General features: G+C 35.1%; 3 protein-coding genes and 1 long non-coding RNA gene across 4 annotated transcripts; 3 read left to right on the top strand and 1 right to left on the bottom strand.

The window, feature by feature from the left end:
- Positions 1–8,361: 8,361 nt before the first annotated feature.
- LOC140021778 (uncharacterized) lies at positions 8,362–10,998 on the bottom strand. The gene is made up of 2 exons (XR_011825758.1): positions 10,182–10,998; positions 8,362–8,978 (listed from the first exon to the last, which is right to left on the bottom strand). It is a non-coding gene; the product is annotated as an uncharacterized lncRNA (long non-coding RNA).
- A 10,664-nt stretch (positions 10,999–21,662) lies between these two features.
- LOC140021612 (uncharacterized) lies at positions 21,663–31,949 on the top strand. The gene is made up of 10 exons (XM_072072874.1): positions 21,663–21,904; positions 28,000–28,102; positions 28,209–28,313; positions 28,386–28,569; positions 28,664–28,905; positions 29,025–29,231; positions 29,324–29,416; positions 29,487–29,591; positions 29,673–30,043; positions 31,703–31,949. Exons 2-8 carry the CDS (start codon positions 28,004–28,006, stop codon positions 29,493–29,495), a joined length of 939 nt encoding a protein of 312 aa, XP_071928975.1. The 5' UTR covers positions 21,663–21,904; positions 28,000–28,003; the 3' UTR covers positions 29,496–29,591; positions 29,673–30,043; positions 31,703–31,949.
- Positions 24,065–27,745, top strand: LOC113693045 (uncharacterized). Its single transcript, XM_027211631.2, has 4 exons — positions 24,065–26,304; positions 26,396–26,698; positions 26,799–26,886; positions 26,978–27,745. The coding sequence occupies exons 1-4, from the start codon at positions 24,065–24,067 to the stop codon at positions 27,743–27,745; spliced, it is 3,399 nt and encodes a 1,132-aa protein (XP_027067432.2).
- A 2,391-nt stretch (positions 31,950–34,340) lies between the features above and the next one.
- On the top strand, positions 34,341–35,963 carry LOC113693047 (phenylcoumaran benzylic ether reductase POP1-like). Its single transcript, XM_027211632.2, has 5 exons — positions 34,341–34,647; positions 34,741–34,875; positions 34,987–35,250; positions 35,351–35,540; positions 35,660–35,963. Exons 1-5 carry the CDS (start codon positions 34,465–34,467, stop codon positions 35,830–35,832), a joined length of 945 nt encoding a protein of 314 aa, XP_027067433.1. The 5' UTR covers positions 34,341–34,464; the 3' UTR covers positions 35,833–35,963.
- The last annotated feature ends 17,935 nt before the right edge of the window (positions 35,964–53,898 follow it).

Here is a 53,898-nt window from a genome sequence, read left to right as displayed (position 1 = left end):
CAACAAATCGAAATAAAACAAGAACAACAAAAGTCAAATAAAAGCTAAAAAAGAAATTTTTTGAATTTAATTGATGATTTTTCCTTTTATTTTACTAATCTTCACTTAATTTAGATAAACGAATAATAAACTTTTTCTTAAATTGAGTCTAAAAGAAATAAAACATATTTTTTGTCAACAATTTTCTTCTTCTTTTTTTTTGAATAAATTTTAATGCTAAAATGTCTCAAATAAAAATTAAGAGACTCATGAGCGAAAATGAATAATAATTATCATTTAAAAAATAAAAATAAATAAATAAATAAAGCTAAATTAAAAATTTGGTATCTAAAATGCTAAAATGTCTAAAACAAAATCATGAGATTAATAAGTAAAAATAGCTAACAATTATCAATAAAGATAAAAATAAATTAAAATAAAATGAAATAAATTAAAATTTGGTGTCTACACTATGAGATCTAAATTATTTTAATTGTTTTTTCCATTTATTGATATTTATATGTTTTCTACTTTTAATTGTTATAGCTCTTGTGTATGATTGATTAGTGCGTAATAATTAATTATTCACATAGGCTATTGTGCTAATTAGGGGTAATTGAATCCGTAATTGTTCGATTATCTCCATCCCAGTAGCAACTGGCGTAATTGGGTTTATGTCAGGAAAACATACTATTTAACTTAAACAAACTCTCGTAGCATGTTTGTTAGTTAGGATTGGGCCTTTCTAAATCTTAATGCAAACCAGAAATTAAATCATATGGTCGTACCTAGGGTTGTTTCCGGGTTAGAGAAATAGTTAACGGTCATATCTTAACTATCGAGAAATTAAGGAAGGGTTGGTTGTTTATCGCGTGCATGACAACTATAACCAATCTATTAATAAATGTTGGAATTATCTGTGAATCGATGATCAGTGCATGAACCATTTCTGAAGTGTACCCTTGACTAGAGTTCTCACAATTATTTCTTTTAATTAATTATTTTCTGCATTTACTTTATTTAGTTAGCATTTAATCTTGAAAACCCCCATTTGTCTTGACTCGGAAGGAAATAAATTTTTCTCCAGTCCCTGAGGAGACGACCCTGCTTGCCATTGTCTACTAGTTAGTGAATTTAGTCAGATAATTAATTCAGGTATATCGGATTAAACAAACTCTTCGAAAACAGGGTGAATCAAGTAACCCATTGCATACCTAGAGTCCCTGCTCCAGTACTTAGAATTGATTATTGACTGCTTTTGGTGGTAGTTAGGTTTTATTTATTATTATTGCACAGGTTGGGTACTTGTCAATTTTTGGCGCCATTGTCGGGGACTAGTGCCTAATTAATTTGTTTCTTTTTTATTTCATCTTGTTTTCATTTTTTTTATTTTTCTCTTAATTTTTTTTATATATAGTTTATGGCTGCTAATATTCCGTATTTTGGTGATAGATTGGATTTTATTTCTAGAAGGGGTTATGAGACTCGTACTTTTTCTAATGATCAATAGGCTGTTGCAAATTGTGGAACTTATTTTGCCTCAGATCATTCAACCGACATATGCCATACATTTCAAGATGGTCTAAGTGCTCAAATCGATATTTTTGGAGATTTTCCACCTCAATATCAAACGTGGTATGACCCTTATTCAAACGAGTATGAACAAGGATGGTGGGATGATTCCAATTTAATTATGAACAAAGGCCAATAGATTTTCAACAGCTAGAGTCTCAAGAACCGTCATCCATGTCAGGTATGTCTCTTGAAGAAATAGTTGAATTAATAGCTACTAACACATATCAACTTCAACAGGAGACACATCAACTTCAATAGGAGACACATTAATTTCAACAGGAGATACATCAATTTCAACAGGAGACACAAAGGTTGATTAAAGAGATGGAAGATGGAAGGCGTGAATTGGCATCTACAATAAGCAAATTGGTTTCTCCATTTTATGAAGAATTACCCTCACAAACCAACATCGATTTTAAAGAAGATGAGAATATAATTATCCTGACAAGTGACATGAAATTGCAAGAGTCTCAAGAAGAAGAATCTAAAGATAAAGTTGAAAAGGAAATTAAAGTACAAGAAATGGAACCCCAATATCAAATGGTTCAAGCGAATGAATCCAATGAACAATCTCCAAATGCGGTAACATCTCCTCCATTTCTTAATCAATACTTTCATAACTCTTATTCTTCAATTCTTGTTAGTGAGATTGACTTTATTATACCAGAAGATTTTGAATTTCATGACAGGAATAAGTTAAGAGTTGCGATGGTAAAATATCTCGAACCAATAAGTGCTCGTGATGGAGGAGTGAGTGAAGAATTAAGGTCATTACTTGCTTGTTTGGTGCCATCTACTAGTCCATTGAAAACCGTACCTCGTGTGCTCAATGATTACTCTATTTACGAGGGATATCAGGACTACATAAAAGATGAAGCACTGAAACGAGCTACACGATTTTATCCTCCGTGAACAAGCATGGCAACGTCTAGCCAAAGACGTTAAACAAAGACGCTGCTTGGGAGGCAACCCAAGGCCTTTGTTTTAGTTTTCTTATGTTTTTAGAGTTTTTGTTAAGTGTTTGTTGCATTTAGTGATTTATTGCTTTTGTTGTAGGGAGCTGGCAGTTAGACGTGCCCACGCCAAGTGGTCACGTTTAAGGAAGGAGGTTTTAATTTGGCGGACAGAAGACTACTTAGTAGTTAGATGTGCCCACGCCAAGTGGTCACGCCTAAGGAAGGCAATTTGCATTTGCGGGCAGAAGACTCTCCGTTGCCGTTGCCGAAATGTTAGGAAAAAATGTGCTAATAGTGAAAAATATGGAAGTGTTTGAATGAATTATTAGTCCGCTGATTCATGAATTTTAATGTTGAGATTTTGCTTAATAGTTGAACCATTTGCTTATGGATGCTGGTTGAATATTTTATATTCTTAGATTAGTTTGTTATAAATTAAAATAGTTCTTGATCTTAAAAGCTAACTGGAGAGATATTTCTTGAAAATTGCCACTAATACTTGACATATGTTTTAATTGCATCTTGACAATAGAAAATTTGAGTAATAGCCATTGTTTGAATTTGATTGCTTAATTTGTTATTCTCATGCTTGAGGACAAGCATGGTTTAGGTATGGAGGGAATTGATAGGGTATAATTTGTTATTAATTTTATGGTTAATTTTTCTCTTTGTCCTTGCCAAATATTGTTTTAATTGTCGAAATATACTTATATTTGGTATTTGGACCTAATTACAGGTAATGGAGCAGAAAAGTACTAAAAAGGATGATTTTCTTGAGAAAATCCCGTGCATGTGGGAAGCCTTGAGAATCCTTGCAAATCCGGCTCCAAGATGTGCTAAACCAACGTCTTTCCTTTCGTGACTAGTAGTTTACTAGCATTAGGAAACAAGAAAGAAGGAAACTTCAGTAGTTGCCTTATCTCTTTGTTTTCCTTATTTGGTGGAAAAACCGACAAGATGAGAGACTAGTCATTGTTTAGATTGAGGAGACTTGTTTTGGGGTCTTAGTAGTTTTCTTCTCCTATTAGGTATCTATCATGTGCGCCGCAAAGGCCATAGAGGGGAACATTTAATTATCCCTTTGGCTTGGTAGTTTGAGGAATAATTCTTATTCCATCGAGTTTTCTTCCTTCGAATTTGGAGAAGAATGCCATCAACTAATATTTCTGAATTTTCGCATGGATTGTTCTCCATTGATGGAGAACGAACTTCTTATTTCTAATCAAGGGGGCAACTAATGATTTGGTTCGGCAATCACTGTGAGATCTAAACCATTTTTAATTGTTTCCTTCATTTATTGGTATTTATATGTTTCCTACTTTTAATTGTTATAGCTCTTGTGTATGATTGATTAGTGCACAATAATTGATTATTCATATAGGCTATTTTGCTAATTAGGGATAATTGAATCCGTAATTGTTCAATTACCTCCATCTCAGTAGCAACTGGCGTAATTGGGTTTATGTCAGGGAAACATACGATCTAATTTAAACAAACCCTCGTAACGTGTTTATTAGTTAGGAGTGGGCCTTTCTAATTATTAATGCAATCTAGAAATTAAATCCTACGGTCGTACCTAGGGTTGCTTCTGGGTTAGAGAAATAGTTAACGGTCGTACCTTAACTATCAAGAAATTAAGGAAATGTTGGTTGTTTATCGCGTGCATGACAACTATAACCAATCTATTAATAAATGTTGGAATTATCTGTGAATCGATGATCAGTGCATGAACCATTTTTGAAGTGTACCCTTGGCTAGAGTTCTCACAATTATTTCTTTTAATTAATTATTTTTTGCATTTACTTTATTTAGTTAGCATTTAATCTTGAAAACCCCCATTTGTCTTGACTCGGAAGGAAATAAATTTTTCTCCAGTCTCTGAGGAGACGACCCTGCTTGCCACTGTCTACTAGTTAGTGAATTTAGTCAGATAATTAATTCAGATATATCGGATTAAACAAACCCTTCGGGAACAGGGTGAATCAAGTAACCCATTGCATACCTAGAGTCCCTGATCTAGTACCTAAAATTGATTATTGACTACTTTTGGTGGTAGTTAGGTTTATTTATTTATTATTATTGCACAAGTTTGGTACCTGTCAATATGCACAAAGATAGACAAAAATTGGATAAAATTCGACAAAGTCAAACAAAAAATTCCAACAAAAATGTCTACACTTACACTTTTTCAATATAATACCACTATACTACTCCCCCCCGTCCCCCCACCTAAATCTTATATTGTCCCCAATGTAAGTAATAAAGAATAAAATACAAAGCAAAAAGGGACAACGAAACTTCCCTGATCGTCAAAGGGGGGTCTCGAGCAGCTATGACATAGGTGAGATTGGTAGTGTGAAGCCAACATGGTGGATATTTACTGCACCCAAACCAAAATAGGAGATGCACATAGATAGTGAAAATGGAGATGATCATGGGAGGTGGCTAGCAGCGGCAACATGGTGTGGTAGCAATGGTGACGAGCAGAAACGGCGCGAGCAGCGGAGTTTGAGGTCCTAAGGTTGTGGTCCTGCGATTGGAAAAGGAAAGAAAGGAAGAAAAAGGAAAGGGAGAGAAGAAGAAAAGAGAAATAAAGAAGAAAGAAAGAGAAGAGAGAAAGAAAGAAAGAAAAAGAAATGAAATGAAATTTTTTTTTGAACCACTACGTTAGATGTGGGCACGCCTAGCTGCCCTTGAGTCTTCTAACCAACCCATAGAAATTAAGATATTTCCCCACACCTAAATCATGCTTGTCCTCAAGCATGAGAACAGCAAATCAAGCAATCAAATTCAAACAATAGCTATTATTCAAATATTCTATTGCCAAGATACAATTAAAACATATGTCAAGTATTAGTGGTAATTTTCAAGAAATATCTCTCTAGTTAGCTTTCAAGATCAAGGACTCTTTCAATTTATGACTAACTAATTTAAGGATATAAAATATTCAACCACCATCCATAAGTAAATGGTTCGACTACTAAGCAAAATTTCAACATTAAAATTCATGAATCAACGGATTAACAATTCATCCAAACACTTCCACATTTTTCACTATTAACACATTTTTTTCTAAAATATCCCCACACTTAATTGATTTTTTTTTTCAGGGGGACTGCTTAGTTTTTAGCCATTCAAGCGTTTTGACGCGAACTCCGACATTGGCCACATGAAAGAGCCCGGTTACTCAGTCATTATCGTTTAAAAACCACATACTCATAGCTATCATCGTTTTTTGACGCGAAAGTCGACACTTATGGTGAAGACCTCCTGTTACTAAGCAAGAATACTAGCGGAGTATAGCCGAATACTATTCATAAATAAGCACCAAATTTAAATTAAAAATCGCACAAACCCGCTTCATTTCTTAAATATGGAGAACTAAAATTAATAGTTGAACCAATTTGCATAAAAAATGCTGGACAAATATTTACCATACTTAGAGAAGTTAACCAAAAGGCGCAAAAGTTACAAAATCTCAAATATTCACCAAAATAGATACCCTTAAATTTAACCATGTCATACTTAACACCTTAGAGTGTAAAATCTTAGCAATAAAAAATTTTGAGACATCTAACCATCGTTAATCAGGAACAATCACACATATGCACAAAGATAGGCAAAAATTGGATAAAATTCGACAAAGTCAAACAAAAAATTCCAACAAAAATGTCTACACTTACACTTTTTCAATAAAATACCACTATACTATGTCCCCTATAAACTTTTTGAAATCTAATTAAACCCATTTCGGAGAGATATCCATCTATCAATCAAAATTAAAATGGGTACAAATGACAAGTTTGGGAGATGTAATATCTCCATTTACCAATGATCTTCGTCTTTCCATATCTCACTCCCTAAAATCTTCCTCATTATTCCTCATCTTCTTCACCAAAATCCCAAAATAAGGAAAAAGAGGAGGCCTGGGGGTTTTGCAGGAATGGTGTTGGTGAATGGGTAGTGAAGACCATAGGTTAATAAATCCATAGTTAATAAATATAATGAAGATTTCGACTAATGTTTTTATTGAGATATATGTTAGAACAAGGCCTTATTCATTAGAAGAGTTAGACAGAGAGCAAAAGGGGACAAAAGTAGGCCTGTCAACGGGTCGGGTCTAGACCCGGATCCGGACCGGATCCGTGAAATTTTTGCGAGTATGGGTAGAGATTTAATTCCGTTTCCCGGATCCGGATCCATTTTGTCAAACAAAAAAACGGGTCGGATACGGAATATAGTATTCCGACCCGTTTTAGACCCGGATCCGGATATAAATGAATTAATAATTTTAAATATATATATTTATCAATATAATTTGATTAGGGTGATGTATTTTAATAAAGTTAATTTGATTTCTTTTCTTATTTGATTTTTTCTTTGCATTAGTTAGAAATTAGTTTACAAATGTATTTTTTTTCTCATTTTTATTAGAAATTATAAATTTTGGTAAATTTGTTCGGGTAGACCCGGATCCGGATCCGGATCCGGGACCCGCCGAATCCGGATCCGGAACATAGAATAAAAGACCCATCTGGTAAACGGGTCGGATCCGGAAGACAAAAGGCAGGACAAAGGAGCAATTTAGCTTCTTAGACAGAGACTGAATGGAACACATAAGGATTGGCTGTCCGAACATCAGTCAGAAATGATCAAAAGATCTTAGTCTTCTTTTTTTTCTTTTTTCCTTTCCTTTTTACGGACAGCACGGTAGCAGCCGGTCTTTTGAAAAAAAAAAAATTGGCATGAGGCTACCGTGCACCTGACACTTTTAAAAATAAATTATTTGCTGCCTTACAGCATAGTAGCAGGAGGCCTTTTCTAAAAAAAAAATTCGCCTGCAGGCTATAATTTTGTACCAAGACAATGGTAGAGTTACATTTGGCGGATAATTTTTTTTTTTTTTTTACCTATCCTAAGAAATTAGCCACTTCAGTGTGATGATGAGGAAACGTGTGTGTGAAATAATGTCTCTTGTTCAATGTGGCCATGCAACCATTCCTTTGGTTTACATTTGCCACTTGCAATTTTTATTATAAATGACAGGGCGTAAGCCTGTGCAATAATAAAAATAAAACCTAACTACCACTAAAAACAATCAATAATTAATCCTAGGTATTGGAGCAGGGACTCTAGGTGTGCATTGGGTTACTTGATTCACCCTGTTCCCGAAGAGTTTGCTTAATCCGATATACCAGAATTAATTAATTGACGAAATTTACTAAATAGCAAACAGTGGTAAGCAGGGTCGTCTCCTCAGGGACTGGGGATAATTTGTTTCTTCTAGAGTTCAGTGCATGGGGGATTTTTAGAGAATATAAAATAATTGATTAACTAACTAATAAAACAACGAATAGAAATTAATAGAAATTAATCAATAACCAATACGACTCTAACCAAAGGTACAACTTTTCAGACACGGTCCATTCACTTGATCATCGATGCAAAGATAATCCAATTACTCATTACTAGATTGGTTATAGTTGTCACACACGCGATGAACAACCAGCCTTTCCTTAATTTCTCGATAGTTAAGGTACGCCCGTTAACTATTTCCCTAACCAAGAAATAACCCTAGGTACGGCCATAGGATTTAATTACCCGATTGCATTAATAATTAGAAAAGCCCAACCCTAACCAACAAACACGCTACGAGGGTTTGTTTAAGTTAGATCATACGTTTCCCTAACATGAAACCAATCACGCTAGTCGCCACTGGTATTAATCAATTGAACAATTACGGATTCAATCAATTAATTTGGCATTAGATCATTAGGTTAATTCGAATATCGGGCCCTTGACATTCAAATAACATAACAGACATAAGCAATTAAATCAGGAAACGTACAAATACCAATGAATAAAAGAAATAAATAAAATTAATTCGATCTCACAGATATTTGGAACCGCGCCTTCAAATTGGCCTTCAACTAGATGAGAAGCTTAGCCACGCCTCATGAGAAAATCTCCAAGTAATTTTACTAAGGTCCAGGCCATCAAAGGAACTAAGAAAGAAAAAAACTAAAATATGCTAAAAGCTATTGATCAGCACCCCTAGCCTCTGTACGATTCTCCTTTTTAAAGCCGAAAGGAAGATGACTAATGCTTTCCTTTATCCCATGGTCCCCGCACGAATTGAGAGTCCAATTCCATTTCACAAGCCTTTGTACGTTTCCTTTCCAAGAGCCCAAATGAGCTTCTTATCTCCGTGGTCCCAACGAGATTCCCCTATCAAAGTACGAAAAGGTAAGGCCTCTTAATGTTTCCTCTTTTCTCGCTTCTCATTGCTCCTAGGACTCCTAGGATTCTCATTGCTCCTAGGACTCCTAGGATTCAAGACACTCCTCATCAGCAAAAGAAATGCAGTCCGTCTCTTCCTCTTCTTGTGGGCCAGGTCGATGGAGCCTTCTTGAAGTCTCCCACTTATGGAGCAAGTCCCTCTTTTTTTGTAGTTTCTTGCTCTAATCCCTGAAATTAAGTCCAAATACCAAATATAAGTAAATATTACTAATTAAAACAATATTTAGCAAGAACAAAGAGGAAATTAATAATAAAATTACTAATAATTAACACCCTATCAATAAAACATGAATATTACTCTAGCTTTTGGAACCTGAAGCAATTATAATAGAACGACTTTGGCCAAGAACACTGACAATTGTAGTTGACACTCAGAATTTTTTTTAAAAAAAACAAACAGCATATGAATTTATAAGGAAATAGAATATGATGCTTCAAGAGTTTGATTGAGCATTTATTTGGGACCGTAGGCATCCAATGACTGAGTCGTCCAATTGAAGATCAATATGCTTGTACAGGGAAATCTACTTGCAAAAATTAATGGGAAACTTTTGACCACGGAGTCTATTTCATTGTCCCTTGCATTATTGGAAGATACAGCATCACAACCATTCCTTTTTCCATTGACCATTTGCCACTGTGAAGTCTTGGCCTGTTGGCTTAGGATAAGAATCCAAGACCTCCAATGGTTGGTTAAAAGAAATCCATGAAATATTTATTTCTCTTGTTATATTAGGAATTGGTTAGTACAAAGATTATTCTTATTTGAAAAGATATGAAGGGGACAGTTTTATGACTCATTACATAATTGATCAATGACCAATAGTGAAAAAATATACAAAGAAAACAAAAAATTGCCCTTTTCATTAATTGATAATCCACAAGAATTTAGTAGCTTAAAGTGTCTTCGGTCTGTGGTAATATTTGTGGTAATATTTGGGTATGAAAAGATCCTCTCACAGCTACATTTTTATCCAAGTTCTTAAGTGGTGATCCCAAGTTGCTAAAGGTGTTGAAATTGGATGGAGCTGAATTGGACAACATCCCAAAGCATGTCTTCAAACTATTTCATCTCAAGTATCTTAATCTCAAGGGAACTAGAGTTAAAATTATTCCAAAATCTATTGGGAAGCTTCAAAACCTTGAAGCTATAAATCTGGAAGGAACCAACGTAACAGAGTTGCCTGTGGAAATTCTAAAGCTAAGAAAACTCCGTTTTCTTTGGTTAGGCGGATGGGGAAATTGTTCAAATGAGTATGCAATTTGGGGCTGTAAATGTCCACTTGGAATTGGAAAGCTTATTTGCATGGAAAATCTGTTTCGTATAGAAGCAGATAGTGATAAAATAGTAAGGGAGATTGGAAAGCTAACACAATTGCGAGGATTAGCCATCACAGAGCTGAGAAGAGAAGATGGAAAAGAGTTGCTCTCCTCCCTCTTGAGGCTGACCAACCTTCGACAGTTGGGCATCTCCTGTATTAAAGAAGATGAGACCCTCGATCTCCAACATTCCGTCTTTTCAAAACATGAATTCCTCACGCGTCTGATGTTGAAGGGGCGTTTGGAGAGAGTACCGCAATGGGTGACATCACTTCAATCCTTGAGAAGGTTACGGTTGGACAATAGTAGGTTGAGAGAAGATGGGAATGTAATAGGCTCCCTCGGACATTTGCCCAATCTGGTATCACTTACTCTCAGTCGTGCTTATGAAGGGGAGACATTATGTTTCAAGATTGGAGCATTCTGAAAACTCCAGACTTTAGAGCTTGTGCAATTGACAAGACTGAAATGGGTGAGAGTGGAAGAGGAATCAGTGCCTAGTCTCAGAAAGCTGCAATTAATTGGTTGTAAACTGATGCAGGAGTTGCCTTCGGGCATCCAAAAATTGACCGGACTTGAATTGCTTGGGTTCTTTGATATGTCTGATGAGCTAATGCACAAAGTACAGAATTTGGATAAACAAAGTGAAGATTATCAGACAATTTCTCATATCCCTCAAGTTTTCACTGGTCACTGGATTAACGGTCGGTGGGAAGGCAAGTTCCTCTAACAGAAGAGAAGCTGAAAGACAACTCTTGCCGTTCTCAATGCTAACTGGTATCCAGTTAACTCATCTCTTCAAAGTACGAGGTCGCTTTTCCTTGTGTTTCGTTGAGTTCTCGTTTGCTTTTTCCCTTCTACTGCTTGTCATATTTGTATCAAATCATATCATGAAATATCAATTCCTCAAAAATGTGTATGTGTACATATAGAGATTTAGATATTTACCAAAAAAAAAAAAATAGATTTAGATTTTCTTTTCAAAGTTACTTCAATCAAACATAGAGCAGGTCTTTATAATGCGCTGTTGGAACAGTTTACTTATAATAGTTAGGGAAGAGCCAGAGAAGAGTTTTTAGAGTTTTTTCCGTTGAATTTAATTCAGGTTCTGAATCGTGAGTATTATAATTGGGACTGTTTATTCATAAATTTGCATGTAGTTTTTTGGTACTTAGAGTTGGATTTATTTAGAGTAAAGTGTTAGTTTAAAGTAAAAATCTCTAGTATGATGATGATGGATTGTATTACGCCTCAGTTGTACAGCTGAGCAAAGGAGCAAAAAGAGGGAAAGATACCGTGAAGGACGGGTGTATGGAAAGGGGGTCCCACACCATGTGACTGATGTGTAGGCTTCTGTTTATCTCGGCCGTTGGATTGGATGAAAACTGGGGTCTGCGTCACATCCAAGGGTCCAACTGTAAAGTTTTTAAAGAAACGAGTAATTGATTGTTTTGTTGATGATGGATGCTGGTGCTCTTTCTAATTTCTATAGCTTTTTCTTGCCGACACATAATGGTAGATCTGGTTATTTGATCGGCTTCGGCTGTCAATTTTCTTCATTTTCATTTTAGAAATTTTCCTCTCCAAGATTTGAAACCAAAACTTTTTGCCAGAAAGTCACTACTAGTAGTTAGTTTTGTTCTTGTCCTAAATGTGGGATGGTCTCTCAAGTTTTGATAAGTCAAAAAGAGAGTAGTAAATAAATAATAAATCGAAACACTATATTCATCTCCTACATCAAACTATTTAAGCACAAAAAATTAAACCTCTATTTTTAAGTTCAATATATGATTGGGATTGATACACATACATCTCGCATATCTTATAAATTACTTCTTTGTTTTTGGGTCAATCCACATTTTTGTTTCTTCTGTCTTTTGCAAGTGTGGTCCAAGTAGGGCGAGTCAAGTAGTACTAATTTTTGTACTATATTAGCCAATAATGAAAATCATGTAACTGAGTTTAAAGATCATGAAAAATCATATAATTGAGTAACTTTAACCACTAAATTTGGGTTAAAGAACTGGGGTAAGTAAAAGGGCGGCTTGCAGGGATGGGATAGGCTTAGCCTCTTATATTGGCCAAAGATAACCGATAGTCTTATAACTCATACGGTGACACAGATGATCGGCAAGTAGTGATATAGATAATCTATGATGATCTACAAGTAGTGACATAGATGATCTACGAGTACCAAGCAAATATTTAAGTATTAATCTGTCTAACGGGGGCTCATAGTGTACTCGTTAAGTTATGATAAGATACATTTCAGGTGTTATATTTTTGATAATATAATATTAATTTGGAAAAACAAATAAATATAAGGGGTAGTAGGCAAGATTAAATAGAAAAATTATATAAATATAAAAGAGAATAATAATTGTTAGTATATATATATATATATATGGTAGTTTAGGTGGATGCTACGTGTCGTTCGAAAAACCCTAATATAGGACTTGGAATAAACGAAATAGAGCAGGTCTTTATTAAGAGGGCAGTCTTCATTAAGTTAATACTGAAGTGTACGAAGCATAATAGATGGAGTTAATGAAATTAGTGAAGCTTCGATAACACCTTTTCAAAGTCCAAACTTGAAGGTTCAGTTGCATTTTTTTTCCCTTCTAAATTCTGGTTGTATGCATATTTTTCACAAATGCTTGACTGTAGAATATATATGATTTTATTCTTCAGCAAGTTTCTCAATTGTGGATTTGCAAATGAAACAATTTTTCAAAAAAAATAAGGGATATGTCAATAGAAAACATGCAAAATAATATCATAAAACTGTTTAAACTTATTTACAACTTATTCCTTTCTAATGAAGTAAAATTACAGTCACCTTACTCAAAGGAAATTATAATACTTTTCTCTATCACACAAAAAGTTGCAATCAAGAAACATAATAATAAAATAATAATAAGACCACCGACTTGAAAAGAGAAATATAGAAAACAAAACAAAACAAAACCCAAAGGGAAAAAAGAAGGAAGAAAGTGAAGGGTTTCAGGTAGACGATCATGTTCTTGTATCAAATTTTGCCATGATTTATCCATTTTTTGTTGGCAATTTAAATGTAGTATGATGTGCTTGTTATCATATGCCAAATTCGTACACTTCAAGATTGTAAGAATTTGATTGTCATTCTCATGACAATCTCAAGATTGTCTTTCCATGCCAACTTTCTCCTCTGCCGCTGGTTTTATTTAGCCTCATAGCTATAAATTTTAGAGACAATTAATTGGAACAACACAAAATGGAATTCTAAATTACCCAAGAATGTATTGTTGGATTGTCTGTGAAAGATACCTTTTTTTTTCCCAACTTAGTAAACCAAAATTTCATCTATGTCATTCAAAGCATAAATGGATATTTATTCTTATTTAGAAAATGCACGCGCGCGCTCGAAACTTGTCTGAATTATGATCAACTAAGATTAGCTATTTTGATTTTATGAAATCAAAGTATAATGAATAAATAATAACATTACAATTAAAAAAAAAGCAAATTTCATGGAATTAAAAGATGATAAACCAAAATTGATGGATTGACATTGCCCGAACTAAGGTTTGATTGAGTAAGGTGTCCTCATGGCTTCTACTTTTTAATCCTCCTAACAATTATTGCTACATTTTAATTGTCATCGAGGATTTTTCTTAGTTATTTTATGAAATGTAAGGGATAAAAAAATTCATTTTATTAAATGTGAAGGACTATCAATTAGATTATGTGAAATATGATTTGACAATTTTTTCCCTCAAACATGATCACGTGCAGGGCACGTGGTGAATTCCGAAAAAAAATTAGTTGGAAACCTAGGTAGGGACAAAATTTAACTGATATGAATTTATAAAAGACGTAAAATTACTTTTTTAGAATGAGAGACGGAAAAAATCATTTTACAAAAATGTGAGTAACGATTTCAACGATTTTCCCTATCAATTATATTAATTGCATTGCCCGGATTCGTTGTACCCAAATGCCTATGAGTACAAGCTTCTACCAGTATACGATGAATATATAAAAAGAAAAATAATGTTGTTCTTTTCATTTTTTTCCTAGCACATTGTAATGTTTCCTATATATATAAAAAGGAGTTTGTAAGTGATTGTTGAAAAATTTTCATCTGTTATCTTTAGAGATAATTTAGGTAGGAAAAAAATCAAATACAAGTGATTAAGCCAAACGTGCAACATTATAATGTATAGTTGAGTTGGGTTTGACTATTGTGTCCTCCCATTTACAATTGGCTTATATTCCACGTGATTATCAAGCATTTAAGTGGTGTTTAAACCACTTACAAATGTAATTGCAATCCTCTCCATCTTCTTTTATAATTGTTGGGTAACTTTTATAACTACAATAATAGAGGGTCTTAATGCTAAAGATGGTTGGTTCAGGAAGCACTTAATAATCAACATGATTGATTTTGGTTCATATTTTCAATCCATTACAAGTATAATTGTAGTGCTCTTCAACTTGATAATAATTGAGGCTTTAAATACTGAAGAATGTTGCTTCAAGTGCATGTGCTCAATTTTTTGTTGCGGGTGTTTAGATAGGTATGCTCATTTACTTTTTCTCTTTCTGGAGTTTTGGTTGTTTAGCTAATATAATAAAAACTGTGAGTTTTCTACTGCAATATTTTCTCAATAGCTATTGTGTGAATATGGAAATTTCTTTATGGAATACTTGATACATACATATGAATATCCATAGGAAACTTTTTATATCTTTTAACTATATTTCCAAAATCCGATGTTCGTGGCTGTAGGTGGTTAAACTGTGACTAAAGATTATCTATTGACTACAATTTTATGACCAAGGTAGGACCTAAATTTAACCTTATAGTTTAAGTATGTTAATTGTTGATTGAATATGGCTATGATTATGTTATAATGGTATAGGGACAAGGATAATGATATTTTTGTTATTGTTATTATGGTATGGTGTGATTATCTACTACAATCCTATTTCTTTTACTTATAAATTTTTTTCCTTTATAAGTTTGTTGATTTGGCCAATTTACTTATAATTTCATGCACTTCAATTGATTCAATTAAACTAATTAGCATGCAGTTCTAATTAAATCAATTATCGCATAGGTCAAAACTCCTATGCTTAGCGCGGCTTTCCCCCTAGTAGTACTAAGCATAGTTATTGAACCCGGCCAGCCCGGCGATCGAACCGGTGAACCGGACATTGCACCGGATTTCGTATAAAAATTTTATTCCTTTGCTGGAACTTGAACCATTTTATTCCTTTGCTGGAACTTAAACCTTGGACCTTTGGTCCTTGCAGCAAGGCGCACACCACCAAGCTACTTCACCATTTGTTGATTAAGTAGCTTACTCATAATATATAAACGTTTTGTCAACTTTATCTTTTTTTTTATTTCTCTAAAACAAATTTATTTGGAATCTTTTAATAAAAATTTATGACCCCCAAACTCTATAAGTTATAAAATGGACTTAAAAAATGACATATTACATAATTCATTTTAAAGACAAATATTATTTTTAATAATTTTTTGCACTTAAAATTCATAAATAAGTTAGATAATTACACTAAACATAGATAAAATTTTATACTTGAAATTTGGTATATTACTAAATAACTTAATATTGTATTGATTCTTATATGAATTAATTATTTTATAGCAAATTAAATTATATGAGCATTTGCTATGACATTATTTCTTATAATTTATATCATATATCTTATATCAAAAATTATAAAATATAATATTTAAATATATTTAGTGATCCACCGGTACAACCACTCACCCACTGGTTAAACTAGTAATCCGTTGACCCACCTCGTTCGCCGAGTTCCCTCCTGGGTTGGGTTTAATAACTATGGTACTAAGTTTATGCTCTTCTTTTTTTTTGTCTTAACGGCACATGTCTAACCTACTCCTACTCTTATGGAGCGGGAGAGAGGGGAATCTACTCTATGGGAAGGCCCAACTGAGCCAGGGGAACCTGACGGGAACTGAACCACTATTAGATCAGACGGGTGCTGTGACGACCCCACTTCCCCCTAAGGCGAACCAAAGGGTTTGGCGGGCCGCCTGCCCAACTCTCGCCGGGACTCACGACAAAACTCAAGCATGAATATAATCGATGGTTCTTAAAAGCTCAAACGGAGTATAATATATCCACCAGTCCAACATACCAAAGTACAAGTCCAATACTTCATCTAAATTTTCATAATAATAACTTAAGTACAATCCTTATGTTTGTAATTCAAATCATTCTTACAAAAGTATAATCCCCAAAATATCATGAGACTTACATTCACTTCAACCACAAGTACATTATACCATAAAGTTCACAAATCTTTCGAAATAACCATTACATTCCACAAAGAAAATTAATCACAACCCAGATAAAGGATAATCCACGGTACTCCAAATCCTTGTGCTTGAGTAACTACCCTTCTCGAGCCTTGCATAGAACTAAAATGTTTTTGGGGGTGAGCTAAAGCTCAATGAGGTTTCAAAAGGGAAAATCAAATATTTATAAACCAGTGCGTAATTGCTACTTTGAAATCATGTGTAGAAGTAGTACTTTTGCTGGTAACTTTACTATGAGTACAGCTCATAAATCATTTAAATCACTAACGTACATTTGGAATGCATGACCATATAAATATATTTTCATGAATTTTAGTCAAACAAATAGTGGCTCGTCCGACTAGAAGAGCATTACAAGGATTGCTTTGTCTCAGAGATTAATGCTCATGAGGAGTCTTACCCGAGAAATGTCAACTAGGAGAGCAATAATAGTATTAATAGTAAAGCAAACACAAAAGGATACAATACTCGGTCCACTTCCTGCCCTTATAACTCCCATCAGTAACTCCTTCAGTTGACTGGCCATCACCTTATCCCTCCAGTGGTAATACTCGAGTATACCAAAATACAGTGCCCAGGGTTATCAACCTATCCGACCGAGTCCGCTTCTGGCTCGAATAGGTGATAACGAAGGGAAAAGGCCTTGTTCAGCCAATGTGATAAAGTACACATGGCCTACAGCATACGCAAATAATATATAAACAATGAAATATTGAACAGTTAAGCGATATAGCAATAGTTAGGTCGAAAGCGATAAAGTACACACTCGCCTAGAAATAAGCACTTTTCATTCAAGTGAACAAGATTCATCAAGTATTTGACCACTTAGGCATGAAAGAAGCACTTATCAAGTCACATCACGTATATATATATATATATATGCAATTATACAAACAGTGGTTATAAAAGTTCGAGAAGCAATTTTGTGCAAAACAGTTTGGAATCCCTCACCGTAATCTGGAGCAAAGCAAGAGCAAAAGCAGGAAATTAAAAGAGCTTTTCGGTGTCCTCTGAACCACCTGAGATTAATCACCATCACAAATTACCTAGATGCTCGATTAAGGCGAATAAAAGAAAACCTCTTAGAATTAAAACTAGTAAAAGTGATAAAATATTTCGTATGGTTTCTTTAAAGATACTTTTCTTTCTAGAGGTGCAACTAGAACTAATACACTTCATATAAATTTTCTTGCCGAGCAAGTTTTCTACACTTTTCATTTAAAATTATTAAAATCTAGTGTTTTTAACAATTTTTCTCTAAAACAACTAGCCAGGAATAATTTCACGAAAAACTTAAAGTTTGGATAAAGTTAGTGTAAGCAAAGAAAAGAATCAACAAGTTAGCAAGGGTTTAAAAGTCCTGTCATTTAAGTTTTAATATTAACGTGCTATTCTCAATCTCTATAACTTGATAGTAAGATAAAATAATTCCACAGAGCTTGATTTAAAAGTACTCAAATTCAACAGACCAAAACGGGTTTCACGATTTCAAATCATTTGCACATTGTATTCCCGGTTGCCAAAATAGCAAAATCACAATTCAAACATCAATTTCACTAGGGCTTCATCAATCATTAGCCCTAGGTCTCAACAGATTCAATTCCAAATAAAATTCAACAAAGGAAGTTCAAGGTATCAAAGCAATTCCAGATCACAACCCATGGGTCTTCCACGTACATTTCAGCCAACCACTTGAACAAATTCACCAAAACTTAAACTCTTGCAAAAATTACTCAAATGGCCAAGAGCTTCATCAATCATTAGCTCTTGGCATCAAACAAATATTTCTTGCAACAAATCAACTAGAAATTTAACTCAAACATGAAAGAAAATCACGGTTAGCTTACTCACAAATAACTCTAGAATTTCAGATTCCTTTTCTTGTTTCGATAGTCAAGAAAAATCCAGCAATTGCCAATTCAAGACACCCATTAAATCTCCATCTTTTACTTGCTAGAACCCCTAAACATATAGCTTATAATCTGACCGACCTTACTAAAACAAGTAATACACAAAACCAGAGAATAATCTCACCAAAAGTCCCAATTAATTCGGCCAGCAATCTTGAACAAAATCCAGCAATATAACAGTTTGATTATAGTGCTTTGCCCCTAATTTCCTTCAATTTTTACTTCAACTCAGCGTGCAAAAAGTGATTAACAAGCTACAAGTAAATCTTAAGCATCCAATATGAAAATCTCAGCTACACATTCGAAGAAAAACTAACCAAATGTTCAACCCTTTCTCTCGGCCGCAAATTTCAGATTCCTTTTCTTTTCCCCTTTTTTTTTCTATCCACGACTCACATCAGCTTCATGCATGATTAAAATAATTAGCTATCTATCATTTTTGATCCAAACCAAGTGCGGACAACATCAACAACTTATCATTCAACCAGAAATTTATTCAATCCCACTCGGTTAGCTTGCATGCAAGCAGATTCAGTTTTCCTTCAATTTTCTGATTTACTCACATCCAAATATTCTCATGCAAGGCTTAATCATCCAGTGTTTGGTTAGCTAAACACACCACCAAGTGAGAATCAAGCACTTTCCAGCGAATTTTATACCAAAATATCCATACAACTCCCAAAATAACTCCATCGGCTAAGCTGGAAAATTGGTTCAGCAGTCAACCAACTTCCAATAAAAATTTCCAGCCATACAACTTAATTTCCGGCCATACAATTCACATGCAACACCAAATAATTAACTATCTATCAGTTTTTAACTAGCTAAACCCACAATTAAACTCAGATCATCACAAATTCACAGATTAAAGCTGAAATTTCCAGATCAAGCTCTCGACAATTCCAATTCCTTCACAACCAGATTTCTTGTAACTTAATTTTGTCATCCAACCGCACAAACCCCACATGCATGCATACAAATAGCTTCATCAACCCATACTCAACTAGTTTAAGTCTAGAAATTACCTCAGCTTGGAGCTCAACACACACGACTAGTGGCTGAAAATCTTCCTCTCCTCTCGGCCTTGCTCACGCACGCGAGAATGGTTGGTCTGAGTTCAGTAGTTGCAGCTGTGGTGATTGTGATTGAATCGATCACGGCTGATTGAGGGTGAGGAATGAAATAGCAGCTCTCGGTGGTGATGGAGGAAATAATAAAGCTCACACGGTTATCTCCTGCTCTCACGGACTCTCAGACAGCTCAAGGTCTGCAACTCGCACAGTTCTCTCTCTGGTTTTCTCTCGTCAATGGTACCAAGGCAGGGAGTAAAGTGAAATGGAATGATGTTGTGAAATGTTGGAGTTGCTGAAATGGAAAGCTAAGCCGCGTATGAGGAAGGTGGAATGTATTTATTGAGGTGTTGTGAGTGGAGTTGAGTCGGCAATAGCAATGGAAGGTGCTGGTTTGAGAAGTGGAAAATGGTAGTTGTTGTAGTGGAGCTGAGTCGATTTTATAATGGCGGAAATGCTGAAATGAAACATGGAGCCGACATGTTGAAATTGTATGCAATTGAAGACTGTTCCAGAAGACTCCATGACTGCATGGTGGATTCGAAATGAAGGAAGGCTATTTCGGTCTTTTAGCAACTTATTCGGACTTCCATTTAAGCTCTCATTAATAAACTAACTTCAAAATTTCACCCTAAATGAAATTTGATAGCTTACTAATATACTAGTCCCGAAAGAAAATTAAACTATCGAGATTCACGCCCTAAGCATAATTATAAAAAGTTTTGACTCAAAACGACTTCATCTTAATTCTAGTTTCCCCTTAACACCTAACGCTAATAACACTTAAAATTAGCTGTTGAAATTCAAGGAATTAATATTAAAGCAATAAGATACTCTACATCATGAAATATTAATTTAACTTAGCAAGATTCAAGTAACTTAATATTTTCACAATTAACTTATTTATATATAAAAAATTATGGTCACATACTTATTTAAGAACCAACAATAATAAAATTTATTAAAAGTCAAAGATGCAAATGCGACAAGTATATATAACAATCAAAAGCACCATAAATAATTCAACTCGAATAAATTTGGTCATTAAAATAATAATTGTTTAAAGAACCAATTGTTTAGACTCATTTTTGAGAAATTCATGCAATTTGGGAAAACTTGACACTACAAGAAAAAAGGTCATTAGTGACAACATTTCTTTGTGACGACAAAAAGTTGTCACAAATGAGGTTGTTTAGTCACGACTTTGAAGGTTGTCACAATTGACTCAAAGCAACTGAGTTTTCAGTGACAACCTTTAATTGTCGTCACAAAACTATTTCGCGCCATAGGACTTGGATGGCGCGAGATTTGCGATAGTGACGACTTGATAAATGTTGTCAGTAATTCTACCGCTTTTTTGGACAACTTTTCATTGTTGTCACTGTTTATGTTTACTGACGACAAATTTTTGTCAGTAAAACTATAGCGTAGTTAGTGACAACATAAGTATTATCACTAACTTGAACATCTCTAATGCATTTATTTAATTGTGAGCCTCAATATTAATTTAATTTTTATAAAATTTGATGATTTATTAACTATGACTTTATTTAATTGTGAGCCTCAATATTAATTTAATTTTTTTTAAAATTTGATGATTTATTAAACTAGTCATAGTTACTTAAATATTAATTTAATTTTTTAAAAATTTGATGATTTATTAAACTAGTCATAGTTACTCAATAGGTTTTTAACTGAAAAAAATTAATGAAAGTTTCTAGTTAGAACAACTATATAAACTATTACAACTTGAGAAAGAATATATTTACTAGTTCTTTGAATTTAGCAAAAATTTTTCATCCATTATAATTTTTTGATAAATATGTTAAGAAGTAGTGATTAGAAATACATTAGTAAATTTAATTAAAATTTGAAGCTAAAAATTCACTTGTAATATTAATATCGGATCAACTGTTTGATGTCATAAAAAATTAACTATTTGAAGCAGATCCAAGGTGCATTTACCGCTTGTAATATTTCAACATAATTTTCTCATCCATTATGAATATTTTTACAAAAATATTTAAAAGTAGCAAGTAATATTATATTAGTAAAATATTAATTCAACTAAAATGTTGGAAACTAAAAAACGTTGATTGAAATTTTGGTACTGAACAAGGGGGAAATCTAAGGAATTGAAATTTCATTCAAAGTCAATATTTTGAGGAGAGGCGCGGAAACACTTAGAACACTTAGAACGAAATAGCCAACACTACCAGTATCCTAAAGCCAACACTACCAGTATCACCGAACAAAACACACACTATCAGTATCCTAAAGCCAACAGCTAACACTTAGAACCAACCGTAGCACACTACTCCTCGCCATCTCCTCGCCGAAACATCTCCTCGCCCGTCTCCTCGCCATCTCCTAATTGATCTTGGCTCGGAAATGATCAAATAGAAGACCACATTTAGCAGCAACTCTCTACCAAAAAAGGTATGCCGATTCTCTTTTTCCTCCCTAATTTTCCCCCAAATGTTTTGCCCTAATTTTTTTTTTTGCCAAAAATTTCAGTCCAGTTTTTTGGGTTTCATTTGATTTATGGATGGAGTCATCTCCTCCTTTTGGATTCTACTTACTTGTGGGTTTTACCCTTGTTAATTTTTTGTCAACATTTTATTTCGGGTATGTATGGGTTCATAACAGCCTCCTAACATACAGGCTGTGGCTACACAGATTTAGCCCTTTCCTGATCCCTTGAATTCCTCAACAATTGTGGCTACATAGGTTGTGGCTAATTGAGATTGTAGACGAGTTTTTGTTTTGCATTGCACACAGTAGATTGATATATAGCTATCATGCTAATTGAGCTTGTAGACGAGGCTGTGTTTTGCATTTTAATTCCTATTCGCAAGAGTATATTGAAACAATAAAAGTTCTTGATATATAGCTATCATGCTCTGTCCATGGCATGGGGCCTGAAGAAAATTGATAGAGATGCTTTGAATGTATTTTGGACTTTCCTTCTTGTCCAGATGGTAAATAACAATTTATGGATACTCGCACCAAGAAAAGGAAAAAGAAAGAAAAAATGTCTTATGTCTAGGACCCATAATAACTCAATCACAGCAAATGCTGGATGAAGACTGTCCTTATTGAGGAAATATTTCACTCGTTTTCTTCTTATTTTTATCTTGGATTTGTGTATCAATTTGCTTTCAAAGCAAATCCAGATTAAAAAAAATGGGATGTTGACTTGTGGAAAATGTGAACCAATTAATGTTGAATATTGATTTGAGTCCCATTTCGGATGGTTTTGTTCCTATCCATTTATTATCATCACTTTTTTTTTGGAATAAAGCAAAGTGGTCATATTGTTGTGCTCACATTATAGTATTATACTTAACAAATTTGAAAATTAGATAACCTTCATTGAAGATTTTATAAAGTGGCTTTATGGAAAATTCTTAACATTTATAACTGCTAAATGTTGTGGTGTCGTGAAGGCACCAAGTTACCACGTTACAACTGGTAAGTTTACTTATGTAAGATGTAAATTCTGTTAAGATAGTAGATGAATTTTTGATATCTTACCATTAGTATGGCGAGATTTAGTACTTACATACATTTCAAAGGGTGCACAATACAACTCTCACTGAAAATTAATCAAAACTGCTAATCATCTGACTGCAAATTTTGGACCCAAAAGTAAAATTGTAGACAACCTCAAACACGAGAGAAGAACAGATAAGCATGAAAACATTAAGCGGGAACAAAAGAAAAAGAAAAAAAGAACTAGACAAACTACTATCAAACTTTTGACTGGGGTAAAAACTTTAATGGTGCCTTTTCCCTAATTGGTCTTTCCAGGGCCTTAGATAACAATGGCCACTGATTGCGCTAGTTTGTTAATGTGATCTTAGTGCTGTCCCCAAAAACCTCAACTGAGATCTCACAAGGAGCTAAACTTGCCTAATTAAAGTAAGGGTTATTTATTCATTAGATACTCATTAAGAAATAATTCAAGTGTTAAATTTTAGAAAATTAAAGTTAAACAGAAAAATGCATAAATATAAAAGAAAATAATAATTGCGAATATGTATATTCAGATGATAAATAACATGTGATTAAAATATTTTAACTAGTGTTTAATGAGATAAGAACACCTTTTAAAATATTCTACCTAGACTTAATTAAGAACTAATAACTTTAGAGGGATACCCTTTTTAAAATTTTTATACTGCTCCAGGTAATGATAGCCATTGATTGAACTGGTTGTTTGTTACTGTGATCTCAGTGCCGTCCCAGGAAATCTCCACTGAGATCTAATAATTAAATTTCTCCCCTGTCCTTTTCGTTTTGTTGTCTTCTTTATGAACCAAAAGTTGTTTCCTTTTTGACAAGAACGTCCAGGTGTATTTGTGACATGTTTGACAGTTAGTTTCCTTTTTGTATTTATGAACCAAATGTGTAGTTGTGACATGTTTGAATTTACTAATAGCTGTGTTGTATTTTGTTTAATTTTTATTATTGTTGTATGGGAAGATTAATTTCCTGTATTGAGCTTAATTTCCTATATTTATTATATGTGTTGTCTTTGTAGTATCATGGTTGCGTATTTTTTTGTGTTAGGATCAACAGTGGTTGTGAAAAAACATGGATAGGAGTTGGATGACAATTAAAGATTACTTGCATCCTAGATATTTGGCAGGAGTGAAAGAATTCGTTGAATTTGCTTATTTAGGCAAGGATCCCACATATAAGCTCCCTTGTCCATGTAAAGGGTGCAACAACTTTGAGGATCAAACTATGGAGGTCATGAAAAGTCATTTGTGTGGGGGAATTGTTGAGAGCTATACTAGGTGGGTATATCATGGTGAAAGGTTTGAAGATTCTGATGAGGATGAAAATGATAACATAGTTTTAGATGAAGAAAACAGTGAGTCAGATGATATTCAAGAAATGTTAAATGACGTTGGTACTGCAAACTTTGGCGAGAATTGGAGAAATTCGGGGGAACATAATAGGGATATACCAAATAAGCAAGAGGGGGAAGCAAGTAAGTTTCTTAGATTATTATCTGAAGCTGAAAAAAGTCTCTACCCGGGTTGTGATAAGTACTCAAAACTTTCCTTTGTTGTCCATATCCTTCATTTGAAAACTATGAATTGGTGGACTTGCAAATCCATCGATATGCTGCTGAAATTCCTCATTCAAGTCTTCCCCATGGCATCAATTCCTAGCTCATACTATGATGCAAAAAATTTAATTCGTGAGCTAGGACTCAAGTGTGAAAAAATACATGCATGTGAAAATGATTGTGCACTTTATTGGAAAGAAAATGAAAGCCTCGATCACTGCCCAAATGAAAAATGTAAAGCACCTCGTTATAAATCCCCGGGTTCTAAAATTCCTAGAAAAGTGCTTCGCTATTTCCCCTTAAAATCAAGGTTACAAAGACTATTCATAAACAAGGAGATAGCTCAAGATATGAGGTGGCATAAAGAGAGACGCGTTCCCAAGGAAAACACAATGACACACCCTGCTGACTCAATAGCTTGGAAGGAGTTTGATAACAGTCACCCATCTTTTGCCGAAGATCCTCGTAATGTTAGGTTGGGGCTTTCAACTGATGGTTTCAATCCCTATGGAAACATGAATAATGCATATAGTATATGGCCTGTAATCCTTGTTCCTTACAATCTACCACCTTGGAAATGCTTAAAGGACCCTTTTTTCCTGTTATCAATGATTATTCCAGGTCCTAAGTGCATAGGAAATTATATGGATATATTTTTTAGGCCTCTAATTGATGAGTTGAAAGAGTTTTTTGACACTGGCTTTGAGACTTATGATGCAGCCGTGGGAGAAAAATTTATGTTACGGGCTGCTCTATTGTGGACTATAAGTGATTTTCCAGCATATGCCTATTTGTCAGGGTGGAGTACGAAAGGTTATAAGGCCTGTCCTATTTGTTTAGATGATACAACCAGTGTATATCTGAGAAATGGATTAAAATGTTGCTATATGGGGCACCAGCGATTTTTGCCAGCGGACCATAAATGGCGCAGAGAAAGAAAGTCATTTGATGGCAAGAGTGATCTTAGACAGCCTGTTAGAACTTTATCCGGTGAAGAAATCTTTGAACAACTTCAAGAGTTTGATCAAATGGTGTTTGGTAAGGCACCTGAATTGCTTAAAGAGAAGAAAAGAAAACGCATGCAAAATCAGTCAAATTGGTTGAAGAAAAGCATTTTTTTTGAGCTGCCATATTGGAGTACTAACAAAATTAGACACAACTTGGACATTATGCATATCGTGAAGAATGTGTGTGAAATTTTGTTGGCTACAGTGATGGGTACGGGACACAAAAATAGGGACACTTGGCAAGCTAGAGAGGATTTGAAGGAAATGAGATTGAGGGAAGAATTGCATCTTCAAACTCAAGGGGATTCAAAGGTGATGCCCGCTGCATGCTACACTCTTTCACGCAGCGAAAAACAAAAACTATGCCAGTTTTTGAGCTCACTCAAGTTCCCCGATGGATTTGCCTCAAACATATCTCATTGTGTTAAGCCAAAAGAGTGCCAAATTTCAGGGATGAAGAGTCATGATTATCATGTATTCTTGCAACGTCTACTTCCATTAGCAATTAGAGGCATGCTGCCAAAGGATGTTTCCCAAACTTTGGTAGAACTAAGCAATTTTTTTAGGAAAATTTGTTCCAGGACTCTTTATGTAGATGAGTTAGATGCACAGGAGAAAAACATTGTTGTAATACTCTGCAAACTTGAAAAAATTTTCCCTCCAAATTTCTTCGATGTAATGGTCCATTTACCTGCTGAAGCAAAACTTGCTGGCCCAGCACAATACCGGTGGATGTTCCCATTTGAGAGGTAGTGTAAAGGCTATTTTAAGACTGAATCTTCTTTTGCTTCATAGGGTCGTACTGCTGTGACATCTTATGGCTGCATTTTTGTGACACAGAAAAATGGGTCAATACAAAGGTTATGTGCACAACAGAGCTCGACCGGAAGGATGCATTGTTGAGCGTTACTTGGATGATGAATGTCTAACATTCATTTCTAGGTACTTGCACAATGTTCCTACAATATTTAATGAACCAGAAAGAAACACCGAACGCTTTGAGGCTGCTGGAAAGTTGTCTATTTTTTCTGGAATGGCTCGGCCTTTTGGGGCAGCAACATTTTGTTGCTTAAGTGAATCAGAGTTGATGAAAATACATTTATTCATCTTGAAAAATTGTGAAGAAATTGATGATTACATAAGGTAATAAATTTATTACCTTATGTATATGAGAAGTGTTATATGTTTAGTCAATTATAGCACTAACCGTAGCACATAGATAACTAATAATACTATTGTATAGGATGCACAAAGAATTGCTTCAGCAGCAAAATGTGTCGAATGTAGAGCAGATGCACGATTTAGAGTTTCCAAAGTGGTTTGAAGATCGTGTAAGTATGGAACAAACTACTAGAAAACTTGTGGTATTTATATAGTTGTTAATTTGTTCAGTCATTCTAATTTCTTATTTGGGTTATATAGGTCACTTACATGCATACACAAGGCAGATGCTGTGATGAATTGTTGTCTTTGGCCAAAGGACTGGATTTTAGAGTGATCAAATATCCTGGTTGTAATGTCAATGGGTTTAGATTTCATACCAAAACACGTGAGGTAGACAGAAAAACCCAGAATAGTGGCATTATGGTGAAGGGTGAGCATGCTGATGTAGAAATAAACTTCTATGGTGCTATTACAGATATCTTAGAGGTTGAATACTCCTTCAGTCAAAGCCGAGTAGTTCTGTTCAAGTGTGATTGGTGGGACTTGAAAAATAGCTCATGTCTTAAAATAGACAAACAGAGTAATCTAAGCAGCGTCAATTTGTCAAAAAAATGGTATATAGACCAGCCATTTGTATTCGCTTCCCAAGCCGAACAGGTCTTTTACGTAAAGGATATGAGGCTTGGAGGTGATTGGCATGTTGTCGAGTCAGTCTGTCCACGTTCATCATATGCTGTTCTTGAAAAGGATGAGGATAAATCATGTGAAGAAGAAGAGGTTTACCAAGAAGATTATCTTGAAGACCTAATTGGGGTTCAAGAGAATGTCGATTTGTCTAACTTGAAAAGAGGTGATATGCTAGCTGATGAAGCTGTAGAAACTGGCATCCTAAATTCTGATTCTTCAGCTAAACATGCCAGGAAAATGGATGATTTTTTTGTTGATGATGATGAGATTCAGCAATTGAGCTCGAGTGAAGATGAAAGTGAAAAATTTGTAGAAAGTGATGACTATGAGTCTGACTAAACGATGTTGTAAATAACATTTTCAGTTTCTATTTATAGTTACCATGTAACTTTTGGTTCAAATCAAGTGTATTTCTTATCTTGAATTATTTTTAGTCACTCTTATCTTCTAATTTGCAATATCTATTGTAAAATACAAGGCATATTAATTAAGTTCCTCCTTCGGGTGAGCATGCTGGTAATTGTACCTTGTCCTGGCTTTTTAGACATATTTAGTCTAAATGCATGGCTGATTGATATCTTTTTATCATGTAGTTACATGGCTGGGCCAGGGAAGAAAGGAAAATGTCCTATGCGACCAACTCGAGGTGCTGAAATACCTAATGCAGCAGAAGCTAGAGAAAAAATAGGTGAACAGGTGATGAAAATTGACTTTGCTATGTACTTGTACCTTCACTTCTTTATACCATTGGTTTTAAACAATTAAGCATCTGCCCTGCTGTGTATTTCTTACTTCACTATAGCAAGTTGGTGGCCCAAAAGGTAGTCTGGCTAGCAATGCCAATAATGGTGCTGAATTCAGCCTATCTAGAAAGTCAGTTCAAATTCGCCTATTTGATGAGACTGAGGTTAGTTCTTACTTTTGGTAGTTGGCAATATTTGAAAAATACATTTCTAATGTGTAGTTGGCTGGATTTTAGGATCCTACTACCTCAAATGGTCGCAAAACTACTACAGGATCATCAAGACATGAGTTGACAACTCCTACATCTATTGAGCAGCAAAATACTACTCCTACTTCAGTACAAGTCGGATCTAACCAGTCCATTGGTTGTGGAAGTGACCGGAATAATGAGAGCGATGATGTTCAACAGAATGATACCGGTATATGAGATTTACTTGTAATTTATATTACACAGCTAATTTCATTTCAGATTTTTCCACTCACATTCATAACTGTGTACTATGTTTTGGGTAGGTGGTATCAATGTAACTAGGAAAAGAGGATATACTCGCAATATTGCACTGTCCAAGGAAAAGAAGGCCGGCAAAAAGGTAAAAGTCCAGGTCTCTGAAGTTAGTGGAAGAGTAATTGGAGAAGGGGCACAACAGTACATCTCAGAGGCAAGTTGTGTCATTCGTAAATATGGCAAATGGAAAGCAGAAAAATGGTCCAAACTCCAAGAATCTGATAGAGAAGGAATGCTAAAACTTGTTAATGTAAGTGAAATTGTTTTGAAGGCTTGTTTTTCTTCTTGACTTGGTAACAACTAGTTCTGCAACAGGTCATTTATGCACTTTTTCTGACATTTACAATAAATTTTTCACTCATATTTCAGAATAGTTTTGCTTATGATGAAGGAGAACATGTTAAGCCAGCACTTCTTAAGCAGTTAAATACACAGTACAGAAGTCGACGATACAATTTTCACAAGATTTTCAAGAAATTTAGTACAAAAGAGGAAGCACTTGCAAATCGTCCACAATATGTTGAAGAATCTGATTGGATTTACCTTTGTGACTATTTCTGTAGTCTAAATTTTATGGTATAGAGGCCGACTTTTGATCATTTACTATTGTTCTTTCTCATGTTTTTTGTGTGTTAAATTTTGATCATGGCTGAACTTGATAAGTGCAGAAGATAAGTGAGAGGAACAAGATCAATAGATCAAAGCAAAAAACTGCTCATACAGCTGGAACAAAATCCTTTCTTCGTCATAAAGCTGACCGGGTATTTGATTATCTTGAAGACATGTCTTTTGGATTGTTTAGGCAGGTTATTTAACTTCTTATTGTAACAGGAAGCATAAGAAGGGAGGGAAGTTGGACCAATAGAACTTTATGACATCACCCATTACAGCAAGAAGAAGAATGCAATGGTTGACGAAACATCTGCTATGAACTTAGTAAGAAAAATGGAATTGCTACTCTAATATTGTTGTACAACTCTTATGAAAGTCTAACTTCAGAATTTACCTTTGTGACAGAGCATGATGAGGGAGAAAAAGTTGGAATCTAAATCCAGTGGTGCAAATAGGACTGAAGAAGACATTTCCATTGAAGTAACTGGACGTGTAACCGGATACGTACATGGCCGTGGTCCCTCCAAAGCTGGAATAATTGCCCAAAAGCTTGCAGAGATAGATGATTTCAAGAAAAGAGCAGAACAAGCGGAGAAGCGCTCAGTTGAGCTGGAAATAACAGTCCAATCTCAACAACAACTTATGGAGAAGCTTGTGAACCAGCAAAGTGAAATGCAGAACCAACAAAGTGAAATGCAAGATCTCCTTAAATCTTTGAAAGCACAGCTGCAAGCCAACAAGTAAGATGATGAAGGCACATCTGAACGAACTGATTGGTAAGCAATTTTCAACTATATATACTTGTCTAAATAGATATAATGGCTGCTATGGTTTAAAGTTAACATAAGTTATTGCAAATTAGTTATTGGTAGGTGACAATATTAACTTGTAATATCAAGACTGAGGAGGGACATTTAAGAATTACTTCTGTCAACTCAAGGTTCTAATCAGCTGGTGTTTTGATCCTGGGAGTACATTTGTGGCTTTATCATAGCTTTGTTATCATGAAACAATAACATTACACAAAAAAAAGCTTCAATAGTGTTTCTGTTTCATGATATTAATTTGAGGAGCACAGAAGGGCTAAAGAATAGAAAAGATTATTATTGTCATTTGGCCAATGAGTTAGCTAAAAACTTAAAATATTGTCATGTTTAAGACGTTTTATGGTCAAGATACAGAAACGCTTGCATCTTGCAGGTTTCAAAGGTTCATGGCAATTCTGGACCTGTCTCTCCCTTTCATTCTTGTGGGTGCCACTTATTATTCTCAGTGTTTTGAACACAAACTAGTGTAGTGTCTATGTCACTACTGGTCGTTGTGGACAGAGTAGGAAGATTTGATATCTTCTTACTAATTTAGGTTAGGAATGAACAGCAAAAACAAAATACTGATTTAGCTTTTTGAATACTTGCTAAACATTAATGTCATGCAATTTCTAGTTAAGCCTAATGATTTGCTATGTGGTGTCCTGATTCTAGTTTTTCTGTTTTGCAATGACATTTAGGCTTTAAAGCTCAGACGGAAACTTTGGCGCTCCTAATTACCGCCTTTACTCTGGAAAATCCTTTCTTTCCTGGTTGAATTTTATCATGGCACTGTCTTCTTCATTCCCTTTGTCTCTGCTGACCAAAGCTTCTGATTTCTTGTTAGAAATATGGTGCAGAGAATTTGCTGTTCTGTCTCAGACCCTTCGTTTCTGAAATTAGCTCCTACTTAGTTGCCAAAAACTGTTGTTCTGATGATATGTAAAGTTGCAGATGGAAATGGTAAAGTAATTCAAGTAAAGAACTAATTACTAGTAAATTAGCAAACATGAACCTGAAGAGGACCTAATTGTAGCGTTGACAGAATAACCATCTTCAAGAAGCCTTTTGATCAACCATAATGCCAAAAAGTCCAGTTCCACCTGTTACACATACTCTCCCCTTCTCCATCTTCTCCCCTTCCATTAATTTGTGTCCGTCTAGCCTTTAATACCAGTATAGTACTGTTTGGTCTCTCTGCAGTGGATTGTCAGTTTCAACTTGAAGAATTAATGTATTTCTAGTATAGTATTTCACTTGAAGAATACCAGTATAGTACATGCGAAATGTATTTCCTTCAAGTAGTTAAAGGGAATCTTCCTTGTTAGTTAGACTGTTGTGCTGAGTCAACAATCAAGTAGTTATTTTGTTATTCTTGAGCTGTATAAGAATGCAGAAATCTGGATTGGGCAATATGGAAAAATCATTTTGAATAATATCTCTCTTTCTTCTTCCTCAAGTCTAGTTTCTCTCCCCCTTATCACTCTATTTCTGCTGCAATTGCTGCATTCATTACGGTAGTATCAGATTAGTGAATGCTTGTTACTTTTGTTGTTTATTTAGCAATTAGAGACTGTTTTGCTTTTGTCACCTGATAACTTTACTAATAACTTTACTACTTTATTGCAGATATATTGCTCATTTTGGAGGTTTCGAAGAAGATTAGCAGTACGGCTTACATGTCGGCTCAAAAACTGTGGTTATAGTACTGTCTTAAGTTTAGAAAATGTTTCAGAAGCGCAGGAAATGTTTTGGGACTTGGAATATGTTTTTTAGTGCAGCCTTGACTTATATGAGTAGTATTTGTTCTACTCAAACTTATGAAACTATTTGTACTATGATGTTGCACTTATTTATGACATTTGAATATTTAATATATTATTTTGGCATATTCTATTGTAATGGGTGCCTACATTTGTTATTTATTAAACATTGCTGATATTTTCATTTTTTAGATATTATTGTAGTAGGAAAGTCATGTGTAAGGTGTTGTAAATGAGTAGTATTTTTCTAGGCAGGATGTCTTTATTGACAATTGTTATTGTCACTCAATCAAAACTGTCTATTGATAAGGGATTGTTGCCACAGTTGATCAGGGGTTTATTGACAACAAAGTTGTCACTAATTCCCCTATGCCCTCACTATCGTCCCTTCATGCATCACTTGCATCACTGACAAGATAAGGTGTTGTCACTAGATTTATAGCTTTTACTGATGACATATGTTGTCATAAAAAGTTTCATTCACTGACAACTCTAAGGTCGTCACTGTATACTTTCATCTTTTACTGACGACATAGATTGTCATAAAAAAGGTTCTATTTACTGACGACTTTAAAGTCGTCACTGTATACTTTTACCGACGGAGATTCAGTGACGACCTTGCGACAACAGAAATGTTGTCAATAATGGTCATCAGTGACGACTTTTTGATTATTTGTGACGAAAAGTAGTTATCACTGATGACCAAAATTCTTGTAGTGTGAGTAATTCACATGCAAAAATACTTTTAAATGACCAATTTAAGAATATTTTGCAATAATTAAAATATGAGTCCTCACAGGTGCACCACACACCCATATGAATTTAGAGCAAATCACATATTGAGGCACATTGATGGGAGGCAAGGTTTGAATCCTTAACCTCCCACCCCACAATTAATGTGGTGGCCAACATTATGCTCTTCTTGTTCACTCCAACATTTTGTTCAACATCAGCGCTTACTTTAGGTTTGGTCATCACTGATTTGGGGACGAAATCCTACCACTGAATGTCCCACATGAGTAGTTTCACTTCACAAGGACATTCAATTGACTTTGAGCACCTTTCTCTTTCGCAATTGCCAAGCACCCCAAGACATTGCGCATCTTGGCCAATAAGACTCCGTTAGTGCTATGATTTTTGAGGAAACCTCGTGAGAATGTTCAACTGTCTAATCTTCCGTTGATTGGTTCTTGGAGCATTTTAGAAATTTCAGAAGCCGATAAAGCATCAAAAGGAAAATTATTCTTTGAAAATTATAGTAAATTTATCTATATTTTTAGTTCCATAATTTTCAAATATGTTCGTACTATACATGTACAAATTTATATGAGTAATTTTGCCGAACACGCCGAATTTTTAATCGTACCTTTGAAAATAAATCTTGTATAATATGCATACATATACCTCGTATTATACCCATAGCATATTTTACAATCTATGCCCTTAATGCTATAAATAAAATACGTAGGAAGTTAAATGAACAAATTGACTACATATCATCATTTGAGGATCTAGCTTTCAAAAATCACATTGTCCATAGGTTAGGACATGCCCAAGGCTGGTCTAGTGCACACTGCACAGTGCCTTGTAAACATATTTTAACATGCCCTAAGGGTTTAGCACTAATTGGACAAGCTTACCAAGTCGGATATTAAACAAATTAACTAGATTTTTAATTAGCGAAGCTCTACCATCTTTAATTATGTCCTTGGGATGAATATTTAAGGGTTGGAAGTTGCATTAATCCAAAATGCACAGAAGTTAGCTCAAAATACCACCTGGCCCAACAAAAATTAATGAGCAAGAAATTCAAAAAAAAGAAAAAGAAAAAAGAGAGACCCTTAAAAATGAGAGATTTATGGCTAAATTCATCCTCATCCATAGATTGTGCCAAAAAAATTAATAAATCTCTTGATTGACTCCATTCCTTTACTAGTTTCTGAATTGTAGTGTCTAAACAAACTGTGTCTATTACTTATATTAATTGTATTGTTTGGATTAAATGCCTATGAATACAGGCTTCTATCAGTATATGATGAAATATAAACAAAATGTTGTTCTTTTCATTTGGTTTTTTCTCATGGTATCGGTGCAAATGAAGAGATTCTAGCACATTGTTTAACGTTTAGTACTAAGTTTATGCTCTTTTTTTTTTTTGGTTTACTTCAACATTTTGTTCGTCAGCGCTTACTTCAGGTTTTGTCATCACTGATTCAGGGAAGAAATCCTACCGCTGAATGTCCAACGAGTAGTTTCACTTCAAAAGGACATTCAATCGACTTTGGCCACCTTTCTCTTTCGCAATTGCCAAGCACCCTAATACATTGCGCATCTTGGCCAATAAGAATCCATTAGTGCTATGATTTTTTGAGAAACCTCGTGAGAATGTTCAACTATCTAATCTTCCGTTGATTGGTTCTTGGAGCATTTTAGAAATTTCAGAAGCCAATAGAGCATCAAAAGGAAATTGCAGCGACAGGGCTGCCTGCCAGTTTGAATACTTTTTCCTCTATAAATTAACCGTGCACGAAGCTGCAGCCTATAGGCACATTTCTGCATCTGTTCAGCTCATCAATTTACGGTTTCCATCCAATTTTGCAGCAGTAGTCTACCATCCCAGAGTTGGAAATGGATGTGAAAAGCAAGATTTTGATCATTGGGGGCACTGGAAACATCGGGAAATATGTAGTGGAAGCAAGCACAAAAGCTGGGCACCCAACGTTTGCACTGGTCCGAGAAAGCACAATTTCAGATCCTAAGAAGGCAGCCATCATCGAGAGTTTCAAGAGTTTGGGAGTCATATTTCTTCTTGTGTGCTGTTATTTCTTTCTTCGTTGTCTAAATACTGTTTCAATTTTTTTTCAAAAAATTATAGAAACTAACGTGTACGCATGGACTGAACAGGGAGACCTACACAATCATCAGCAGTTGGTAAATGCAATCAAACAAGTTGACATAGTGATCTCTGCAGTCGGGGGAGATTTGGTAGCTCATCAAGTTAAGATTATTGAAGCAATTAAAGAAGCTGGAAACATCAAAGTAAGCACAATACAGTGTTACAAATTCTTTCTTGATTTTTATTTTTTGCGTTTGTCCCTTTGTGAGTTGTGACTTCCATATTCCTAAAGAAGGAGCAGTCTTTGGTTTCAGAGATTTTTACCTTCTGAATTTGGGGGTGATGTGGATCGTGTGCATGCCGTTGAGCCTGCTGCTAGCTTATGCAAGACCAAGGTTGAGATCCGCAGAGCTATTGAGGCAGAAGGGATACCTTACACTTATTTAGTATCTAATGGATTTGCTGATTACTTGAATTATATCCTCAACAACTTTGGAGACACTGGTTCTGCAAGTCCTCCCAGAGACAAAATTGTCATTCTTGGTGACAGAAATCCAAAAGGGATCCGAAAGAAGCTTGTCTGCTGCATTTCTTGATTGGTTTAGTATCATGTTTTAGAGTTCATCGTTCTCAATTTTTTCTTCAATTTTATGTTTCGTTGTAGTTGTTTACACCAAGGAAGAAGACATTGCTGCATACACCATCAAAGCAGCAGATGACCTAAGGACTCTGAACAAGAGTCTGTACATTTCACCACCTGCCAACACTTTGTCCTACAACGAAATAGTATCATTGTGGGAAAAGAAAATTGGCAAGACCCTCGAAAAGACCTACGTTCCAGGGGACGAAGTTCTTAAGAAAATTCAAGGTCATCTAACAAAAAGAAGAAAGTGCACAAGTTGCTAATTTTAATACAATAGCATCTACTATTATTAACACCTATTCCGCGTTCTAATCAAATTGGTTTCTTTTCTGTATCTTTCGCAGAGGCTTCAATGCCATTAAAATTGCTCCTGTCTTTGGCATACACAGTTTTCGTGAAGGGAGAACTAACCAAATTTGAGATCAAGGCTTCTTTTGGCATGGAGGCAACAGAGCTCTATCCTGATGTTAAATACACCACACTTGATGAGTACCTCAGCCAGTTTGCATCAAATTAGCTTAGATGCTTTCAGATTAGCTCTACAAGATTTTTGCAGCAGTTTCTTGTGTACTACTAGATTTTTTTCTTCTTCCAGATGAGGATTGTCATGAATGTGATCGAAATAAAATCTGCCCTTAATTTGTATCCCGTCTTTTGTGTACTTGGGTTGAATTCTTCCAACTTGAAATCATCATCTGGTTGCCTCTGAGTATCCTTTCTTGATACTAACCACCTGCCTTATGATTTGGATCCCTTTTTGGCCGAGGCTAAATTCCGGACAATGCAAGGCAAATTATATACTCCTCGTCTCCTTGGTCCCGAAATTGCAGAAAATATTGAGATACACAGGCATAGTTGTGCTCATCTGATTGAGCTCTTTTGAGACCTGAGTTTTCAGGAAGTGGACCATTTCTCATCTAAACAGTTGCCTAAGGCCAAATTATCACAAGAAGCACACAGAAAACAAATTTGTAGCTATTTTGAACTCTATTAATTTCCGAATTTGAGTCAAAAGTCTTGTGCTTGATCTTGATGTTTCTCCACAGTCGCGATTTGATTTGGATTTCTATTTTTTTTATATAAATTTTGAGATTGTATGTTATAAAAAAAATATCAACATGAAACATGCTTTGAGGTTGTAACCTATTTGTTTAGGAATTAAGATTTCTTCACCAAAACAAAAAAGAATATGTCATTACTAAGCTATTAAAGTCATGATTAGGTTTCCCATCACCTAAAAAATGATATATAAAAAATAATTTGAGAGCATGAGAGCATGTGTATTCGTTTTGTGCTGATAAAAAAAAAAACTAAAAATGACCCCCCCAAAAAAACAATACCAAAAAACCCCACCAAAAAAAAAACTAAATATAATAGCAAAAGGTGATATTCATACATTCCCAGTGGTTAAGCACTTTTTAAGGTACACGGTTTGTAGCTACATATCCTCATGCTTATTCTTGTCATCTACCTCTGTTTGAGTAAATACTGCAGCAACAGGGTCAATACAGAAATTAACATGCTCCCCAGGCTTGATCTCAAGTCACTCATCTAGTTCCTTGTTGGCAGAAAAACCATGCTCCTTTGGTATACTAAACAGCAAAAATAGCAAAGATGTTTAGTATGTGAGGATCTCAAAATTGCATTAATTTCTGAAAATTAAAATCAAAATATTATTTAAATGTTGAAATTAGTAAATAATATGTATTTATATTTAATAATGTGTATTTATATTATTAATGATGTTTTCACTTATATAAATGTTATATTTTAATTTACATGAATTATTAAAAATTTATTTGACGGTTCGCGTTCGGCTAAGCATTAGGGTGAATTTTTGCTCACTAACGCGCAATGTAGCCCTAAGTTGAAATGTAGGGTATCTAGAGGTTATAAAAATGTACAACTAAGTTGAGGAAATGTTAAGTGGGGAATTCCTACCAGTAGATAAAATTCTCGCGCGTAAACGCGATTCAATTCAAAATTTCCTCACCCTTAATGGCAGGCCCAAAAGTCAACAAACCTATACCTTTAGCTTACCTTCATTTTCAACCCATCTTATCCCAGCTTTCACGTCCCTATCTTCCCTCCAAATTCTGATCTTCGGGTGCAAGAAAGAAACAGGAGCCGCTGCTCTTCCACAGCTTCCACCGATTCTCCATCTTCACTAACCTTCAACTCCTACCTTCACCTTCCTTTTCCAGCATCAACCTTTACTCTTTGCTGCTGCCTCGATCGATCAAGAGGAAGGAGAAGATCGCTGTTCCTGCTGCTACTCTCGCTGCTCCTGCCGCTGCTACTACTGCTGGGTTGTTCGGACCTGGGTGAAGGAGAAAAACCAGCTTCCTTTTTCTTCCTTCCACCAACCACAGAACCACCCCAAGCTCACCAAAAACCCCAGAACCCCAGCCCTCTTCATCTTCGGTCGCTGTTGTGCTGCTGCGGTGACAGGTCAGACAAGCGGAAAAACAGAGTGCAAGGGTCACTACAAGAAAATTGGTCATCAGTGACAACTTTTCTCTGTGACGAAAAAAAGTTGTCACAAAAGTGGATCCTTTATTGACGACTTTCTAACTCGTCACAAACCTCTAATGGGAGCCAACTCATTTGTGACGACTTTTTCGTCACTAGTAAATTCCCGCCAAGATTTAGCAAGAGCGCGGCAGTGTTTAGAACACACAATAGTGACGACATTAAGAACATCATCACTATTGCTTGGCCTATTTACGGACGAGTGTTTGTTGTCGTCACTGATCACTAAAAAAAAAAGTTATTAGTGACAACATTTTGTAGTGATGACAATAAGTTGTCACAAAAGGAGTTTCTTTAGTCGCGACACCTAAAGTTGTCACAATTGCATCAAAGCAACTAAATGTTTAGTGACGACCCGTTATTTTCGTCACAAACTACACTGCAAGAAATATGGTCATTAGTGACAACATTTTTTAGTGACGACAAAAGTCGTCACAAAACGTGGTTGTTTAGTGACGACAAGGAGAGTTGTCATAATTGCTCAAAGCAACTAAGTATTCAGTGACGACCTTGAAAAAGTTGTAACTAAAATGATCTATATAGTGACAACTTCTCATATCGTCACTGTCACTCTACCGATTCGGATTTAGTGATAAGAATTAATCGTCACTGTTTAAAGTACTTATTTCTAAGTCACTTTCATTAATTCTACTGTGCCACCCTAACTTTTATAATTTAGCCCCAAATGTTGTAAAAAATTCCATTGATTCCATTATGATACCTTAACTTTTACAATTTAGCCCCATATGTAGTACACCGATTTCTTTAATTCTATTATTACTCCCTAACTTTTGTAATTTAGCCCCATATGTAATTCACCAATTTCATTAATTCTAGTATGACACTCTAACTTTTACAATTTAACCCCCATATATAATACACCAATTTTATTATTTCTATTATGGCACCCTAGCTTTTACAATTTAGCCCCTATTTTTTTATTAGGAAATTGCGAATGGTATCTTGATAAACTATGCATAAATATTTTATAATTTTCTCAAACTTAAGTAATAATTTGTTATAAACTCTAAAGATATATCTTTCATTACAATAGTTATAAGGCAGGCAGGTCTTTTTATCAATGGAATAAGAAATTTATGCCAGATTTATCCTTTGTACTACATGCCAAGTAGTATTAGCAAAGGAATAACAAAGTACTACAAAGTAATTAACAAAATAGCCTTCAGGGAGTGTAGTTTATGGGCAAATAAGTATTATCTATTCAAAGTACCAACTTTTTACGGGCATTTTACTCTCAAACATATAATTTAAGATAAATTTATAAATGTTTGTAAGTAAAATTCAAAAAGTGTTACACTGATTTCTTACAAAACGAAAACTGGCAGGTTATCTTTTCAACATAAATTAAATTTTTTTAAAAAAAGAAATGGCCCAAAAAGTACCAACTCTTTGTGGGTTTCCTCCATTACATGAACAAATATTCTGCTCTTTATAGGCATTTCACTCTGAATCATTTAATTTATGTTAAATACATAAATGTTTGTAAGTAAAATTCAAAAAGTGTTGCACTAATATTTTTATGAAAGGGAAACTGGTAGGTTTTGTATTTAATATAAATTAAATATGTGAAAGCAAAAAAAAAAAAAAAGAAATTACCCATAAATCTATGTCTTGCAAATCTATACTAGTAAAATAGTTTCAAACAAAATTAAACATTAAAATAAACTGTAATTTATACACATTAAAATATCTGTAATTTATACACATTTTGCAACTACTACTTTGTGTTTTTCTCTGTAATGAATTTTTTAACTATTGAGAACTTAAGTTTTGTCTTGCAAATCTATACTAGTACAATAGTTTTAAACAAAATTAAACATTAAAATAAATGTTTGAAAAAGAACAAAAGTACATTTATCACTTGCAGTAATGTAACAAAATTTTCTCAACCATTATCAATATTTTCACAAAAGTATTAAAAACTAGCAATTGACAATATTAAAAACTAGCAATTTAATTAGTGACGACTTTTCTTGTCATTATAATCTTGAATAAATTAGTGATAACATTATGTCATCACTAAATTTTCTTTGATTTTGACTTAACAATAATGTCTTATTAATAGCATTTGATTATTTTTAATGAAAGTCTGTTATAACCATAGAATTTGACTTTCGTTATTTTCAATTAATGATGTACTTTAGTGCTGCAATTATAAAAAATTGCAGGGCTAAAATATTTGCAAATTATAAAAGTATATTTTCCCTTATATGTAATTAACAAATTTTGCCACCTATATTGATGAAAATTTGTGTTTTTGTACTAAAAAATAAAGAATAATACTATAGCAATAAAATCTATGCTTCAAACCAAATTAAAAATAAAAAAAGCATGATGATTGGTCTCAAATGTTGGGAAAATGATTATTTTTATTGAAACTATGTTATAACCATATAATTTGAGTTTAATTATTTTCAATTACATGATGTTCTTTAGTGCTGCAATTGTAAGAAATTAGTATAAAATATTAGCAAATTATAAAAGTACATTTTCAATTATATGAAATTAACAAATTTTGCCACCTATGTTGATGAAAATTTTTATTTTTTGCTAAAAAATAAAGAATAATACTATAGCATTAAAATCTATGGTTCAAACCATATTACAAATCCAAAAAAAAACATGATTTTTGGTATCAAATGGAGGGAAAATGAGTGAAGTCAAAATTTTGATCAAATCATAGTGAAAGTGCCGCGCAACAAAAACAATATCCAAAGCAAAGCAAAGACCAAAGCAGCGGAACACATTCTGAAAACAAAAGCAACGGAACACTTGGTCTGAGTTAAAGCAACGGAACACTTGAGCAACACAAACTTTTACCGAGCTGAAACAAACAAGCTTCTGCACTGAGCACAAAACAGAGCTTCCGCACGGCACCTGATACTTTCACCCACACAAGAAAAATGGGGGGGGGTCTGATGACAGAGAGAGCAAGAAAAATGGTGGAAAAAGGCTTCGGCTGAGAAGAGGAAAAAGAAAGACAGGAGGAAATAGAGGGAGCTGAAGGGAACAACGGGCGAGAGGAAAAAGAACAATTAGAGAGGGGAGCTTGGTCTGAGGCTAGAGGAAAAACAAAGGGAAAGAAAGAAACAAAAAAGAAAAAGGGGGAAGAAAGCTTCGGGAGGTTGAGGAAAACAGAGAGAGTGGCGGCGGACGGCTGCTAAGGGTAGGAAACAAAAAGGAGGAAAAAGGAAAGCTACGGCGAGCTGAAAAGAAAGAAAAACAAAAAATCAGAGAGGGAAGGTTTCAGAGGAGAGAGGAGTAAGCTAAGAGGAGAGGGCGGCGGATAGAGCTAAGAAAAAACGGACAAAAGAGAGAAAGGGCTAGAGGAGAGAACAGGAAAGCGCAAAAATGAAACATAGGAAAAGAAACCAAAAGAAAGCAAGGGAGAGCTAGGGGCTGAAAGGAAGAAACAGAGATAGAGGGAGCTTCGGCTGAGGTTTGGGGAAGCAGAAAAACAGAGGAAAAAGCCGAAAAACAGAGGATAAGGAAAGGGAGGCGGCGGTAAGGAGTGAGAGAGGGAGGAAGTTGTCGGTTGGAGCAGAAACGAAAGCGAAGGAAAAACTAGAGGGAGAAAGACCAGGCGGAGCCGCCACATTCCGTCGGAATCCGCCACTGTCATCCACGAACCTCCACCGTGAGAGATCACTGTAAGTTAATCTTCTCCTTTACATTTCAGTTTTTTCATTCGAATACAAACTCTGAAAGTTTTCGGAGCATGTCTGCCGATGAACATGCCATGTTTGCTGTTAGTTTTTTGTTTCAAATTTCATGTCAATTGTTCATGGCTTTTTCTGGATGTTGATTGGACTGAAATTTTGGGTTTGCTGAAAATTTTGGGGCCAATTATAGCTTCAATTGAGTAAGGAAGTAGTGAAGTTTCCAATGCCCCTAACCTGTTCGATGAAATGCCCAACTGAGTTTTCTAATTGAAAGATAACTGGTCTGCATTTTTACGTGTGAAAAAATAAATGATGAACATTCGGTTGGTTTTTTGTTTGTCCGAATAACCAAATTTTGGATTGAATGCCTGTGTTTCCGATGGATTTTTGGGGTTGATTAACTTCAAGTGTCCAGTTTTTGTTGTTTGCTTGGAGTGTGGTTCAGCTGAGCTACACGACTGCTAATAAAATAAAATGGGTGGAGAGTTTGTTGGGTGATTCTGTTTTGGTGACATGTCCGGACTTTGATATGCTTTCTCGAAAGTGGTTGAGTTAGAAGTGGATGTTCATATCATGTAGCTGCATTTTATTTCTTCCTCTCCCTGTCCCAAGTTCACGCATTTGAGTCTGGTTGATGACTGTGAAAATTTGATTTGAATATCATATATGTCATTGAGATTGGCTAGATTTCTGCCATTCGGGTTTGTTTCACTACCTGCTATTCGGGTTTGTCTTTTGATCTGATGCTATTCGGAAAATGATGCTTGGGGTTACATGTTGTTGATCCAAAGTTACATAAATCAAGCATGTTTGGTTTTTTGAACTGTTTGGCATGAATATATCTAAGCTAAAATGAAAGAAGCAAAAAGCTGCTGCATTCTTATTGCTGTTTTCCTCTCTGCTCACTGAGTTTTTGCACATAAATTGCTGTTTCATCTTATGTTGAAAGAAAAAATGGAATGTTTGGTGTTGAGTTTGCATTTTTGGGTCCAAGAAAACATAAACTAGCTTGAATGTTGACCAAGTTAGCTAGATTTCCCTAAAGATCCAGAATAGTGTATGGTGTTTATGTATGCAAATACATGTTGGGAACAAAAATGCATGTCTATGTATAATAAGCGAGTTATGTTTGAAATAAAATATGCTAAACAACAAATGTTAGCGTGTGAGAGAGAGAGAGAGGAGAGACAAGTGTGCCTGAGAGAGAGAGAGAGAGAGAGAGAGAGAGAGTATATGTGAGAGGGAGAGAGTGTGTGTGTCAAAGAGAGAGAGAAAGTGTGCGTGAGAGAGACTATATGTGTGTGCGTGTGTGTGAAAGAGAAAGAGGCTGTGTGCATGTATGAAAGTGTGCTAGTATGTGAAATAATATTTTGGGTAAAATACAAGGAACCTCCTTGTGGTTTCGCGAAAAGACACCTCACCCCCTTATCGTTTAGAAACCTGCACATAAACACCATAAACTTCATAACTAAAGTGGAAATTACCTATTCAACCGGCTTAGTTACCGGCAGAAGGTCAAATACCCTGGCAGGATGTCCAATTCCTTCACAAAAAAGAAAAAAGTTACTGTCCAGGGAAACTAATTTGTACAACGTCGACCAAAGAGATATATGCGATTCGACTTCACTATCCCACCCGATATAAGCATACAGAAGAGAGAGAAGGCAGAAGCGAAGAGATCCGCAACACTCCTCCTTTCTCCAGTCTTGCAATGGTATCAGCAGCATGCGACACCACCAAAGCAAATTTGCTATGAATCAGATTCTGCCATACAGATTGACAAGAAACGAGCTTTGTCAGGAAAATTGGTGCTGATAATCACGTGAATGCAGATGTCAAAAAGAAATGTTTGCCAAGCTTGAGAAGATTGAAAATAAGAGATTGCAGCTGTTACGGACTTCGAATCTGAGGAGAAGAAAGTGCAGTGAGGCTTGAGAAAGTGCAGTGAGGCTTGTTAAAACAGAGACCCAATGCTTCAGGTCTGTAGGAACAACATTGATGAAAGAGGGAATATGGTATCGCAAGATTTTCCATCCAAATTTTTTATTCTGAGTTTGAATATCCTTCAGAACACTCTGCAACATGAGACGACCTTTAGTAGTGAAGACATACCTTTCATTGTTCAGAAACGGGAGAGTTGAGTTCTAGCTTTACCATGTCTGTCATTGACTGGATCCTCTGGTGAAAAATTGCTAAAATACATAACCAGTTCAATTTCCATATATGGCAAGCAAATTTAGTCAATGAAATTCCATCTGGAAGTTGTAAATTTTTAAAAACCAGAAGACACACGGATCAAACATTTTATCCAAAACCTGTGCCCACTTAAAAAGCAAAAAGACAAAAAAAAAAAAAAAAGGAATTAGCAGAAGTTGAAATACTGGTCCTGCGGATTTATTAACTATTTGTATTTGTAGCCCTGGGTTAGTTCTTCACTACATTAATTTCGAAGAGATCGGTTAATTTTGGCTCAGATCTGCTTTAGCCTTTGGAATTTGTTTGAACCTTGCCTGAGTGTAGCAGTCAATGAAATCCGATGTTGTAATTTCGATTCTTTAATCTGTAGTGGATTACTCTCCATTCATGGAGATCGAGAAGGGTGCTGTTCTGCAGGAAGCGAGGGTCTTTAATGATCTTCAATTGGATCCTAGGAGATGTTCACAGGGTCCAATTCCTTCCACTTTAGTAATGAAGTTTAAGGTGTTTATGTGCAGGTTTCTAAACGATAGGGGAGTAAGGTGTTTTTTCGCGAAACCACAAGGGGGTTTCTTGTATTTTACCCTAATATTTTTGATGAATAATGTTACCCTTAGTTGCTCTTTCAAGCTGAACTGTTAACTTCAGTATAGAAGTTGTCTGAACAAAACCAAACTGGCTTGGTTATGTGAATTGGCAGTTCACTTGGGCAGTTTTCAACTATAGCAAAAAGCGCCATATTAATTAGCTCATTCTCTAGTTTGATTAGATTGGAAATGGAAAATACTCTATTACTTGATATAATATGGGATTGTGAGTGATTATAGAATAAAATCTAAATTGCGTTAAACATTTAACCTTGTTATATATGTGATATTGCCTTACGACCTCTATTTCTTTTGTTTCATGTATATTGATTTAATTTTCTGAAGATGGGATCTCATTGGAAACAAATATTGAATGATCTAGTATGACGTCTCTCATGTGTAAAGAAAGTGTAAACCTCTAGAGTTATAATATTAGTTCTACAATGATTTTCTATTCGAACTGTAGGAGCAGCAATTATAGGTAGATATCTCCAAAAAGAAGGGACACCCATTTTAATATATTTTTATAAGAGGCTTAAAGTGCAAATGGTTTTGTACTTGACTCCGGATTTGTGTATTATCAATTCTGTACATGTTGCCGCATTTATTTATTTTTTTTTCACTTTATGGTCTGAGATGGTTCCTCACTAGACTGGCCAAAAGGTGGGGGGTCTTCAAGGGGAAGAGATAAGACAGCCGAGGAGGTGAGGTGAAGGGAGAGGAAAGAGTACCTGGCAAACCTTGAGGGAATCCAGTCTAACTTAATCCTTTTGTAGTTGGTTGAATACATTTTGATATTACGCATTCAAGTGAACCTTTTTAACTCTTATACCACAAGTAGGAAACTTTCTTACGTGATTTACACATTATTGGAAGACTAGCTGTATGCAAAACTTTTGTGTTTGGACGCATACTCATTGATTGTTGTATCGTATTGTTATATAAAAGATCAGAAATTTTTTGGAAGCAGATCTGGCCGTATTTAGAATGGTAAGGAAAACTGAGGATGACCTTTGAGAAGTGAGAGAAGTAATGATTAAAATAAGCTAAAAAAGAAAAAAAGGAAATAGGTTATGCTTCGTTCATCAGGTTCCTTGTGCATAAGATTTGTACATGTGCTAAATGGTTATCTTCTGGAATATGTGCTTGTAACAATACATATTTCTGATTTACCGGTTATTCTTGTGGAGATCCTCTTAGGTTAGTTTAACTAGACATATTACCAACAATATGGTAATAGCATTTTTAGGGGCTGATGTTATGCATCATTGTTATCTGAACTTATTCTTTGGGAAATATCTAGGTATCATGTATATAGTGCTGTTAGTTTATCAATAGAGAGGTAAAAATCTGATTGTTCATTTGCAATAGTATATTATTTCCAAGTACAAGCGATAGACCATGCATGCATAGCAATCTTCTTTTTGCCTATGTAGTGACTTGAAAGAAATGAATATAATGCAAAGGGGGCGTTTGTGAACTTTGATTGGTTTCACCAGTTTAGATGGTCTTCACTTTCACATTGTGAGGCAAATAGCTCATTCTCTTTGCACAGTTTAATCCTATAGAGGCATCATTTCCTTCATGATTTATGAAGCATAAACTCCTAAAATCAAAGAGGGCTAGTACCTCCTGTATTCACACCTCGTACAATAAGTTGCTTTCTGTGTTTTAATATATAAACAACCAAAAGCATAAAGATTAAACAATAATTACTGTGGGAGTCCAATTTAATTGTTCAATAAGTTGAGCTATTTAAAGAAGAAGAAAGAAAATAAAAAAAAAACTGTTTTAGAGAGCTCTTTAGTTGAGCTTATGCAGTGTTGTATTTGTATAGATTGGACTGTGATTTCTAACTTCTTGCTGGTGTTGTAATATGTGGGCCCAAATTATATGAGGTTCTTAATGAATTGTAATTTTTGTCTTAATAATCTAAGTCTCATTACTTGTTCTTTATTATTGTACTCCTCCCCTTACCTACTTCTTTTACTCTTTTATGACAGATAAATGCTATTTATACTAGCTTTTGGAAGATATCTATGGTTATGGTTGAAGAATGTTGAAGACAAAATTGCCTTTTGCTCATGGAGTGGTTCATTTAGATGTTCTTCAATTTCTTAAACTGTGATTGCTTTTGTAAATGTACCTTATGTACAAGTGATATTTTGAACAAATGTTATTTTTGTAGGCATTAGTTGGATAATGTACACTTGAATTTGGCATTTGAGAATGCTATATTATTACCATGTAATCTAATGCAAATACTTTTGGTTATCAATCGTTCATGTTTATTTGTATGGTTTGTTTAAAATCAATGATTTAGCAATGATTACAAGCCAAATTATGACTATTAAGCTATTGAGAAATTATCTAATGACAAAAAAAAGTTGTCACAAAATAGAAAATAAAAACTCCTTGTGACAACAGAGACTGTCACTAAATCTAAGCTACATTTGTGACGACAATTGTTGTCAGTAAAATAGTTATATACAATGGCTTTCGGTGCTTTTTAGTGACGACCTTAAGTAGAGTATTTTTGATTAAAGGTCAATTCGTCAATAAAACACTTCCGGATTGTCGTCACTAATGACAACTATTTAGTGACGACCTGAAATGTCGTCACTAAATAGTTGTCATTAGTGACGACAATCCGGAAGTGTTTTATTGACGACTTGATCTTTTGTCAAAAATGCTCTACTTAAAGTCGTCACTAAGGAGAACTATTTAGTGACGACATTTTAGGTCGTCACTGTTTACTTTTACCGACGGGGATTTAGTGACAACTTTGTGACGATCAAAAAGTCGTCAATAAAAGGTATTTGTGACAATATTTGTATGTTCTGTGATGACTTTGTGTTGTCACTGATGAACAATTTTCTTGTAGTGGGTGCCGACTGACTTCTTTGATAGGAGCAAACTTGGGGAACTAGGCACTTCATTTAGCTAGTAAACAACCACCTGAAGGTAACCCAAAAACTTCCGCCTAGCACTTAGCAGGATTTTAGATTTTTGCAGCTTTTGGTTCTTGAAATTTTAGCTTGCGTTGGTGAAACTTGTTGGGTTGCTGATCCTCTAAGCTAATGATTGATGAAGCTAGAGGTGTTTTATGTGTTTATATGTGTGTTTTGTGGTGGTTAAATGTTGGAAAATTTTTAAGAATGAAAATGGGGTGCTGGCCGGATGAGGAAGCAATTTTCCAGCTTTGTTACCGGTTGTTGTTTTGCAATTTTTGCTTAGGTAATGAACTGGATTGCTTGTTAGGAGGATAGACTGATTAGTTGTGATTGTTATGGACTTAAAGTATGAGTTATAAGTTGAGAATGGTTGAGCAAAAAGAGGAGCAAATTTCTGCTCTGCTATAGCCGCACAAACAGGCTTGATTTTCTTCTTTTTTTTACCCAATTTTTTTGAGCTGGATTTTGTGAAGTTATTGAGCTATTTAAATCATGTATATGTTCACTTATATGTGTAGAGTAGTTTTGGTGAAAATTCAGCTTTGGTACAATGGGAAATTTCATTGAAAAATCAAAGAGAAAAAAGCCCCTTGAGCTGTCCAAAAAAAAAAAAAAATTCTGGAAATTTCCAGATTTTTGGGCGAATTTTGGGGTTTGGTTTTGACAAGTTTTTGAACCATTTGAGCTGTAAACATGTTAACCTATATGTGAAGTATTGTTTGGGTAAAAATGTAGCTTTTGAGTAATTGAAAAATTTTGGACAAATTGAAGAGAAAATGGTCTGCTTGTACCAAATGCACTTGGAAATTTTTCCAGCTTTGCATGAGACATGTTGAATGATTTTCACGTTAACATGAACCCAATTTGACTTGTGTTTAGTTAAGGGGTGTGTATAGCTCAATTTGGGACAAAAATCTAGTAGAGTTTACGTCCAAAAAGTGGACCAAAATTTTATTCTTCACGAGGCTACCCAAAACAGAAATTTTGTTTGAAATTAGAAATGATTTTGACGTTTGGATTTCGTTTTGGTTAAATGTGGACTAAATTGTCCCGAAAATGTTTTCTAGCATTAACCTTTGTTACTAGGTCCACTTCGAGTCAATAACCTTGAATTTTATTAGACCAAATGCCCTATTTCGAGAAATATGCCAAATTTAGAAATTTCCTTGAAAACTCAAGTTTTTGCCTTCATGAAAATCCTTGAACCAAGTTGGTCAATGGAATTTGGCAAACTTAAGGAGTTTCTATTTTATAGAAATTCCAACGACTAGTTTTACTTGGTTTATATGATTTCCTCTTAAAGGAATTTTCCAAGATATTTTTGGGGAAAATTAGAGGGGAAAATTCCTCTAAATGGTTAAATGTGATTTTTCTCAACTTGTGACACCAAAGTGGTGTTAATTGCTTATATGACTCTAGAACTTGGTTATTGGAATATTTGACGAATTTAGCAAGTTTTTGGTTTTAAAGAAATCTCAAAATTTAATTTCACTCGAAATTCGTGGATTTCACCTTAAGAAAACGATTAGTGCTAGTTTGGGATTTTTGAGTGAAATTAAATGCTAGTTGACTCGAGTTAAATTCGCCAAATCAAAAGTGGAAATTTATGTGAATTATTTGTATGATTTTAGGAGTTGGTGAAGAGCACAATCTCGATCAAAGTTTGGAATTCTAGACTCTTCACTTGAGGTGAGTGTCTCTTGCATGAATCGTGTTTAACTGCTAGTTGAACTACTTGTTAAAAGTACTTGCTAGAGATATCATGAAATGTTATATGCTATGTGATTGCGTGAAATGCCACAAGTACAAGTGTTGCAATGTCGATTGGAGCGTGGTCTCGTCGACTAAATAAACCAAACGGATGCACATACCACGCTCTATTAGAGTGGGAGGTACCTCTCTGCCGTCTTGGTAAAAGTGCTTGCAAAATTCGTGTTGGAGTCGGGCCCGAAAATAAGGAGGAAGTCGTTGCTAGGAGACGTGTAGATTAGGGAAATGTCTACATGGAGATTAGATAGTGAAAGTTGACGGAGTGTCAACTACTATAAATTACCTGATCAAGCGCGAGGACTTTGGCTCCTGAGAGCCCCGTATCCTTTTCTTGTCATGTTACTTCGATTTTCTAAATTGTTAATTGCTTACTTGTCCATTTGTACTTGTTAAATTGCCCTATGTGAATTGCATGTTTCGAGGCACCATTGAGCTATTGGCTCATCCCTTCCAATTTGTTTTCCTTGACAGGTTCTGAGTTGCATGAAGTCTTGGAGAACTAGAAAAGAAATGTTATATTTTGAATGCCCACTTTTGTATATGTACTTTGGGAAAACTTTAGTATCTTTTGGATGACTTTTGTGTCTTTGGGAAAATGTGAATCCTGTGGTGCTTCTGTGCCCTGGATTAGGAATTTTAAATTGTAAATTAAGTTGAATTTAAGTATTTTAAGTTAGACATTTTCTTTGATGCTTGAAATTGTACTTTTGGACAGAGTAAGTTGAATGGTACGGTTTGTTTAAGTACTTGGCTTATGCGAGAAGTAAAGTTTATTTACGAATTATATTTGATGATGTTAGATGATTGAGTGAGTGAGTCCCGGCGAGAGCTGGGCAGGCGACTCGCCGAACCCTCTGGTTCGCCTTAGGGGGAGGTGGGGCCGCCACATAGTATATACAGTATGGTTGATTCGGAAGTTCTTTGGTACACTAAACAACAAATGATCAAACATCCGAGTTCATCAATTTCCCAAATACCAACCATGAATATGTGCAATTTCAGAACTGAACTCAAAAAACCTTCCTCACCACGGACCACTACATATGCACATCTACTTCTGATTGAGGGAATACTACATCAACAGCGTCAATATAGAAATGAACATGCTCATCTACCTCGAGTTCAAGACTTTCGCCTAATTCAATGATGGAAACAAAACAAGATTCCTTCTTCATCTCCTTCCTATAAAGAAGTATCATCTTCCTTCTTCCCCTCCCGAAGAGGGGCAGCAGAATGCTCCTCCTCAAGCGGTGAAGTGGTGAACACTCAACCTAGCACAATGTGGTGGTTTTTGCCCCACAGTTGCGAGCCAAAGGGTAGCATTGGACTATGACCATGATATTGAGAAGGAAAATAATGGTCAGGCAATCCCTCAACTTTACTATAGAATGGAGCAGGTCCTTCAAATAAACTCTTGTCAAATACGCGGTAGCCAAAAACACTGATGCCGAAAGTTTTGAACAAGTAATTCCATTCCACACAAAAGGGATAATAATGAACCAATCACGATTGTCGACAAACCTTGAACACTTTGTCAACCTCTGAATCGTAACACACAACAGCAACTTGATCACCAGCACCGATAGGAAACAGGACGTAGTGCTGAGAGTCAACTTTTTGATCCAAGGGAGGGACGGAGAGATCCTTCAATGGGAGGTTCACCAACAGGAAATTTACAACTTAGAGGATGCTGCTAGGGTTGGCTAAATGACTGATCCAAATACTTGCCCCATGGATTGCCTACCTCATTTCCTAAGGACAGAGATTCTGCTACCCCTGATTGCTTGGTGAGTGGGCAAAAATCTCCGTGTGCAATCAAGGAAGGACCTTTGAATCACCCATTCTCAAGCTTGGAAGGGCTTGGAGGCGTCGTAAAAGTAAACTGTGCAATCCTCTTAATCGTCAGGCTTCATGACATAATTAGAACCATCTTCAGCAGGGTGAAAATTGAATCCTACTAGACCATAAATTAGGGATCCACAGGAACCAAAAGTTACCTCTAAGCCTAAAACTGGCATTTAATTCTCGATTTTCCGAGCGCGGAGTTTACCACCACCAGCGGTCTGTGATAAGTTGACTACATACCAAACCAACTCAAATTCTCTGCCAAACCGACTACATACCAAAATTGGTACATAGTTTAAGTCCTTCAATTTTTTGGTCAAACTTATGTTTTAATCCTTTGTGAATAGAGGAAGCACAATCATATTTTTTTTTACTTTTCAAGTTAATTAATGAACAATATGTCCTCTACTCTTAGTGCATTTTGATACTTATTTTCTAAACATGATTTCTGTAATTTTGATACTCATAGATAACTAAATAATCAAGCCCTAGCTAGCTGAATGTACCGTGTGATCCAAGATATTTTGCTCCATTATCTACCTTAATGGGGAAGTTAAGACACCATAATATCTACATGTTTTTATTGTAAGAACCAAATTACAATATCTTTCTTATTCTTTCATCACTTTTGTGATAAAGAAAAGAATTGTTTGTTGTTCTTCTCCAGTTCTAACACTGTACAACAAAATAGGGCTGTTGAAAGAAACAATAGACAGTAAAATAACACAAGTTCTTAAAACTTGTACGACTTTTTTAGAGTACATTCTGTTCATGCAATCACAATTAATTTTCTAATGAAATGAAGCTATCTGTTAGTTTTTTAGAGGGAAATCCCATTTCATCTTTTCTCTGCCTTCTAATATTTTGGATTGCACAATTTTTCTCCAGCAATTCTTTGTAACTTGCAATCCACCAAATCTTGCCTTGAACTCTACTCTTGTATTAAGAAGCCAAAACTTTCACAGATACACACCTCTCACATAAACTATTTGTAGCAAACTGGGTGGGTACACAGAAAATTTTGCTAAAGGTTTTTTTTTTTTCAAGAAGAGGGGGGGTGGGTGGTTGAGAGTTTATGCGTATGGGCAGTAATAGAGCCTTACACAAACTCAAACTAGCCTAAATAAGTATGTCACAGGGATGGAGCTACCATAAGGTATTTTCTTTACCTTCCCCTTCTATTAACTTCTCATTCCCTTTCTTTATAGTAACATATTTTTTTTTTAACTAAACTTGTTCTTATTATTTCATGCATATAAGTCATATTACCTATTCTTCAGACAAATCCCCAGCCTCTTCATTTTCTTTGTAGATTTACAGGTACTTGTATATATATATATATTTGAGGGATTTGCAGGTAGCTATACATTATAATTTGCATTATCTGTAGAAGCATGTGTATAAACTAAAATACCAAACTTAAACTATTACCAGGTTCTCCAAAGTCATCGGCCGCATCTTTCCTCTCCATATTGCTGCCAAGTTCCTCATCCGTACTTACTGATATTCTCATCCTTTTAGCTGACATATTCGCATCCAAACTTTCAAAACCTTCAGCATTTAGACCACTCAAAGATCTGAAATACTGCAAAGAGTATTTAACCATATAACTGGTCAACATCTCACAAAACATAAATGTGACTTAACTTGAATTAACCTATATAGCTTTACATACACAACACATGTAAGCAAATGTACTGCAGCTAGGTAACAAGACACTAAACTGATTAATACACTTTACACCCTCTAGATGCAAGCAGGCTTTCCCACTGAGATACTTCATATATATGAAATTGGATGAACCGATCAGATCAACTAAACCCCAAAAAAAAGTATGATGGTGAAAAATATCATTCATGCTGATTCTGCACAAGTTTAGTTGCATAAGTATATAAAAGCCAATGGCAATTGTCTTCAATAATTGGATTTCATTTAACTGCAATTTCTCTACTAACAATCACATCAAACAATTATGTCAGAATTGCTCCCAAACTCGAGTATTCTGCCACTAGACCATCTGTTGTACAATCAATTTCTGATTTATCCTTGTGCTAATTGTCACTCTTTTAAACAAGATTTCATAAATTAATACAGCTATTAAAATGGAACCTAATTAGAAAAAAAGTTCTAATGCAAGATGCATTGTTCTAAAATCAAAAGTGCTAAAAGTCAATCAGATTTTGTACAAATTAATGGAAAAAAAACCATAAAGAATGATGATAGATCACCATCAGCTAGACCAGACGCTATTTTTCCGCCAGTTTTCATGAGAAAACCATTTACCAAGAATAGCCAAGCATAAAAAATTCACCAATGAGTAACTTTAACTCATTCATGGATGGCCTAACAAACCAGGGTGTCTGGGTACGTGTACGGTGGAAGATGCAGAATGTACTGGGCTTCAGCTGCAGGGACCAGAATATCTTATGGTAGGAACTTGGGGCAAAGAACCCCAACATTTCAATTAAGAGCCCTTCCATCAAAGTCAATGTATAAGCCCAGGGTCCCAAACAACGGCCGAAGTGTTCTCCACTGCCAGTTTGTCAAACACTCTAAAACACGTAAATACCTATAAGCTACTAAAGCACCACAAATTTTAAGTCTACTGAAATACGTAAAACTTCAACTTCTAATGAATACCTCAAGATCCTAAAAAGGTTACCCATTGTTCGAAGTAGGTAAACTCAATATTCAGCCAAGTTCCCGTGATTGTGTAGATCTAATCTTCCCTTAAACTCTTTATTGGTTACATCAGTCATGAATAGAATGTCCTAAGAAAACATTCAGTTTGAAGCCCTAAGAAAACATTCAGCACACACAGCTTTTATAAAAACTCCATTAAGTCAAAAGAATAGAATGCCGCAAACACTAGATGCACACCTTCCCATTCTCCTAGTCGGTTCACTCTTTGCCTCCCTTTTGCAACACATAAAGGTCCAAAAAATAAAAATGATACAAGCTTTGCAAAGGACTTCAAATATAACTGAAACTCATTCATTTCTTTCACATGGTAATA

The sequence above is a fragment of the Coffea arabica genome, chromosome 11e, assembly GCF_036785885.1.
Source record: "Coffea arabica cultivar ET-39 chromosome 11e, Coffea Arabica ET-39 HiFi, whole genome shotgun sequence".
In the NCBI taxonomy this organism is placed as follows: domain Eukaryota; kingdom Viridiplantae; phylum Streptophyta; class Magnoliopsida; order Gentianales; family Rubiaceae; genus Coffea; species Coffea arabica.
The sequence above is the reverse complement of the archived record's forward strand: the minus strand, read 5'-3'. Positions and strand labels throughout refer to the sequence as shown.

Coding starts and splice junctions, on each gene's coding strand:
- LOC113693045 (XM_027211631.2), top strand. CDS start 24,065: ATGGATAGGAGTTGGATGACAATTAAAGATTACTTGCATCCTAGATAT. Junction 26,305..26,395: donor TGGATGTTCCCATTTGAGAG/GTAGTGTAAAGG, acceptor TTTGTGACACAG/AAAAATGGGTCAATACAAAG. Junction 26,699..26,798: donor GAAATTGATGATTACATAAG/GTAATAAATTTA, acceptor ACTATTGTATAG/GATGCACAAAGAATTGCTTC.
- LOC140021612 (XM_072072874.1), top strand. CDS start 28,004: ATGGCTGGGCCAGGGAAGAAAGGAAAATGTCCTATGCGACCAACTCGA. Junction 28,906..29,024: donor GAATGCTAAAACTTGTTAAT/GTAAGTGAAATT, acceptor CTCATATTTCAG/AATAGTTTTGCTTATGATGA. Junction 29,232..29,323: donor TCTGTAGTCTAAATTTTATG/GTATAGAGGCCG, acceptor TGATAAGTGCAG/AAGATAAGTGAGAGGAACAA.
- LOC113693047 (XM_027211632.2), top strand. CDS start 34,465: ATGGATGTGAAAAGCAAGATTTTGATCATTGGGGGCACTGGAAACATC. Junction 34,648..34,740: donor TGGGAGTCATATTTCTTCTT/GTGTGCTGTTAT, acceptor TGGACTGAACAG/GGAGACCTACACAATCATCA. Junction 35,541..35,659: donor AGTTCTTAAGAAAATTCAAG/GTCATCTAACAA, acceptor TATCTTTCGCAG/AGGCTTCAATGCCATTAAAA.